Genomic DNA, 72,089 nt, shown 5'->3' with positions numbered 1-72,089 from the left:
AAAGATACAAACTTACATGAAAAAAAAGCATATTTAAACCAACAACCAATTATACTTGTAATATAGAGAGTGCATATAAGGTAGAGTACTACAGGATAGATATAGAGATAAGAATTATATATAAAAATGTTTTGACTATGTAAAATTATATATAAAAAAGGATTTGTTTAGCTGTTCTTTACTATGTGAAATGTGGGTTTTGACTTTGTTATTTGGTGAGTTGACACAGTTTTAATTGTTTTATTAATATTTCTTAAAATTTCAAGATAACTCATATTTTTTTTCTCAAATAATTTTTTAAAGTTTATCTTTCTTCCCTTTAATTTCTATTTTCTTATTTTTCTTCTCATATATACACTTCAAAAATGTGAAAATAATATCAAAGTAGTTCCTTAAAAGATTTGAGCCCATTACTAATCAGAATAACATGTTATAATCAAAGTACTTAATTGTCAAAGTATATATTCATATATTACTAGATTTACTTAAGTATCAAAGTAATTAGTTAAAAGATAATAGTTAGATGTATAAACAAGTCCAATGAATTGTAAACTACAAATTTAAGATAACGTGTGATATTACATTGTAAAAATTAATCATTTGAAGTTATTAAGAAAATCAATTTTAACAACACATATATGATATTACATATTAATAAGAAATAAATACAAATTTTAAAAAACAATATATCTTTACATATTAAAATATATTGACAGTGTAGACACATTTTACTACATGGTCTAATTACAAATTGCTAGCATGGTAAGATTTTTTACTTTAAATTTGTAATAATTATTTTAAAAGGTGATTTTTGGTTGGCTGAGAGTGTAAATTTTTAGCCAAACAATGCATAAAATTAAACTAAAATATAAAGCGGTAGAAATGATGACTACAATTAGAAGTTTATTTATTTTTTTACTGCTGTTAGAAGTTTAAATTTGAACTTGCCTTAACTGATCACCCATGGAAATTTACTGTACTGAATTTCTAAATATTAAAATTTGAAAAACTTCAGACATTAGAGTAAATATATGCTGGAGTCTAGAATTGAAACTGAATAATCATGGATTTGAGTAAAGGAAGTAAAAACGTTTATGAATAAATTCGTGCAAAGAGGATAATCAGATGAAAGCCACTTTAAAGAAGAATTAATGATATTTTTAATTATTAATTTTCACATCACAAGTTAATATAAAAAAAGAAACAATCCATGCAACTTTTTCTATATCCTCCAATTTTTCTTTTTCACCTTTCTCATTTCTTTCCTTTGACCCTGCTTTTCATCTTGTACGTTGTTTTATCTAACGCGTTTTTTTTTAATTTCTTCCTTTTTTAATTCAATACTACGCAATATATAGAAACCTTTCCATATTTAAATCGTCACATATATTGTTCTTCACGGCATCATCGTCCCTATCCTCATTCCAACAATATCAAGCATTCATATTCATAGATAAATTAAACGAATTGAGCATCGCTAACGTTAGGTTAACGAGGCTAAATAAAACTATCAAATCGAAAAGCATTTTTTGCTTTTGTTATATATCAAACATGCTGATATGCTGCTGATGCAAATCTTTATTAAAGAACGAAGAGTGCATGCAAAACCCGAAAAGAAAAAGGGGGTGTGACGACGATGACGTACAATAAAATAAAGTTAAGAAAAGAACGAAAGAAAATCTTATCCCCATCAACACTTTACATGCCATGCAAGCGAATCAATGAAGGAACATGTTGTCGTGAAATTCAATTATCGGAGGCTAGTAAAAGTTTTGTGAGAGTCTTCTTATATTCACTACTAGAAAAATTGGATTTTAAGTCGGTTCTTATGTCCATGTCACGACGGTTTTCAACCGTCGTTAATGCCAACGTCATAAAATGTATAAGCTATTTTACGACGGTTATGGGGATCATCGTTGTAAGGTTTTAATACTACGACGGTTATATATAACCGTCTTAGTATCCGCCAAATATTACAACGTTTCTTCTATAACCGTCATAAAGTGCACAGATAATTTTGGGTTATAAAGACGGTTGTGATAACCGTCTTAGTAGGTGTGCATCGTCTACATTTTTAAGACGGTTTTGATGACCGTCTTTGTATGTTATGCCCATTTACGACGGTCTTTTGTGACCGTCTTAGATGGTATGTCAAGACTGCATACAAAGACGTTTTAGGGGAAACGTCTTTGTATGTTATGCCAATTTACGACGGTTTTTGAAACCGACTTTGTAGTTCTACATTATGTTGTAATTTTACGATGTTTTCGGGAACCGTCTTTGTATGTCTAATTTTTTTTTTATTTCGTTTTATTGATGTATTTTTTTTACATTGATCTCTGGTACCTATAAATTATATCAGACCATGCAAATTAAATAATAGCATCAAATGAAATCTGAACAATAGCATCAAATGACATAATTGTAGCCAACAATTGTAGTCATGCAAATTGAATACCCTTTTTTGAATTAATGATCCTCTAATGTATCCAACATAAAAATGTACTTGTACATAATACAAATCAAATTTAGCAACTGCTTTTCCTAAAAGATAAAAAGTAAGTTGCCCATTTCTGTCGAACTGATGTGATGGCCTCCACGTTTAACGATGAGCCATCAGAGAACCACTACAAAATTAACATTAGATAAAATTATTAGTAACTTAACAAATATTAACCAAAGTTACAATTGTAACTCCATGCATTATGTTTACCTTGTGCCAGTCATTCTTCAAACCGGCAGTCACGATGCACCACATCCAGTGCATGACATAATATCCGCACTCAAACCCTCCGCTTTGCACATTAGTCTACATATAACATTTTTAATGGTTACTTAACATTCAACACTTAAAGATGTACAAACGGTTCATTACAAACAAGTATTGATTACCTTGGGTTCAACCCACTGAGGTGCACCTTGATTAGACATGCCTTCAAAAGAACTGGTTATTGTCTTCATTGCACTAGTTAAAAAAAAATAGCATATATATGACAACCATTTTTGCTGTATATGTAACAACAATTACCAACTAAATGATGCCATGATTTGTATATTTGAATAGAACCTGTTAATTGTGCCTTTGATGTTAATATCAGGCTTCTTCCTCAGAGAACAAAACCAAACGACCGTGTTTTCCCTTGGGTGGAGAACAAATAGTTGCCAATGTGCCCTGAATTGGACAATTATAATAACAAAATTGTACAACAACAAAAAAAAACTTAAATTCAAAGAACAATTGAACTTACTGATTCAAGTAAGCTCCTAAATACAACTGCCTTTGTGATTCCTTGACCCATGTTTCAATGTATTGTTGGCATTGTTGCCGTCTTTCCTTAGCATTTTGTATAGATTGAGGCTCCAACAAACCATATAGTGACTGATCAGCTTTGCTTCTACCGCACTCATTCATAAATCTATTTCGAAGACAAGTCATGATTATTTTAAATGTTTGAATGTAAAAATATTGGTTATCAAGTAATCAAACATAAAGGTTGTAGGAAAATGACTTACATGGTCCACAATTGTAGTATCGCTATGTTTAAACACTTGTCACCTGATATTATTTCCGCTAGATCTGCATGTGTGATGTAAAATTTTGCCCCAATCTCAGGAAGTCCAAATTGGTTCGCCTCCCATGGCACTTCCACTGGATTCTGGTACACATAAAACAATATCTTCATCAACTCTCCCAATGGATCGGATTCACCTGCAAGCTTTGCATCACTACTATGTTCAACTGGCTTCCACACATTAAGGTCAGAATCCTAAGTGGTACAAAAAAATAAGTATTAAATTTAATCAACAACTTAACAAATATTACAAGTGTGTATTCAAATGACAATTTGGCAGGGGGATTATTATATTACTTACATAAGATAAAGGTTTCACTAGATGTCTGGGCCATCCAATGAATGAGTTCACGACATCCCTGACATACTGAATCTCTGAAGTGGGTAACGGGACAATGGCTTCACCATCGTATACAGTGTCAACACACACCCTTACTACATCATCTCCATAAGCAACAGTGTGTATCATGCCACCTACTCCAAAGACCTTTCCCCCTGCCACCAGCTGTGTACTGTCACCACAAACAATGTAGAAGCCCATACTACATGTATTAAATGTAGACCGCTCGTTACCAACAACATTATTAGCAGCTTCAGCACAACTCTCTTTCGTGCTAACACATGCAACAAATACGTCAAGGTTAGACGGTCTTGGGGGAGCTGACTGTTGCGTATGAATTTGGGATAATTCACTTTTGATCGCATCCAACTCCATTTTCATCTTGTCCATACGATCTTTGTTCTCGTCTTCTACCTCTTTCTTCACCTCTTGCTTTATAGTTTGTATGATTTCAACCAATCTTTCGGCGGTGATCGCAGGCGAAGAACTGTGGGACCCACAGGAAGCATGTCCAAAGTAGCTGGTTATGGTCACACCATGTCCACCGACACAAACATGTCCAGGATGCTCTGGACGACCAATGGCAGTGTTTAGGATGTCTTGACGACCATGTGGGACAAAAGCTCCCTGTTTAGCTTGTTCTTGTAATTCATCCTATGACATTGACAACAAATTCACTTGTGGTTATGGTTACAAATTACAATTTATAATTGTGGCATATATTAGACTTACAATTTTGTCTGCGATTTCTTGAGCTGCTGCAGATGTCATTTGTCCAAATTTGTTTGTCCTAGCCTTTTTCCACTTCTCATGTCTCGCAATAGGGGATGGAGGGTCGACGACCATATCTGCATTTTGACTATTGTCACCTTCATTCAGTCTTGACTTGGTTTTCTCGGCCATTAATTTTTTTTCAAGCACATTGTAGCCTCCACGAGAGAGTACATGGGGAGATTCATTGAATTTTTGAATTTCCTGTGCTTTTTTGCGTATTCCCTGTCAGCATTTTCAAATACAACTCAAACATGTTTGACATTAACAACTAAATTACGTAACTAAAATGTTATGTAAAAAGATTGAAATTTAAACCTTCCAAGTAGGGGTCTGTCGAGTCTTTGCAAATTCTTCCCATGTATTTCGATCAATACCATACTTAGCAGATGGATCCTTGTTTTGTTCATCGTCATTCTCAGCATATACATATCTGGTCGTCAGGGAGGACTTAAATTGCCTCCATCTGGTCCCAGCGGTGGACATAACCTTCTTCTTCGCAGTTAAACCTTCAGGTATGTCAAATTTGGCCTAAAATAATAAATAGACAAAGTTAAATTTGTTACTGCATAGACCACATTTCCACCGCAATTAAATGTCACAGAACCAGTCACTAGAAGGTTGCAAGCTGCTTATAAAAAGTTGACAAAACAGTCTGTTGTACCTTACTGTTGTACATTACTAAAAATTACATATATGGAAGCATTTTTCCCTAATACAATGCACAGTCATAGTATGAGATGGCCTTAATACAATGCACAATCATATGCGAGATTAAGATATTTTTTCAAACCACGCATAGACTTATAAGAAATAAACTTATAAGCAATAAACTGAGAAAAGATATACACAATAATTTAAATCCTATGCATAATTTACATTTACATTTATAAACAACAGGAAATTAAAAGAAAACTAATTATATTTAATCCCTATACACACAGCCAGCAAATTTACACTTTAACATGCATAAAACCAAATGTGTTTACAATATACTTACGTCAAGGCTTTTATAGTGTGTGTGGGTGGTGGTTTAAGTCAAGCTTCCCCGTTTTTTGATTTCATAATTATGGCTTAAATTATCATCCTAAAGGGTAATTCATTTTATTTTTGTATGTGGGATCTATTACACTTCATTTTATGCTTCCAGCAATACTGTTTTACTGCGCCCTTGCCCGCTTTCCATTTCAAAGTATATTCACGTTCTTTCTTTTAATCATGTGTGCATTTGTTTGCACGTCTGGATTTGCTATCTCCAAATTTAGCTTTGGTTGCTCAATAATTTGTACTGCTACTGCCTGTTTTCTTGCTCTCATATAAAAGTAGTAGGTAGTGGTTCTCTTGCTCTCATATAAAAGCAGTCCTCTCACTAGATATCCCCCCTGCATATGTTATGTCATATTTTTCAGTTTCATTTATCAATACCTGAAAGTTCAATATCTTTGAACTCTTCTCAGGGTACAACAACTATAGGTCATTCAAGGGAGACCACAAGTCAATCAGGATCTTTAGGTTCAGTTGGAGATTGTCCTATGTATCCTCCTAATGTGTATGCTCCCCAAGCCCAGGCTTTCTACTATAGAGGTTAATCTTTATTTCTTCATTTCTGCAAGTCTTTTTTTATTCGTTGAAAGAATTCTAACTCTTTTATTAAGTTGATCGACCACCTTGGAACTTCAACTATACATGGCTTTTTTAGGGTGTTTACAATGAAAATCCATCTCTTATTTTCCATTCTAGGTATGGCTTCAACCCACAAGTGCCTTATGGACCATATTCCCCAGTTACCACACCTTTGCCGTCTGTAGGTGTAGACACATAGTTATACTCCCCTCAGCAATTTCCATACACTGGGCCACCTTATTATCATCAGGTGGTTCCTCCTAGCTTACCATATCTTAATTCACCTTATTATCATCAGGTGGTTCCTCCTAGCTTACCATATCTTAATCAAGATCTGGTGGAATCTGGTCAGACTGCTCAAAACCATTAGAAAGACAGAGATCTTTGATGCCTCTATCGCCATCTGTTTCTCCACAGCCAATGGGCTCACTTGGGTCATTTGGGCCTAGTGTTGGAATGGTTTGTTCTATAACTTGAGCATAAACACACAATATGTTTCATTTTCTAATAAGTAATTTTATAGCTCTTAAACAAAAGAGATAAACACAAAAATGAAGAATCCTTATGTGTCTTGTTAAAACACTCTCAATTTCAATAGTAAAGAGAGCTTGTTTTACTGCTGTAAAAAAAAAACACATTAAGCTAAAGATGCAGAAAATAATATGACTAACTGAATCATCCTTATATGTCTAACACTACCTCTCTAGTTGGAGTGTATGTATGTATATATATATATATATATATATATATATATATATATATATATATATATCATATGATCCAAGCTTATTGTAAAAATAATGTTCTCCAAATGATTTATGAGGATGTCTACAAGCTGGTCATTTGAGTTGACAAAAGTTGTGACAATGTCATCTAAATGGATTTTGTCGCTTATAAAATGTCAATAGATTTCAATATGTTTGCTTTTTTCATGCATGATTGGTTTCAAGGTAATATGACGCACAGGGGGTCATTTGTCCAGCATGTCCAAAATGGAATCTTTTGAGCAACTATTTTAACCAAACTAGCTAACTAGAGTACTTATACTTAGTACTTACCTCACTAAAACAGAACACCCGCATGAACAATTAACATGTGCATAATTTGAAGAATAAAAAGTTAATCATTTTGTGGCTATATACTTCAAGTGGAACTCTTTGGCATCCAACATAGCAATGTCAGAAAACACCAATAACCAGAGAACTATCAATTACAATCATATATGGGTCCAAGAGAATAGCACCAATGTTATGAATGCCACAGAATAGCACCAAGTTGAAAATTGAGACTCACATAATTTATGTTTTAACAAATAACCATAACTCTCTGTGTAATCATGCATCAACAAAGTTGTACAAACACAATCTACAATCTAGAAATTGGAATCCCTATTATGCCATCTAATTCAATAAACACAACCTCCCATGCATTTATCTGCATGTCAATCCAATCCATGCCTAGTCATCCAATTGATCAAGATTATTATTCAAAGAATAGCCTTTAAAATGTTTTCAGTTGGTAGTGCCAAAAGTCTTAAATTGCAGTTGCAGTCATAGTTGTAGTCAAGTGGTTACTGATATGTGGTAAATGTGGCTAATGCAATCGCAAAGACCGCCAAAACAGTGATACAGCAGTTGCACACACCAGAATTTAAAGCCTTAGTAGTGTTTATCAATGGCACACCCAGATTCATTGAGGCATATAAGCTGACAAACAGTGCATGTGGCACCAAATCAAGCCAATCTATTATAGGAGTACTAGCATATGCATGAGATCATACAATTTCAACAGTGCCGTGTATTATGAATTTCCCCCCCCCCCATACCCAGATAAAAACTAGAAGGCAAAATACCATTGTCATCAGCAATTTTGAATTATTTTGGTCTCTTCTAACCCAATCACCATGACAAAAGAACCAAATTAAACCACAAATAACATAACAAAATGTCTTGTTTAAAGAATGAGACACATACCACACCAAAAACCAGAGCAACTACTAATAACAACCATTTATAGGTCAAAGAGGCAATTTATATGGTCACCATAAGAACCTAAATGAAAAAAAAAATAATAAGTATGTCCAATGTTACAAGTGAGATTGAGACAGAATAAACCTAAGTTAAGAGCCAAGATTCCCATAATTTATGTCTAACAGATAAAACAAAAACGACTCTCCATGTAATTATGCCATAAAAAAACAGTACAAACATGTTCTAAAATCTAGACAACCAGAACTCCTATTCTGACATCTAAATCAATAAGTACAACCTCTCATACTTCTATCTGCATATCAATCCAATTCATGTTTACTCATCCCATTGAGCAGAACAATCTAATTCATAAAACATCTTCACAAATATTTTCAGTTGCTAGTATCCAAGGATTTAAATTACAGTTGCAATCACAGTCATGGTTACTGAAATTTCAGGCAAATATGGCTAATACAGCCACAAAACCTTCCAGAACTACAAACCACAGTTATGGATCCCAAATTCAAAGCCATTGTAGTTTCATAAACAGCATGCAGATTCTGGGACACATATAGTTACCAGTTTAGCGTACTTACCAAAATGTCATCCCATACAAGAACTTTTAGAGTTTCTGGGACATCCTTCCAAGTTGTATGAACGATAGGGATTTTCTCCCGTGCCACTACCCCCAGGTAACTATGAAATTTTTCTTTATAAGGACCAGATCCTCTACCAGTAGAAGGGTTGACGTGGACAGTTGGTCGTGGTTGATCTAAGCTTTTGGCAGTCAACCTTCGCATCCTGGTAGTTTGTCTAGTCTTCTTTTTTGTGGTTTCCGTAGGAGAATCTGCTGGTGGAGGGGACCTCGGGGGTGTTGCCATGCCTGCATAGAAATACGGAAATAAATTAAGCCAACTAAATTACCACAACATAAATGCATCAAATAGTAATGAAATACAAATAATAAGAAATTTAAAATGACAATGGATAAGGTAAACAAAATGGTGTTATATACCGCATTCAAGTAGATGTATTTTCCCATAAACCTTCGTCATGATCGATATGATTCGCATATACATCATCCTCCTCATTTTCATCATTTACGGGAGGCATTTCTGTGGAGAAGGTCGGCATGTCGTTAACATCAAGGGTTGAAGCATCAATATCGGGAGATATACCAATTGTTTTCCCCTGAAGAACAACTGACCATCTTGAGTCGTTGGGATCTTCAACATAGAACACCTGTCTTGCTTGTGCTGCCAGGATGAATGGCTCGTCCTTATAACCAATCCTTTGAAGGTCAACCAAAGTAAACCCCATTTTGTCTTGTCGGACACCTGCATTTCCATTAACCCATTGGCACTTGAAAACAGGCACTCTAAATTCACCATAATCAAGCTCCCAAATTTCCTTGATTTGTCCATAATAAGGCATGGACGCTCGAATAGGATGGTTATCCACTGCAGTACTAAAGTGGTCCGAATGAGCATCAATGGTGACTCCACTGTTTTGTACAACACTGTGATCATCCTGCGATTTTGTGTAAAATGAATAATTGTTGATATCATACCCCTTCCAAGTAAGGACATTCAGATTAGGCCCAATAGCTAACATTGTTAATGTCTTAGAAGCAGTGTTAATTCCAAAAATTGTTTTTCTAAACCAATTATTGAAACTCCTATTGTGCTCCTGCAACACGCGCATCATATTCATGTTTGGGTGACAAGCTGCAACATATTCCTTGTGAGCATCTAAGTATGGTATAACTTCAGCAGTGTTGTTTAGTACATATAAATGCGCTTGAGAGACCTGTTCCCGATCCATGGTTACAACATTGAATCCTCGTGTACCCCTGCCTTGTCGGGTGGACTCGTGACGGCTTTCAGGAAGACCGACAGGTGAACCATTTTCAATGTACTCAGAACAAAACTCAATGGCTTCTTCAGCCACATACCTTTCAACAATGCTTGCTTCGGGGCGATATTGATTTTTCGTATAACCTTTCAATACCTTCATGTACCGCTCAACCGGATACATCCAACGCAGATAAACGGGCCCGCACAATCGTATTTCTCGAACTAGATGAACAAACAAGTGAACCATTATGTCAAAAAATGCAGGTGGAAAATACATCTCCAATTGACAAATGATAATGGAAGCCTCATTTTCCAAATCATCCAACTGTTTTGGGTCGATTACTTTGCTGCAGATGGCATTGAAGAAAAAACACAATCTAGTTATTGCAACCCTTACTTTGTCAGGCAATATACCCCGGATGGCTATAGGCAATAATTGTTGCATTAAAATGTGACAATCATGAGACTTCAAGCCAACCAATTTCATATCACTCACAGATACAAGGCTCTTTATATTTGAAGAGTATCCTTGTGGGACTTTGACATTTTTCAGACAATGACAAAAGCTTTTTTTCTCAGTCTTTGACATTGTATGAGATGCGGGCGGCAAATAAGTTCGAACACCTTTTGAAACTGGGTGCAACTGTTGTCGTATGCCCATCTCTACTAAATCTTGACGGCATTTCAAACCATCTTTTGTCTTGCCTTTAATGTTTAGCAGTGTCCCAACTAGACTATCACATACATTTTTCTCAACATGCATAACATCTAAGCAATGTCTCACATCTAAATGACACCAGTAAGGCAGATAAAAAAATATAGACTTTTTCTTCCAAAGCTGGTTGTGGGATCCATCCTTTTTTTGTGTCTTCCCATATATAGTGACGATGTTCTTTACCCGATCAAAAACTTCATGACCTGACAAAGGAATCGGTGCACTGTCAAACTCAGATGTGCCATTAAATGCCTTCTTCATTCGCCTGTATGGGTGAAAAGCTTTTAAAAATCTTCGATGTCTTGTATACACTGTCTTCTTCCCATGCTTTAATTGGAGGTAACTTGTGTCTTTCTCACATATAGGACATGCGTGGTGGCCTTTGACGCTATATCCACTCAAATTCCCATATGCCAGAAAGTCGTTAATGGTGCAAAAAATCATTACACGCAACCTGAATGTCTCCTGAGCATTCCTGTCATACACATCAACCCCTTCTACCCACAATTTCTTGAGGTCTTCAATCAACGGAGCAAGATACACATCAATGTCATTTCCTGGCTGTCTTGGACCGGCTATCATCATACACATCATTATGTACTTCCGTTTGATGCACAACCAAGGAGGAAGGTTGTAAATCATCAGCAAAACAGGCCACGAACTGTGGTTGCAGCTCAAGTTCCCAAAAGGATTCATTCCATCGGAGGCGAGACCAACCCTTAGGTTTCTGGGATCTTGTCCAAATTCCGGATACAACTCATCAATTGACTTCCATTGAGGAGAATCAGCAGGATGACGGAGCAATCCATCTTTAATCCTCCCATCAGCATGCCATGTTAGGTTTTTCGCGTCTTGTACATTAGCAAACAATCGCTTAAACCTTGGTATTACTGGAAGATACCAACACACTTTTGATGGACAATCTTTGTATGTGCTTCCATCAACACTGCTTTCATCAGACTTCACTTTGTAACGTGACGCTCCACATGTAGGGCAGCTGCGCATTTCAACAAATTGATGTCTATACAAAATACAATCATTAGGGCATGCATGTATTTTGTGGTATTCCATACCCACAGGGCATAATATCTTCTTTGCCTCGTAATGGTTCTTGGGTAATGTGTTATCTACAGGAAGCATATTCTTCAATAACAAAAGTAATTCGTTGAAGCTTTTGTCACTCCACCCAAATCTTGCTTTCAAATTCACCAAACCTAAGACCGCTGATAACCGTGTGTACTTTGTGCATCCCATATACAATGGAGTCGTAGAATCAGTATCTAAGCTTTCATAGTAAGGTGAATGTGCTTGCCTAAAACCCTCTTGTCCAAGATCACGTAGCATGTCTTCTATACGATCACCAACTTCTTCGTCAACTGGAGCAGTCGAAGGGCTTGATGACATTTGTGGTAATTCACCATGCCAAATCCATTTCGTATAATTTGGACTAATACCATCACATATAAGATGTGTTCTAATGTCATCCAAAGATTGTCGTCGTCCATTCAAACAATTAACACATGGACATAAGTATAGTCCACCAATGGGTGCTGCATTATGTTTGGCAAATTGCAAGAAATCTTCAACTCCATTGTCATACTCGTCACTTATGCGTGGTCTTGTCATCCAACTTCGATCCATTTTGGTGTACTGCCATAGCCCGCACATTAACCGATATGCATGTCAACCTCTCTTTTTCATAAAAAGGTATGACCCTACCCCAATTGGAAAGACAATTTTTTACTTCATCCAAACAAACAAGTTAAGACGGTTATGTTAATTTTGACAAAATTTCGGCAGCATTTCGCTTTGGTCTCCAAGTACACAACATGAAAGGGGTGACATCAATTCACGCCTATCATGTATGCACCCAGAGAACAAAGCAAGATGCATTGCTCGAAATTTAGTCAAAAATAACACAACATACTTAACTTATAAGTCAAAATGAAGTAAAAACAATTTGTCTTCCCAAACTGTCCAAACGGACAATTCAAGTTTGAATACAACAATTAATCCAAACTATCCGTATTAATCGTTGTATTCAATCTCAAACGGGGAACTATGGCTCACTCAATGAATTACAATGTACTACTAAAGAATAGTAACATGTCAACCATTGCCTATAATACTTAAGCACATAAGTGTGAGAATCACATACATACCTCGAACGATGATAGTAAGGAAATCTTTGTTGTCGGGGATGCAACTTTCAATGAGATGACAGTATGCTAAATGGAAGTGTATCAACTATATTGCTATCCTTAACAGTCGCCACACGCCTTAACGGTAACACCTGCATCATAGCAAAGCTTGTAAGACCACAGTAAGAGTAGTGTTATAGCAGTGGAGAACAACCAACCCCCTCTTATCTTTTCCATGTTCACGCCCTAATTCTCTCTCTCACACACACATATATATATGTATATGCTCCCTCTTATCTTTTCCAAACCAAACATAGCAGCCTCCTGTCCTAATTATAGAAAGCCACTAATCAATTTCTTATTTCATCATATTATATAATTAGTTAATAGGGAGGGGGAATGAATCCATGCAGAGTCAAACGAACCAATTCAAGACAAATAATATCATTAGCAATTTATAACTGTTGGGGAAAGATGAAACATTGTGCAGACAATTCCAAAAAAAAAATAAAATGGAATGCTATAAAAAAAATATTACTAATAAATTGTTTAATTGACAGATATTTTCTTAATAGGTCTTTCTAAATGTAATTCGAGTAATAATGAAGACAAAAGGTATACCATTTTAACCATCAAACTAATTTCTTTCAATTGTGATGCAAGCCAGACAAGGCCTAAAAAATGATGGCAACAATACGCAATAAGAGACCTAATTACCTAGGAAATGTATGAGCAATTACTTATCGCGACACTGTTATTTTGAACTCCTCTGGTCTTCCAAGATAACAAGCAACCTGCAAAGAGTGTAAAATATGTTCAGAAGTCAAAGCAAAAGCAAAACCATTTGTGAGTTTTCATCCAGAAGCTTAAGATTTTGGAGAGTCAGTTCATGATAATCTACAATTAGCATCAATAGTTCTACTTTAAGGAAAAAAATTAAAACCACCTTACATTTACCTTTTATGTGTTTTGGATTCTGCAAAAGGATTTTGCACAGAAAATGCAAGAAAACATGTTGCATGCATGATTCCTAGTGTTCCTACAAATTAAGTTAGCTTCTTTTTGTTTTATAATCAAACTCGTGGCTATCTTGTTTTACAGGTCAACGGGAATGAAACTGCTTGCATATCACTGTTGAACTGTGAAAATGAGTTCTGGTAACTTCATCATTCCTCCCTTTTCTGGCTATATATGTTTTATTGAGCAATTAGTCATCAATTTTTAACCCCACAGTATAAAGCACTATTAGTATTGTTCATATTCAAAGTATTGAGTAAAATGTTTCAACATAGCAAAGCTCTAAGAATTGATGACTAATTGCTCAATAAAAGAGAGCCTGGGACAACCCACAGGTGGCTGCTGAATGTGATCAGCCTCTCTACAAAATTATTTCTATTGTCTCATGATGAAGTTCTTGCAGATGCAGTAGATGCTACAGCAAGTCTATCTCCAAAGCAAAATGAAAGAAAGGTCTAGTTTGTTCAGGCTTGTAGTGCTTTTTCTCCCATTATTTTTTTTCAGGACTTGTAATTGAACTTATCTTGCTATAGGGAGCATCTTCTATCTTTGTTAATATAGCTAAGAACTTTAAAGCGGGGAATGCGGATCAGAATGCAAATCAATCAGTTCATACTAATAGACTGGAAAATTTAAAACAATTATTCTCCAGTCCTCCTTTCTTAAAGTCTTCCTCGAGCACAGTAGATAAGTAAGATCCTTTTGCGATTGACATAGGTTTGTCCCTAACATTTTCTACTGCCAACTAGGATTCTTTATTTTCTTAAAATGTTACCTTATCTTTTGCAGATGACATTCAAATTGATGAACCTGTAGTCTTCTCATCTCCTCAGAAAATCGATATTGACAAGAGAGGTACATCTATATTGTTTTATTTTCACCAAAAAGTATTTTATGATTTTACCTTTTGAATATTGAATGGTTGCCTTGCAGATAAAGGGAAAGGAACAGACAGACAGAAATTTCTTGAAGAAGCAAGCACAGACTTGAAACCAAAAGCTAGAACAGCTGAGGAAATTAAGGCTAAATACAGAAAGACGGGCACAGGGGTAAACCTAGATCTGAAAACTTCTGCAATTTACTCATTTTAGATCATGTCTTGACTTTTCACTGGTGTCAGGATGCCTCGGCAGCAGCTGCACTTGCAAGGGATAAACTTGTAGAGCGGCAAGAAAAGCTCCAGGTAGAGGATTATTTGATTCCTTAATCCATTACCCGTATCTTATTTTTGACAATTTCAAACTTCTCCTTTTCAAAGAACATCAAAACCTGAATAATTTTGGATGAATTTATACTGTTTGTTGTCAATTAATTCAGTGGTATTGTCCATTGAATTAGTCATCTATTCTGTTTAATCATGATTCTATACCATTTTATGGGCTTTGTATTATCTATTTCTCAGTCCTGTTCTGAACAGTCTAGAGACATAATGGGAAATAATTTAATAAAAAGGTTGTTCCCCATAATCTGGTTGAGCTATATCTTTTGGACAAGAAAGCTGAAAATTTTTCAAAGTTCTTTTCTCCCCCATAACACAATTGGAAGGCAATAATCACATCTGAGATGCCTTGTGATTATGCAGTCCAGCAAATTTTCTAAACCTCAAATTTTGAAGTATAACAATGAGTTGAATAAATGGAAACAAGTGGCATGATTAGATACCCACGATCTTTTTACTTGTATAGAATGCCAACTGCCCCTTACTTTTAGTTAGCTCTTGTGAGGCAGTAGTGGCATTAAGTCAGCTATTATCGATTAAAATATTTTTTTTATTGAAGCAGTAACTATGCATCATATCTATAGGTTGAAATATGAATATTCTAATGTGACAAATAAATTAAAAGAGAAAAATATTTCAAAGTGACAATAAAATGAGGGAGAAGAAACTATTGAACTATTGATACAGGAAGAGAGGAGAAGAAATGAACGTTATTGTTTGTGGTTGAGTTGAGGATAAATAACTTGAAAGCTACGTATAACCAAAACAGAGTTTGAGAAGAAGCATTTACATTACTTTTCTGTTTTTGGTCATTGGTCCAGTTTTCATAATGAAGGCCTGTGAAGAAACAAGCATATATAATAGAGCTTTTAAGATCCCCTATTCTCTCAAGGCTTTATATTGAAAATCTTTCTGTTCCTAAAATTTGTTTTATCTAAACTATTTCCTTTTTCTATTCCTCCACACAGACCCTCATTTATACATACTGATCCAGTGGTTAAGACTAATTAGGACTAATTAGACTTAATAGTTAATTACAGTTTTCATCCCTTGTTATCATTACTTCTCAAAGTAAATCATTATCCTAGGTCACAATTTTCATTATTAACTGAAATTTACCAATAAGCACAAAAGTGAGCCCACTTGATGTTTAATGAATTTCACTCATTATTTTATAATTTCTAATAAATTTTAATTTGTACCTAAAAGAATAAATTTTAACCAATTATAAATAGTGTGGTAGATGGGATAAGGTTATTGTTATTGTTATTGTTCTTGTTTGCTAGGAAGTCATAAAGTCTGACACATGAAAAATAATTTTGCCTCCATTATAAGTTATTCCCTTTCAAATTTTCTCATATAATTTTAAAGGAAACAAAAAAAAGGAAGCTGAAATTTCAATTAACTGCTCAGATTTCTCAGAAGAAAAAAAATTCATATGGCTCTAGATATTTTTGAACTTTCAAGACATGCAATGGAATGAACTGTCCGTGTCATATCTATCAGAAGATAAATGCATTATGCATCAAAATTGGGTTCTGCTTAACTTTGAAGCATATGCTCTTTTGTCAATATGCAATGGAATTAGTGGTCTGTGGACAATTGAAGATAATTTTATATAGGGCAACAAATTTTTATGACATCAAAGTATGCAATATACTAAGTAAAAAAATACACACCTTAGGAATAAGAAACAGCATATAAAATCTCCTGCATATTTCCTATGCTATCTGGAATAGGACCCTTGAAGCTACAACCAACAAGAATTCTGTTGACAAACGAGAAAACATCTGGTTTGTTAGGATTTTTTTATCAAAACTAATTCAGATTTGAGTTAGTAGCAATCTATTCTGCATTACAAGGTTGCCAGCTTCTTCAATTCCTTAATGGATTCTGGAAGTGGTCCAGTCAAGTCCTTGTTGTAAGATAGATCCCTATAAGAGAAAAATTGGTAGTTACTTAAAGTAGAAAAAGAAAAATCAAGAATTAAAAAAGAGATCAAATCATAAAAACTGCTTTCTCTCTGAGCTTAGTTTAGACAGATAATTAATGGAATTAATATTATTGGTTCAAGTACATTGTCCACACGAAGTGTTTGCCATCAGATGTTTGTGCTATGTCACAGGAGTTTCTGCCAAACATCCCTTTCTGCATTGTCAGATTTCTAAGCAGTGGTGAGTGGAAGTAGGTTCTTTGGGTTCGTAGCAAGTATTAGACATTTTTCTGTGCCTTATGTTTGGGTACTGGTAGAAAGAAGGTTAGATGTTATGGAGTAATGCTCCTTTTGCATGCAAAAGATGCATTTGGATAGAATGAAATGCAACATATGCTGATTTTGTTACATGGATTCTGAGGATTCCTGATCCTTGTTTTCTGTATCCCTATTTTTTAAAAATAAATTCTTGATAAATAATAAAATACGTAAAAACCATGGAAATAATATACAAGTCTTAAGCCATTTCCCAAGTGTTAGCTTAACACTAATACTTTCTGGATGCATCATGCAAATCCCGGTGGCAAATTGTCCTCGCTTGAGGTATATGACACACACTCATGGCTTGATCATTGCCTTCTGGTCACAGTTAATAGGGTGGAAACTGAGCAGTGTTTGACATCCTCCAGGTGTGACTTAAATTTGATATGGTACAAGCACATACTCAAAATAAAATACTTACAAAGTCTCTAATTCAGATAGTGATCCAATATCTCCAGAAAGCTGACCAGCCAAACCGGTGCTTGATAATGTTCTGAAATACTAGCAATCAAGTTAATATCTCAAAAACAAATTCTGGAGAATGAAACAACAACCGAGCGTATCAGGTAAGAGACGCTACATTGATGTAATGTGTGAATTCTTGCACTTGATTCCAACCCAATCATCACAAGGATCTGAACCCACCCAATTAGGAGGGGTGTTCTCCCAGGTATTTATAAGAGACAAAAATGTGGTCACTGCCAAAGAATACAATTCAGTCACTGAGATCTTATGCAGAGTTGTATAACTTTTGATTGCTCTGAAGATGAGCAGAAGAAATAATTAATACTGACAAAATTTTTCTAAAACATGCAAGACACAAATTTGGTTTATCTTAACTTACTAAAGCAGGTCCAGTGCTTCTGGTTTTGAACTTACTAAAGCTTAGTTCTACGAACTATAAACATTTAATAAATGAGCATTATAACAAACATGGCATTCACATTTAAAGAAAAGGATCAAACACATAGGATATAGCTAGAAAACTGAACTCACAATCTCCATCAGTTGTTTCTCCTTCTGCAACCATGGACAACTGAAGATAGTTTCAAATAGGGCAACAAACTTTGTAGCATCAAAATATGCTATACACTAAGTAGAAAAATACAACTTAGGAATAAGGAACAGCATATAAAAGCTCTGGAACTGGTTGATTTATGAAAGTGATTTGATAACATCTATACCCGTACTCCTTCCCAAGTAAATAATAAAAGTATTATTGCTAGTACTTATGAAAAGTTTAACAAAGGAACTGGGTAGCTGTCATTATAGAGGATCCAAATTTCTCTCTCAACATCAAAAAATTAATGAGAATGGCAATGACACACTAGAATAACCAAGAGAGGAGCGTCAAATATTGATAGTCCTTTACAATAATTTATCAAGCATGAAATTAAACAGAAAATCCAACAGGAGAATTCCTTGTGCTTAAAAATTATCTAAACACGAAAATTTCTAAAGTACTGGTCCTATTGAGGGTCCACAAATGACTTGAAATTTCCAAACTAACAAACTAGGGAGGGCATTGTGACTAATTGGACACCCATCTATATTCTATGGCCATAAGGGAAAAATTCAGAGCATTCATGCATATCACTGAGAAGTAATCACTTAACTTAACTGTTTGTTTCAATTTTCCACCAGTAAACCCGTGTTATCACTTATCAGTATAAAAGCCGAGGACGTGTGAATTTATTAAGAACAAATTACGGTTCTAAAGAGGGGGAATATGCGGAGGTTAAAGCCAAACATGCATTGCTAGAACTGAGGCCAATGCTTGTCATTTCAAAACCCAGAAAGAAACCAGATCCAAATGATGCTCCTACGTTAATCAAAATAAAAAAATGCAGAGCAGAGAAATTGTATGAGCCAGGAAGAGATAAAGCAAGCACTATTCAGAAATGCAGGTTATGGTGAGGCTTCTGTGCAAAATGTTCCCTAATTTCTGAGAAAGAAGAACATTTAGGGGCAAGTGGTAAGGAGAAAGAACAACTCACCAGTGACGACGACGTTGGGGTGATACTCCGGCGAAAGGCGGCGACGGAGCTGAGGCTACGGTTCCACGGCGGCGGCGGGGGAGGTTCTTTGAACCTTTAAAAGGTTCACATTGCAGCTGAAAGAAAGTGTTCAGCGGCGGCGGGGGAGGTTCTTCGAAAGGGCGCCTCACTTTGCTGACAGCTTAGAAGATTAGGGTAAGCAACAAGACAACTTAGAGTTTCGAAAGGTAAGCAACAGGACAACAAGAGAGGGTTAGAGAGACTTCAGCGCGAAAGGGGAAAGAGGAGGAAGCGCGCAATGTGTTAATAAATTTAATTGTAAAAGCACATTCTAAGGCGGTTTTAATAACCGTCTTAGATTTAATATCGTAAAATCCTATTATTATTCAGATAATTACAAAAAAGCCACCGCACATCTTTTTAAGGCGGTTCCCCAATAACCGTCATAGTCTCTGTGTCATAAAATGCCATTTTTCTAGTAGTGATTATAAATTCCTTGATAAGCTCAAAGAGGTTATCATGCATATTTATTCAATTATTACTTTAACAATATGTTAAAAATAAATGCCACCGAACGCTGCAAAATAAAATTATTATGTAGTCCTTTGTCATAAATCATAATATTCCACTTACGTACCAACGTTTATAGATGACCTTTTTTTTCTTCCTATGTGGGCCACATGAATATGTAGTAAGAGCTAGTTGGATTAAAACAGTTAACTAGAGATCTAGCTTCGACCTCTATCTACTTAATTGCGAGCCACGAATATATAAAAGAAAAATAAGAACATCGATTAGGTGCTGAAGTATGATTGCGGCTGTAATTTAACATTGTTGGTGGTGTGTAGAGTGTAGACACACATCAGAGAATGAATGGCTACTAGGTCATGGTCTCGATCACACTAGCTAGCAGGCAAGCTAGATCTTAGGTTACTCCTGCCTCAATCACTATCCACGCATTTTTTTTAATTTAACCACGTCAATTTTGGCGTTTTGAATACATTAACCAGTGACTTTTGGGGTCAAATTGCAAGGTAAGATTTGATGTCAGTGACATCTAAAAGGTAAAAGTAAAAGCTAGAAAAATATGTGAACTAAAAAGTTCGAATTTATTTTGTCTCAATTTTTTTTGTAATATTTTCGCATCCATGCTGATTTAAATTATTAAATATATTATTTTGTAGTATACTTATACCATGTTTATCAATTATCACCCAAAACCCACGTCTAATTTTCAAGTCAACATAAAATCCACTTTATAGAATTTTAGGTTTTTACATTGTTGGTCTACATTATTTTTTGTTCTAAAACTAATTAATACTACAAGCAATGGCTAAAATAATATCCTCTATGTTGCGTCGATCTTGACACCAACGCTAAGGGGCCAACACAAAATGCCATGTCGCCACTAATTTGAATTTAGTGTCAACCTTGTCAACGCTACATTGATGCTCGTGTGTTAATGTACCAAACATTTGAATTAGCTTTCACGTTACACGTAAGAGGTATCTTTGCATAGCATCATCCTGGTTATCACTAAATATTGTAATTAATGTACTTGACTATTGTGATATACATTCCAATTTTATGCCATTTAGATCAACCGTAAGTAAATATGCCTCTCTGTCATTTGTAGCCAATGGTACACATTACTACAAAAGTGTGATTCAACATCATTGAATTTAAGTCAGTTATAAAAAAATTGATGTAATAAAACTTGCGGTGACATTTTTGAAATAAATAACAACTTTTTATAAAACTTAATGACGGGTTTTCAAAACCGCCTTTGATACAAATTTTTCTAAAGCGATTTTATAAAAACCGCACTTATTTGTATGCCTATTACTACGGTTTTTAGAAAAAAAAACCACCTTTGTCTCATTTGCAATTACTTTATTATTCTTTTGTGTTTTGGAATGCGCCTTTCCATCTCTCTCTCGCCCTTCATGTCGTGAGCACATCTCACTCTCGCCCTTCACTCCTATCGTGACCTCCGCACATCTCACTCTCGTCCTTCACCCTGCCGTGACCTCCGCAAGCTTGTCGTGGACATTCCCCAACCTGTGCTTCGTCCCGTCGGCGGCGTTGCTCTCGCACACCATGCACAGCACCTTCACCAGTGGCAAGAAAATTCCCCCGCCCTCTTCGACACCGAGGGAATCGTCAGCGCAAGAAGCGCCTCGCTGAAGACCAAGCTGTAACCTAACCCTAACGAGGAGCTGCAGAAGAGTTTAACGAATTGGTACGTGACACAGTTTTCGAGGCCGGTTTTGATAAAACCTTTGGCGAAGAAGAAAGCGAGGGCGATGAGCCAGGGGATGGGATCGCTGAAGCCGGAGAATGAGGCGGCGAAGGGTAGGGTTTTGGTAAAATAATTTTCTTTTTTTGTTTGCTATGTTGATTAAGGTAATGTGATTAGTTACTTTTGAATTACTTGAAATACAGAGGAACTCTAAACTGTGTGAAACTTGTGTTGAAATTTAGGAGTATAAAAGAACAACTGAATAATAATTCAAATTCATAAAGTTGAAATTGCGTTCCTATGGTAATGTGGGGTTTAGTCAGATATTTGAAGTTTAAGGAGTCAAGAAAATTGGACTTTGCAAGTTTTCATGGTGAGAAGGCGATGGAGTATATATGGAGTGGTGAATTGGTAGTGCTAGAGCTAGATGTGACATTAGCAAGCACGATCTCTATTATCATGTGGCTGTTGCAGTGTGCGAGTTTTGAATAAATATGATTATATGAATTCAAAGTCAGGATTTTGTGTAATTGGCTTGTGTCAAATGTACCAGGTTACCCAAGGATAAATTATTTTAAAAGTCAATTAGCAGTACACCAATATTTATATTATTTTTCATCCTCTTGATAGAAGCTATGCTAACTTAAGTTTGTTCTTGTACAGTATATACTTGGAAATACATAGCTGAGGTAGCAGAATATAAGTATATAACTCTGATCTTGTGGTATTACAGGATTTGTTCTGGAGGCAAGGTGAATCCACTGCATAATCTATTTTGCTCAGGGGATGATTGTAAAATGTACCTGCAATCATTTGTCAATACAAATAAGCTATAATTCCTGATCCAAAAAATTCAGGTATAGGCTTTAATATTTTTGTTAGGCAATCAATTTGATGCTTGTTTATCATTGGTTATTACATCCTGCAATTTTGTATGGGAAAAAAAAACTCAATGCAAATTTTGTTTCCGTGTCCTATGTTTTTCTTTCTTTAATCTCTATATTGAGATCACGCTTGTTGCTTTTATTTTGCTACTTACAATGATGTTTTTGTTATTATATTTAATCTAATGTTATTGTTAAAAAAAGTGATGTTAATTTTATATTTAACTTAATGTATGTCACACATTTGCCTTACGCAGACTTTGACAACTATAATGTCTCCACCACCTATAGTAACATCTCTTGCCTACTATCCCAAAGATAATATATTTGGTATTTGCTTTGATGACTCTACTATATATACTAGTTTTGAAAGAAAAGAAAATTAAAGAAAAAAGGTTGAAAATATTTTCTTAATAATTAATTGCTAACAATATATAATTTAAAAAAAATGTTATATGGAAGGACTACATGTGCTTAAAAGTTAATAGATTATTTACTTAGTTAACTTTTGTTTTCTTATTTTATCTCCAATAATTAATTGATTAATATAAAAAAACACTACGTACAAATAAGTCTATGAATTTAATTTAAATATTATTAAAGGTTCTATAGTGGACATTAAAAATGGGAATAAGTTGGCTATTAGGAGATTATAGCACGGCTTATATATAATGAGGTCTAACGTACATGACTTATTTTAATTTATTTTTGTAAGCTGGAGGTTCCCTTTTGACTATGGATATGGTGACTCTGATCAGAAATGATTGGAGAGTCTGTGCCCCTTGACCATGTGTTTCAACGAAAAAAATATTAGGTAATATACAACTATATAAGAAAAATTTCTAACCAATGGATTTCTATAAAATAGTTCAAATATGAAGATTTATATATTGTCTTCTTGCAGGAGAGAATTCAACTTGAAACTATTGGGTTGTATAAACTTGATTGATATAATTCAAACTTCCATGCTCAAGGTAAATATTGATTATCTAAGATGGAAAGCTATACAGTTCTGATTTTGCTATTTTCTTGTTTTATTGTTATAAAAATGACAAAAGGTTATTGGGGTTGAATGCTTGGAATTTGGAAAGCAAAATAACAAATATGAAATCTTGTCAAAGTAAAACTTGAATGACATACTTATGAATTTTTTTTTCCTGTTTGTCCATGAAATCTTCCTAATTTCAATTTGATAATTTTAAATAATTTTGAATATTTTCTTTTAGTGTATATAATTTTAGTGAGCAGCACTTTTAGACAGTTTTTTTGCTAAACGTCGTGTTCAAATTTGATTAATTTTATTCGTTTGTTCTCTTTTCATATGAACAATTTAGTTTAGTAATTACTAGTTAGTTTGTAGAAATATTTTTTAATGAAATGACCATACCACCAATTTCTATGTCATCATAATTCTTGTTTCCAAAAAGCAAAAAATTAAAAATAATTAATAATTCTACATCAGTATAGGCCACAACAGATGTAGAATGTCTAGCATTCTACATCGATTATTAGAATGACCGATGTAGAATTTTGGCATTCTACATCAGTTTTCAGGACAACCGATGTAAAAATCTGACATTTTAAGACGAGTTTGGAGCTCAACCCATCTTAAAATGGACAGATTTCTACATCGGTTGTCCTAATAAGCGATGTAGAATGTCAGAATTCAACATCGGTCGCTCAACCATCGTTGTGTTTCAACAACACCGAGCTATAATGATGCGTGATAACCGATGTAAAAAGGCGCCGATAACCAATATAGAAAACCTATTTTTTAGTAGTGACAATAGAAGCTAATTCGAATGTCAGATACATTAATGTGTTCTAGTGTTCAAATAGCATTAACCTAACCAATGCTACATCTAGATACTACATAAACATGTCATAATTGTCTCACGACCACTCCAACACTACATTGCTATCGTGTCGTAGCCACTATATAAACATGTCATAATTGTCGCACGACCACTCCAATATCGCACCATCGCATTGCCACCACAACAAGTATAATCAATCCTTTTGATTTATGTAATTTTGATTTTGTTTGTTGTTGCTCAGAATATTAGTGCTGAAATTTTGTAAATTTGTTTTGTGTTCTTAATTGATTTTGATATTATTCTTAATTAGTTAAATTTTGTGCTAGATTTTGGTATAGCACTATAAGAAAAATAATTATTGGCGAAAATTTACCAATGGATCCAAATCCATCGGAAATGTAAAAATTTCTAACAAATATTTCGGACATTTTTGACGAAAATTTCTAGCAGATTTTGAGCCATTGGAAATACTAACATTTATGATGGATTTTTGGCCATGGGAAATAATGACATTTTCGACAGAAATTTCTAATGAATTTTTTATCATCGGAAAGTTTAGCATTTCTGACAGATTTTAGTAATGGATAATCCATTGGTAAAAAAAATAAAATCCATCGATAATGATAGGAATGAAGAAAAAAAGAAAGAACCATCCCATTTGGTTGATGCTAGCTAATAAAAGAAACCATTAAATCCTTAAAAATAGAAATTTAAATATATTAATATAATATATAAAAATTCAGACAAATTGATAAATATGTATAAGAATTAATTTTTTTAATTTTTATTGTTAACTATAATTTTAAATAAATTACTATAAAATATTTCATCTTTATATATATATATATATATATATATATATATATATATATATATATATATGAATTTAAACCCTTCCTTGATGCACATATTTGTTTTTTTAATGTATTAAATATTTTTACTTGAATAATAAAAAAAATTTCTTCTCCCATAAAAAAAATATAAGTGCGAAAAGTTGTAAATTAGAAAGAAGAGAAAATAAATTGATAAATATATGTATATATACACTAATTTTTTACCTTCTTTATCCTATTAATTTTTAATGTTTTCAAAGTTAATACCATTTAATAAAAATTATATTAATTTTTGTCTGAGAAATTAGACTATTTTCCTCCGACTGGAAAAAAAACATTGTGAATCTACTTATCATTGAATTTATTGTAAAATATATCACTCTTAACCCTAGGGATGGAAATAAGTGGGACATCTTACTTGAAAATGCAACACTGTGGTACATTTGACTACTTTTGGACGTTATATTACTCTAAAGGAAAAGACAAATTAAAGGAAAAGCAGTTGTGTATGAACCAGTACTATTTCTACTATTTTTTCTTTGTTGTTTCCTTTGTTACTTCATATCTTGCCTTCTTACAGTAGGAAAGTTTCCTTTTTCTCTCTTGTCCGTCTCACAAGCACACAAACACATGCATCATAATATCTGGGGCTTTTAAATACCTTTATACATTTTCCTAGGTAAAACTAAGTAAACACTTGATTCTTGAATGTTATGTAGAAAGAGTGTTATGTGTTGCCTTATTAATGACATTGATGTAACACGTTTTTGAATGGACATAAGTTAGGGAATCCTTTTTAGCTATTCGCTGTTTACCTAATTTTGAAGCTATGCTCTTTAGCTTGCATAAGGAGGAAATTCTCTTTTCTCTCGAAACCTAAGAGTAATACCCTCTCATGGAACAAATTATATGAAAGACTAGTTGATTTGCCATTGTTAGTCATGCTTTATATGTGCATAGAGATGTTAAAATGAGGAAATGTTCTTTTTGTGATTGGAATATAATAAATTGCACCCAATCAATTGATGTGAGAACCAATTCTATGGATCTATTCTGAAATTGTGGCTACTGTTTGGAGTTGCTATTTTATTATAGTTGTATTAAGAAGCAGTTTGCTTTTTATTTTACATTTTTTTCCTTTGATTTTGCCAAAAGTATTTATGGTCACTCTCTTCTGTTTGTGATATGAGTGTTGTTATTATTTGTTTTTTGGGGGTGAAGTATAATTTATGGGTGAACTTGGAGAATTTTTAGTCAGATTTATAAGGTTGACCTCTTGCACACGTATGTGGTTGAAATTCAAGTTTTGGTTTGTGTTTTTGTTTAGGGGAGGTGTGGTTCGTGTTGGAAGGTGGTCACTTTTGGGTTACTGTGGAGAGGATGACGAGAAATTCCTTGTGGTAAGTTTCTCTAACTTTTCATTCCTTATCTGTTTATTATGTCAAAGTTGGATTCATGGTTGCTTAGCTTATATATTCTGTTAACTTATGCTTACAGGTGAGAGTGCAGCTACTCAAGCTTCCATAGGCATTGTTCAATAACAAGGCACAACTTTGATTAACATTTCCTCTCTGTAAGTTTTCAACTCCCTTTGATTTTCATATCAAAATTTAAATTCCGTTGAAATGGATTAAGGCACCCTATCATTTGTTTTTGAGTGAATATTTATTTTGTTTAGTTATTATTGTTAATATATTATAAATTATTACTAACATAACTTTTTTGTTGATCAATGAAGCTATTATAGTTCTCGATTCTCCTTTGGAATATGTTCAAGAATCAAGCTTCCCTTTTAGTCAGGTGTGGTTTCTCTTTTAATTAAGCTTTTGTTTAATTTACTTTACTGTCATTGGGCAGTATTATTACACTTCTGCATAGTTCAAAATATTGGATGGATTAATATTTCATAATAAATTTGTAATAATGTTCTTGTTGCCTCGAATGAATGTATAAATTTCTACCTATAAATTTGTGAGCATGTCTAGTGTGACTAAATGCCTCCTTTTTCTTAAGTAAAACATCAACTTATTCCTTAAATTTATTAGGAACTTCCCTTCATTTGGTAATTGACATTATTACTTTAGTAGCTAATTTTGCCCTTGGTATTTTGAACAAGTTTGCTAACTGTCAATATGTACTCCCTAAGTCCCTAACTTATTAGGAATTACATTAAGTCTCTAATTTTCCAAATTCCAAGACAAATTTAAAAAACTTACAACACTCTACATATTACTTTTATATGATGAAATTGTTTAACCTTAACTTTAAGAATGTGTCCATATTTAACTTGTTTGTTTTTAACATTTTTAACATATCAAATTAGTTTGAATATATAGAACATGGATTCATTTTGTTTGAATCATGGTTGGATGTACAATAAATATTATAGTGGTATAAGAGGTTTAAAACCATCTTTTGTAAGGGGGTTGATGATTTCATAGACAAAGTTGGACAACACATATTATATAGAAGATGGGGGGATCATATGTCTATGCTTTAAATGTGATTGCACAAAGATTTTGAAGGATGAATTTGTGAAGGTTGACCTTTACAAAGATGGATTCAAACTTGATTACTGCATTTAGATTGTTCACGGTGAAGAGATGTCACGTGTTGATTTACATGTTGAAGATAATTGTATGAGAACTTTAAGCAATGATGCAGATGTGGCTTGAGTAGAACAATTTATGTCAATGTAAGAGATGGTGTCTAATGCTCTCAGGCAACATGAGTCGCTAGAAGCACCAGAGTTAAACAACACGGAAGAGCCTACAAATGAAAAAACCCAGATCCTATAATTTGTTGGCAGAGGCAAATAAGTCATTGTTTAAAGGGTTAAAGACTTTAAACTATCAATATGTGTGAGGCTTTTAGCTTGCAAGTTGAATTAGAATGTTTCTGATAAAAGCTTAGAGTTTATTATAGAAATGTTTTTAGATGTAACACTCGTAAAGGGGAGTTTGCCAAAAAAAGTTATTATGATGTCAAGATTATTGAAGATGGGGTTGGAAGCTAAAAGGATTGATTATTGTGTGGACAATTGTATTTTTTTATGACAATGAATATGGGAAAAATGATGAAGTATTAGTTGAATGCAAATTTTGTCATAGACCAAGGTATCATGACTGCAACATTGGATCAAGTAACAAAAAATAAGTTCCAGTTCAGGCAATGTTCTGTTTGCCTATAATTCCTCGGCCATAGAGAATGTTTGCATAAATGCAAACTGTAGGACATATGACATGACACCATCAAAATAGAAGTTATGAAGTGTTATGTCATTCATTTGATGGTGAAGCTCGGAAACACTTTGATTGAGTACATCTAGATTTGTCGTCGATCCACACAACGTACGACTTGGTTTATGCTCTGATGGATTTGATCTGTATACCCAATCATCATCTTCACCTTATTTTTGTTGGCCCATAATTATTACACCATACAATCTTCCTCCTAAAATGTGCATGTTTAAAGCTTATATATTTTTTAGTTGCCTTATATTGGGCCCATCTAATTCGAGGGTTGACATTAATGTTTATCTAGAGCTTTTGATTGACAATCTGAAGAAGTTATGGAGTGGCGTTTTGGCATATGATGTGTCAAGGAAGCAAAATCTTATGATGAAGGCAACTTTGATGTGGATTATTAATAACTTTCTTGCTTATGGCATATTGTCTGGTTGAGGGACTCATGGTAGATTTGTCTGTTCACATTGCATGAAACATAAGAAGTCATTTACATTACATTATGTGAGGAAAATTTGTTGGTTTGACTCATGTCATGGGCTCTTACCAAACAATCATCCACTTAGGGACAGCAAAAAAAACCTTCATAAAGGGGGAAATAGAGCGTGATGGTTGGCCACCTAGATTGACACCTAATTAAGTGTGGCATAGAGTCAGGGATGTAGAAGCAAGCTTCATGAAGGATGGGATAATTTTTATTTATATAGACTTTGGTTATAATATGTTTTTTTGTCATATATCTTGTAGTCCTACTAGAATAAGTTTAATTTTATTTTTTTAAAATTAAAAATTATTTTTATTTAAAATCTACTGATAAATTTGAAAATTCGAAATGTATAGGATTTAAAAAATCATTTTTAATGAGTACAGTAGTTGAAAAATTCAGGGGGCGAGTTTATAATATAATAGTCAGGTGTTCTATTCCAGGTCTGGTATCATTCCAGCTACAGAAGTCGAGGCATATAAGCTCTTTTGGATGCGATACTGTGGATCATTGATAAGGGTTTCAACAACATTCACTTTGAATTAGACTACAAACAAGCATGTGACGTGCTTCTTTCTGGCACTTTCATGCATTCAGAATTGGGTTTTATCATGTTAGCTTGTAAAAATAATCTCAGATTGAGTAGCTGATTTTCTTGTAAGGATGTCTAGATTGAGTAGCTGATTTTCTTGTGAGTTTCGCTCGTAGACAAATAAATTGAGTAGCTGATTTTCTTGTAAGGAAGTCTAGATTTTATATGTTAGCCCATAAATTTTTTATTGTCCTCTTGATTTGTATTGATGTTTTGATATCCAATGAAATGATACAAGTGTTTTGCAGTAAACAAAAAAAAGTCATTTAACATTCATTTATTACCTGTCCATGTAGCTTTTTTTTTTTACTATCTAGATAAGCTAGTTCGTGCACCGGAATGTAATTTTAGAAAATAATTAATTTTATATCAGTCTTTTTTAATGATTAAGAAATATTATTGAAGTATATAACAAAAAAATATATAATATACTTTACATTATACATGTATAAAAAATTTGAAAATAGAATTAATAGAGTATAGGAAAAAATAATAAGATAATTTAACTATATAAAAATTTTGAAATTATTTTTAGTGAATTGCATAAAAATAAAACATATATCGATGACCAAAATTAATGAGTAAAAACTAAAACTTTAACATTAAAAAAATCCATTTAGGTCTTGTTAAAAAATTATTCTTAGTTAGATATACAAAGTACAATTAAAAAAATGAAAATGGGTAAAAAATTATACATTATTATGTATGAATTTATTAAATGACAAATATTTTAACCTAGAGATTACACCATAATTTTCCTTCCTGAATTTTCAGTATCATTATAGTTCCTTCTATTTATAAGCACATGTTTACATTTCAATACACAGTTTTTCAAATCTGCTGCAAACTATTAGAACAGTTAAGGGGAATGTAGTGGCAAACACAATATTCGTCTTGTTCCCCTATTTGCGGTCATGATCTTCGTTTTATGGTTACCCGAGTATAGTTTACGTGGACGCAAAAATAAAACAGCTTATCTTTTTTAAGTTGTTCTGAACCAATTATATGGATGCAAAAAGCCAAATTTCTCTTCTATTTATTTTTTCGATATGTTAATGTCTAACAACTTAAAAGTTGGCTTAGATGGTGAATTAGCTAGTTGAACAGATTAAAAATAAATGAAAGGATTAAAAAAATACACTATTATAAAAAAAAGCTTTTTACATTAGTAATTTATATAGGTTACATATCATTAATATAATGTGAGGTGGTGGCTTTTTTGTAATAGATAAAAAATCAGCATTAACATTCATATCTTATTTTGGAGTGGATGAAGAGATTTTAAAGATTGACTAAACTAAATTTAGAGTATATATTTTCAAATATAATTGGGTCAATAATAATAATGTATAAATAAATGACTCAAAATTTATATTAGGAGATCTAATAGAAAAGTTAGATGAAGACCCTCTTATCATAATAGTCCAAGCATCACAAACTAATATGTCTAATAAAAGTCCAAGCATAACAAACTAATATGTCTAATAAAAGGTATTCCACGATTCTTTAAAGAATAAGCATAAATGAAAGTGATGAGTTTTATTGGATAGGAAAATGCTTGTGATAAATAAAAAATAAAAAGGAACAAAATTTCTTTGACAAATGCTTGTGTTGAATGTCACAAGTATAATGGGAAATGCACCCTCCTAGATTGGATCATAACCTAATTCAAGAACCTTAGTCTTTACAAATCATATGGGATACAATTGACGAGAATAACGTTGTTCCTAGTCATTATTGCCTGGATCATTAATTTGGGGATAAATATTTGGCCCGAACATTGCTAGAGAGATAGACACATCATCTAGCTATCACAAGTATTATCACACCTCAAAATCCATGGGATATGGGAAAAACACTTTGATACGCCTTAATGTCCCAATCCACAATCATGAGGGAAAATAGAGAAAAAATAAGGTTAAATACCTCGCTCGTTGACCTATAACAGTAGGTTAACAATACACTTCAGTTGAGTGCTTTGGATTAGGTTGCCTCTATTACAAGGAATCCTTTTCCAAAACACTTTGGTGCCCACCGTGGGGCTCGGTAAATCAATTTTCCAACGCCCTTTGTTGTTTTGTGTTGATCTAGATGATGGTGAGAACTATGATGAATAATGGAGGAGGATATGTTTTACAATGCACGATGTTCGTAAGGACCTTGATCAGTATAGCCCTTGATTGGTTTAGTGGAATAAGAGAGAGGTCGATCACAAATTTTGAAGAATTTTCCTGACAATTCTTGGCTCAATTTGTAGCAAGCAAGCAAAGGCCACCTTCAACTATAGATATATTTGATGTAAGGCAGCAATTAGGATAATCGGTAAGAGACTTCTTGATGAGATTTAACAAAGTTTCAGTTCGAGTTTATGATCTAGATGAAAGGATGATCGTGACGACCTTTTGTAAAGGTTTGTGGGTCAGATAGTTTGGAGAGTCTCTGGTCAGGTGAAGCGCTACGACCATGGCAGAAATCCAATCCATAGATACTAACAGATGTTTTGCTTTGATCAGATAGATAAAGCAACTCATCATAAATGGGCCGACGACAAAGTTAGCTCGGAAGCAAGACAAACAAGGAATGGTGAAGCCTAAAAGTGGAAATGAGAAGAAAAAACCTCGTTCGGAGCCACACCGGGAGGTTACTTTTGGCCATTTCAATACCATCGCAAGGGGTTTTGCTGAAGGGTTCACCACATCCTCGACAACGAAGAGATATGCAAGGTTAGTGATGACTATTATTGAAATAAGACCACCAAGAACACCTTCGATTAAATTTTCGAATGAAGATTGTGAAGAGTCATGATAACAATTTGGTCATCATCTTAACAGTGTTCATAAGGTTCAATGTGTGTCCTTGTGGATCAGGGAAGTTTTGTTGATGTCTTATATTGGCATACTTTTTTAGGTTCGAATATTCCCAAAAAATTATTATAGCCTCACCTAGGTGTTTTGGTAGGTTTTGTAGGGGAGCAGATTGAGGTATAGGGATATACAAAGTTGGAGACAACTTTTGGTGAGAAGGGCCAACTAAAGACAATAACTGTCAAATACTTGGTGGTGAATGCTCGATCGGCTTACAACTTGCTACTAGGAGGACCTACATTGAACCGTATAGGGGTGGTCATCTCCACATCCCATTTGAAGGTAAAATATCCCTTGGATGATGGGGTGTTGATCGGAACCATTACTGCTAACCAGGAATTGGCACACAAGTGTCATAAAGAAAGTTTGAAGAATCAAAGAAAATGGTATGGGGATCAAACTGGTCATCAAGTTAATGTCTTGAATCTAAATCCAAGGAAGGACTTTGAGGAATGAAGACAAACATCGACAAAAGATGTGAAAGAGAAGGCCATGGCAGAAGGAAAGGTGGTCAAATTAGGGACAACTTTGCCTTTAGAAATCGAAACTGAGTTAATCCTGACTTTGAAAGAGAAACATCGAGGTCTTCACATGGAGTTTAGTAGATATGTCTGAAATCAATCCCGATTTCATATGTCATCGGCTGGCTTTAGACCCAAGGGCCAAACCAATAATACAAAAAAGAAAGAAGTTTAGAGAGGAAAAGAGGAAACAATAGTAGAAGGCATAAAGAAGTTGGTGAAAGTCAACCACATCCAAGAAATAAATACCCGATCTAGTTGGCTAACATTGTCATGGTCAAGAAGACGAACGAAAGATGTTGCATGTGCATTAACTTTACCGATCTCAACAAGGCATGTCTCAAGGATTCATACCCATTATTGAACATCGATTGCTTGGTAGATGAAGCCTCCAGGTATCAACCTATTCGGGTTACAACTAGATCTAAATGCACCCAATGGATAAGGACAAGACCTCATTCACTGTCGACCAAGCTAATATTTGTGATAGAATCATGTAGTTTGGTCTAAAGAATGTTGGAGCCACTTACCAAAGGCTTATGGATTTGGGTAGGTTTAATTGGTAGGAATGTGGAGGTTTACGTTGATGACATGGTCGTAAAGACAATAGTGGTGACTGCTCACTGTGTGATTTATAGGAGGTGTGTTGATATGATTAACAAATACTAGTTGAAACTAAATCCCAAAAAATGCTTATTCGACGTTCTAATGGGTAAATTTTGTTGGATCAAGTGGTCTCGGAATAATTAAGAAGGGGGGGGGGTTGAATTAATTATTAATGTGCCTTGACTAATTAAAAATTAATCCTTCTTAATGTTACTAGATTCAACTAGGCTTTTACTACTAAGTTAAGAAAGTAAAGAACAAAAACAATAAGTTAACCAAAAGTAAAAGCGGCAATTAAAAGTACACAGCGGAAATTAAAGAGTGTAGGGAAGAAGAAGACAAACACAAGATTTATACTGGTTTGGCAACAACCCGTGCCTACATCTAGTCCCCAAGCAACCAACGGTTCTTGAGATTTCTTTCAACCTTGTAAAATCCTTTACAAACCAAAGATCCACAAGAGATGTACCTTCCCTTGTTCTCTTTGAACAACCAAGTGGATGTATCCTCCACTTGAACTGATCCACAAGAGATGTACCATCTCTTGTTCTCAGTATAACAACCCAAGTAGATGTACCCTCTACTTGTGTCACAAAGGATGTACCCTCCAATGTGTTAGGACAAAGAATTCTTAGGCGGTTAGTCACTTGAATTCTCTGCGAGGGGGATACAAAAGATATCTCAGGCGGTTAGTCCTTTGAAATATTTTGTCAAGAGGGAGAAGGGAAGAAACAAAAGAATTCTCAAGCGATTAGTCCTTTGAATCTTTTGGCAAGAGAAAGAAGTGAATGAAGAAGAAGAGTAACACAAGTTTTTGAATAGTGAACTTTTCTTGGAAGAGAAAGTATTGAACAAAAACTCTATGAAAGAAATTTGTATTTACTCTTTTGAAATTTGTGCCATAGTCATATATTTATAATCATTTGATGACTCAAGTTAAAGTTTGTGACTCTTAGCAATTTCTTTAAAACTAGTCACTTTTAAAAGTTGTGACTCTTTTGAAAACTAGTCACTTTAAAAGTTATGACTCTTTTGAAAACTAGTCACTTAAAGGTTGTGACTTTTGAAAAACTCTTCAAAAACAAGTCACTTTAAGAATTGTGACTTTTGGTAATTTATTTTTTGAAATCAGTCACTGGTAATCGATTACCATCAAGGTGTAATCGATTACACATCAACAGATGTGACTCTTCATGTTTAAATTTGAAAATCAAAATGTTTAGAAACACTGGTAATCGATTACAAGTATTGTGTAATCGATTACACAAGTTTAAAATGATTTGAAAATGTTTTATCACTAATTGTGACTTTTGAAATTTCAAATCTAACATTTTAAAACATTGGTAATCGATTACATGCTCATGGTAATCGATTACAGCTTTGTAAATCAATTTTGAAAACACTGCTGGCTACTGGTAATCGATTACTACTTTCTGGTAATCGATTTACCAGAGAGTAAAACTCTTTGGTAAAAAATTTTGTGAAAAATTTTTGTTCTACTCAATGTTTTGAAAAACTTTTTTTTAGTACTTATCTTGATTGAGTCTTCTCTTGATTCTTGAATCTTGATCTTGATTGTTCTTGAATCTTGAAACTTGATTGTTCTTGAATCTTGATTCTTGAAGCTTTTTGACTCCTGATTCTTTAGAGCTTGCTTAACTCTTGATTCTTTGGCATCATCAAAATAATTCTTGAAGTCATTGCTTCCATAATCGGTTTCATGCTTTCACTAAGGGGGATCGAAGCAAACCCATACAAGTGTTTTTCTATTCTCAACATGCGAAGTCTGAAAAATCTAAAAGTGGTACAAAAATTAACAGGTTAGATTGCTTCTTTGTCTCGTTTCCTGTCAAAAATCTAGTGACAAGTCTTTTCCTTTCTTTAAATGCTTAAGAAAGAATGAAAGATGTGTTTGGTCGGGGGAGTGTGAATCGGCCTTTGGTCAATTGAACAATCGTTTAACCACACCTTCGATCCAGTCTAAACCTACTCCAGGGTCGCCTATCATCATATATTTGGATGTAATTGATCAAGCAATCAGCTCAATTCTGGTCCAGGAAAAAGAAGTATAAATGCCAATCTATTTTGTAAGTAGAGTCCTTCAGAGTGCGAAGATAAGTATCAAATACTGGAAAAGCTAGCATTGATGGTCCTAGCAAAAACTTGGAAATTGAGACATTATTTCCAAAGTCACCCAATTATTATCAAGACCAACCAACCTATCCGACAAATTCTTCAAAAGTCGAATTTCGTTGGTCAGATGGTCAAGTGGTCGTTGGACCTTGCAAAATATGGATTAATGCACGAGGCCAGAGGGTCAGTAAAAGCTCAAATACTTGTTGATTGTATGGTAAAATTAACGCCCTTAGAAGGATCGAAGATAGAAAAGTCAGGATGGATCCTATCAGCATGGGTCCTAATGGTGGATGAAGCATCAAACAAGACAGGATGTGGGGGAAAATTATTTTAGAGAGCTCTGATGGTGTGCTAATTGAAAAATCTTTGAAGTTCAATTTCAATGCCAGCAACAATCAAGCTAAATACAAGGCATTGCTGACAGGAATGATGTAGGCCAATGAGATATGGATCACCTCTGTGGTGGCTCAAAGCGATTTTGAGTTGGTGACTAACCATATACTAATTTCATAATTAGCCACCTACCAAGGGAATAGAATTCTAGGGCTCATCTTTTAGCAAAACTAGCAAGCACAAAGAAAAGAGGGGGAAACTGTTCTATACTACAAGACCACTATCTCACCCACATGTGTCACTTGTAGAGGCAAAAGAACTATTTGTTCAAGAAGATTACAAATCATGGATGGGTCTAATCCTTCAATACCTGGAAAGGGGCGATCTACCTTTAGATCAAAAGGCTATGACAAAGCAAGTCAAAGAGGTTGCACAATTCACATTGTTGGACAACAAGTTATATAAGTGGGGTTTAGCACCCATTTATTAAGATCTCTCACAATAAAACAAGCAACCTACATGGTTAGAGAAATTCATGAGGGGGTTTGTGTGAGCCACTTAAGGGGACAATCGTTGGAAAACAAGGTAATCCAAGTAGGGTACTTTTGGCCGACATTACGTAGCGATTATATGGAATTCATAAAAAGATGTGATGGGTTCTAGAGAGATGTCATTTTAAACAAAGTTCCACCTGAACAATTACATTCTATATCATCAACATGGCCTTTTAACAAGTATAGAATCAACATTTTTGGACCATTTTTGACCGTGGTACGACAATTGAAGTACTTGATTGTGGCTATGGACTATTTCACCAAATGGGCGAAGGTGGAACTGGTGGCCAAAATCACTTCCGATCATGTCAAAAGATTCATTTGGAGGTCAACCATATGCCAATTTGGAATCCCTCGAACCATGATTGTTGCGAATGGAACTCAGTTTGCAAGCAATGCAATTAAGACTTTTTGCACAGAGAATGGAATTTGTCTTGTTTTCACTTTCGTGGAACACCCATAGACAAATGGACAGGTAGAGGCAGTGAATAAGACAATTTTGAACGGGTTAAAGGTGAGGATTCAAAAGTCAAGATTTAGTTGGACAAAGTAGTTCTTGTATGTTTTGTGTTCATATCACATGACGCCTCAATCTTCAACTCGTGAAACCCCATTTAGCATGGTCTAAAGGGTGGATGACATTATTTCGTTAGAGATATATGAACAAACATTATGAACGATGATATTTGATGAGAACCCAGCTGAGGCCAATCATCTTTCTTAATTGGACTTGATTCCCAAAAAGTAGGAACATGCTTGCATTAAAGAAGTAAAAGCAAAATTGAGAGCAGTCAGGAAATACAATACCCGAATGTGTCCAAGAGATTTTTAGAAAGGACATTTAGTCCTTAAGAAGGCACAACCAAGTCAGATTGCCAAAAAACTATACCAAAAAGGGTCGGGCCTTATAAGATCAACGAAGTGATCGGTAAAGGGGCATACAAATTATGCGCTTTGGATGGAGGTATGATCTCTTGTACTTGGAATACAACCTATCTTTATGCTTACTACCATTAAGAGTTTTTGTTTTACTGTGATGAATATCTACTTTGTATGTTTATTTAAATTTCAAATAAGTTGGGAACTACAACAAATGATCTGTGGTGGTAAGGGTGCCAACCTAGTTGGGATGCCTATTTCCACAATGATGTTTTTCATATTCACCAACAAAGACAATGTACTCTTTTTCCATTACTAAGGCTTTTTCCCATGAGGTTTTTCCTGGTAAAGGTTTTAACAAGGAATGTCCTAGATAACTTGTTTTTGATTGGCAATAATAAAAGGAGATTCAATATTTCATTTTAGCATTACTTACTACATCTCTCGATGTAACACCTTTAAGTGTATATGATTGTCCTCCACTACATGGCGAGGTAACATTATCAAGTGTATATGATTTACCATGGCAACATAAGTATCTATTCAGCGATGCAACACAATTAAGTGTATACAATTGACTTCGACTACATGGTGATGTAACACTATTAAGTGTATATGATCGACTATGGCGACCCGAGTACCTGTTCGACGATGTAACACCATTAAGTGTACCCAATCAACCTCAACTACATGGTGATATAACACTATCAAGTGTATATGATCAACCACGGTGACATGAGTACCTGTTCGGTGATGTAACACAATTAAGTGCATACAATCGACCTCGACTATATGGTAACGTAACACTATCAAGGGTATATGATCGACCATGGTGACACGAGTACCTTAAAAATTGATCAGATAACTTAGATTTATTTTAAGATTTATTCATTCCTTTTGCTTGGTAAAAACCATGTAACTTAGGTTTATCTTGAGTTTTGTTCATTCCTTTTGTTTGGTAAGAACCTATCAAGTAACTTAGAGTTATTTCGAGAGTTGTCAATTTTTTTTTCTAGATAAAAATTTATCATATCACTTACAATTATTGTTGAGAGTTGAATCAAAGTAATAGAAATTACTTTTTAACACATCATTGGAAAAATACAAAATATGGTTAAGATAAATTAGAAATTAAAGTTGCATACATATGATACCAAAATGACTAAACTAAAAATAGAAACAAAAAATTAATGAAAGCGATCAGGATATTTAGTTGCCTTCAATAGTAGCCATGTGATCAATGATCTGATCACCTTGAATGACTTTTAAATCAATTCCTTTCAGGAAAAATTTCACTTGGTCCTTAGCAGCATCAAAACCTTTGGTGAAACTTTCAACAACTTCGTCTTTGGCATCTTCAAGAGACAGACAATTCATTTACTTTGTCTTTGGCCTTTTCTAGTTCCATTTTCATTTCACTAGCATTCTACTTAGCAAGCTCTTTCTCTTCCTTCACCTTTGTTACGGCTTGAGAAACGACTTCATCTTGTTCATTCCTCATCTTTTCAATCTCAACAAGCAAAGTTTTTCACGATCAACCTATTTGTTCTTTTCTTCTTTAATTTTTGCTTTAGATTGGATCAAATTTTTGTTTTCGGATTCAAGCTGCCTCTTGTCCGCTCCCAACTTTTTCACTTTATTTTTTTCCAACTCAAAAGGTTTTTCAAACTTCACTTTATCAGCACTAATAGATCAAACTTTTTCATCCGCCGATACACTCATTGCAGCAAGACGACTCTTTAGGGAAGCGATTCCCTTCATGGTTGTTTGAATGGAGAACTTCTTTGTGGCCTCACCATCCTCTTCAAATAGAAGGTGATATTGAATTAGTTTTTGATGTGGAAACTTGGCATCCCAAAGAAAGTTCAGACCATCAACGCAATCTTTGATCGACTCCCAATTATCGTCCATGCAAGTAGTTAAAGTCCGATCTTGAGATTGGACTTCATCGGCATTAGCAACCGGCCTTAGAGTAGTAGCATTGGGTTTCATGATCGGATCCAGGATTAGACGTTCACAACAGAAATGTTGCCAATTCTATATTTTTTTCGACCATCCAAATCTCCAGAATTGGCACCTGTTGATGTAGTGTGATATGGGGTCAAAGATCTGGCGATACTTTGATTTCTAGCATCATTCTTGTTCTTTTTATTCTTCATTTGAAATCTTTTAGCCATTTCTAAGGGCTCCATGGTACCTACTACAACCATAAGAAAACAAGAGTTATTTAGGAAGATCTAAATAGGAAAGTACATGTAAACATATTTAAGAAAGCTTTTTACCAAAATATCTTCGAAGAAGTGTGGGTTGGTTTTCGTTTAGTAGAACCACTTTTGAATTAAACACAAAATCCAACTTTTCGATCTTCTCCACATCATTATTCCCCTCATCGATTAAATCTTCCTTTTTTAATTTACCAAATATTAAGGGGTATCTAGTCCAAAAAACAAGATATCCCCTAAACAGTGAACGATTGCTTAAATCCACTCAGATTTTGAAAAAATCTTCCTTAAAGTTGTGAAAGGACTATTAGTAAATGGTTAGCAGAGCCTAACTAGACATGTTATTCAAGGACCACCACCATTCCTCTTGTTCACCCTTGATTCAAAAAAGTAAAAGGATTTTTTCCAAAGTAAGGTTTATGTTGAAGTTATGTCAGAGTAATTCAAAACACCTAACAAAATCCCATCCATTTTGGTGGAGTTGGGTAGGGGAAACATTAAGCATAGATAAAACCTGTTTTTCAAAAGAAAAAGGAAATTTTAGTTTGATTTTTTCAAAAAGGGTTTTATAAAAAAAAACATAGACCTCGTTCCTGATATGACCAACATTTTATGAGTTAGTCATCACCATTTCTAGTAAATACGAACGAGTGTTTTTATCCTATCTACAGATTCTTGGGTGATCAGCCTCTAATGTTGTTAATAACATTTGACTTCATCCAAGAATACCTAGCATTATAATTGATCTCTTCTCCTGTTGTCGCTACTACAAGTGTGCTCCCTCTTCCCTGATTTCCTGACCCCCTTCCATTCCTTCTATCAAAAAATCGAGGAAATAAAAACTAAACGAAATTGTTGGAGACAAGGGAAGGAGGGTTACCTTCTTGTTCCATATAGTAACAGGCACCAATGGTGTTTCTGATGAAGTGCATTTTCTACTTTGGCAAAGATTTTGTATGACTTCACTACAAGATTTTTCTAGGTTTAAGGAGGGAAGAGGAACAAAATTGGCAACGGTTATAGGTGGCTGTAGAAGGTTCGCTCCCTTTTTATAGAGGTGGAGGTGAGTGGAGTTGAGACATAACTTTTAAAAATCTGTGTTAGGGTTTTATTTCACGTTAAATTCAACTTATAGGCCAAGTGTAACCCAATCATAATGTAGTAACTGAACTATGGTTCAGGTCGTCTCCCAAAGAAATAAAAGAGGAATTTCATGTACTTATTTAACTAAGAACTAGGTTTCTATATTTTTTTTGTGATTTTCATGAAATAAATAACATAAAATAAATTGAAATAAAAATTAAATGATAATAAAATAATTAAGTAAAGATAGAAATACTAGACTTGGATGGTGACGTCGATCTTGATGAATGAATGTCTAGGTTTGGACTTGGAATTCACTTGATCAACTGTAACTTCACAAATCTCTACTCATCTCTCTTGCTCATCCCTAATTCACTGATGTATTCTACTTAAGCTCCTGCATGGTCGCAGATTCTAAACTACTTGTCTGATACCCAATCTCTTGGACATACCGACACAAGCAATCAACATTAATGGTTGAGAATTAATGATGCTTAACCAAGATTATTCTATCCCTAAAGATAATCTCAATTAAGTATTGATTCATGCTCTGATTTCGACAAGGCTCGTCAAAACGCAAGTCAATTCTTGAATTGATATATAAGATGGTCAATCAAATAAAAACATTAAGTACATAAACAAATAACGAACTCAAGATAAAGTATTGAATTGATAAAATTAAAGAGAAATAAGGTTCATCCTTTCCTCTCCTAGGTGGAGGAAATTGCACTCATAAAAATAATACAATGAAACCTAAAATGTCTAATAAAAAATATAGGCGTCTAGTAGGTGGAAGTCTAAAATATAATTCTAAGAATTGTTCAGGACTTCTACACTGTTACAATGAATGTTTAGCCTTCTATTTATAGAATTGTAGTTTGGTTTAATTGAGAAGATAATCACATGAAATTACAAACAAATAATATCTCTAATTAATTCAAGTAATTATCTTCTTCTTCAGCTGATTTATCCTTGAAAAATATCTTGTTCTTGATTTTCCTAGTTTTTATCTTCAATTTTTGCAATTTCTCCTTTCATAACTTTTTATTGATTTTGGACCTCTGAAGCTCTTACCAGAATGACTTGTTTTTGCTGAAAAACTATTAAAAATTCATTAAAAATAACCAAAAGATAAAATTCCACCTAAGACAAAGTAAAAACTAAATTTAAAACTAATTTAATTCAAAATAAGGTCTATAGTTAACTAAAATATCAAATAAACGTTACAAAATGCATACGAAAATCCAGTAAATTTGACGTTTATCAATCCGCCAAATGCAACACCCGCAATGGTCATTGTCTCTTGGGTTATGTGCCCGGTGTTCGAATTCTGAAGCGACAGAAATCCTCATGAGTAGGGGAAAGACACATGGAATGTTCTTAGGGCACACATTAAATGTCACAAGAAGTGAAACAGTGTGCACAGAAGGGGCATGGGAAACAAGATATATGAAATGATAAACGATGCATTAAAGGGATACACGTAGCCAATATGATCATCTTCTTAACCCTTAAGCACTAGCCTCTACGCACTCTATGCTAAGTGTTGGAAGGTTGTGTGCCCTCCTAGATTGGATCATAACCCGATCTAAGGCCCTTAGCCTCTACACACCCTGTGCTTGAGGCTGGGGGGCTGTGTGTCCTCCTAGATCGAATCATAATCTGACCCGTGGCCCTTAGCCTCTATGCACTTTGTACTCGAGGTTGGGGGGTTGTGTGCCCTCTTGCATTGGATCATAACCCAATTTGAGGCCCTTAGCCTCTACACCTTTTGTGCTCAAGGTTAGGGGGTTGTGTGCCATCCTAGATTGGATCATAATTTGACTTGTGGCCCTTAGCCTGTACGCACTTTGTGCTTGAAGCTGGGGGGATATGTGCCCTCCTAGATCTAATCATAACCCGATCTGAGGCCCTTAACCTCTACGCACTCTATTCTTGAGGCTGGGGGCTATGTGTCCTCTTGAATTTGATCATAACCCGATCCGAGGTCCTTAGTCTCTAAGCACCCCGTGCTCAAGTCTAGGGCGCTATGTGCCTTCCTAGATCGAATCATAACCCAATATGAGGACCTCAACCTTTACAAATCATATGGGATACAATCGATGAAAATAACGTCATTCCTAGTCGCTATTACCTGGATCATTAATTTGGGGATAAATATCTAGCCCGCACATTGCGAGAGAGATAGATGCATCATCTAATTGTCATGGGTATTGTCACACCCCAAAATCCACGAGATTTGGGAAAAACACTTTTGATTCACCTTAATGTCCCGATCCGTGGCCATGGGAAAAATGGAGAAAAAATAAGGATAAATATCTCGTTCGTTGACCTACAACGACAAATTAGCAATACATTTCACTTGAGTGTTTTGGATTAGATCGCCTCCAATACAGGGAATTCTTTTCTAAAATAGGAAAAAAGCAAATGAAATCTATATTATAAAGATTTCAGTCTTAAATGTCCAAACATTAAGGAAGAAATAACTTTTCTTATTATCATCATTTTGTTAACGTTTTTGGATAAAGGAACACATATCGAACAATAAAAAAAAATGAAAAGCCAAACCACACATTACGAGCTTCCATCCCTATTCGTTCAAGGAAACTCATTAACATGGTTTTGGTTGTTGATGATGACTAGTGTTAAACATATTACTTTGAACGTGTGGATCAAAAACAAACAATTAAACATGCTGACATATACGTGGGGAGGTTAGTTTCCGTTCCTAGTTTAAAATCAAATTATGTCGCCCAAGCAGCCTTGGCACCACACGTGAATTGCTACAATATCTATTGTTTTTTGTCTTCTCCAAGGTAAGGTCAAGAGGATGGAATCATCAAACGGACACGTAGACGAACTTTATTTTGCATGGATACAACACAAGAAAATGTTTTGGTCGACACGTGTAGTGTTTTTATGCCGCCCTTCCAATTATATGTTAACACCACAGTACAGAGTTTTCATAATATTTCTCATTCAATTAAAGCTTTTTTCTCCTTTCATGACATTCTTTAATTTCTTTTCTATACCAAACGAACAAATATTTGTTATATGTTTTTTGTTAAAAAGGAAAGTGAAGTTTAATTGATTCAAAAAGGAAAAAAAAAGTGGATTTTCATGTTATTTAAAAGAAAAATACTTTTAAGAAATATAGTGTGTGAAAGAAATAGCACATCTTTTTTCCACTCTATCGATATCCAATTGATTCGTAATATCTCTATTATTCCTTTATATATATATATATATATATATATATATATATATATATATATATATATATATATATATATATATATATATATATATACGAATTAAAGCCAAAGAAAAGGAATCTCTACACTCTCCAGCTCAAATTTAATGAACTCAATTCAATCATACTTTCATAATATCATTTAATTTAGAACAATTACTTAATTAATGTGTTATAGAACTTTTTAAATACACAAAATAACAAATTCATCTAACATTGTTAAAACCAGAGAGAAACCATGCAAGATTAGAAATCAGAATTTTAATCTATTTGATTGAATATGTTCTGCATAGAAGACGTGTTATAATATTGTTAAATTCATATTTAATAAATTTATATGCATAAATACTAAAGAAAAGAGTAAAATCTTGGAAGAATAGATAAGGATTATATAGATTTTATTTTGAACCCTTTATTATTTTAAATATTATTTTCATATGGATTTCCTTTGTTTCTCTTTATTTTCAGAGTAATTTACAATTTTTTTTCTTGAGAGATACAAACATTATACTGTCTTTTTCTCTTATGTTCAAATATACAATTTAGTTTATTTAATTTAATGCCGTTAAAGTAAATTACACTTTCCTCCCTTGATCACAAGTATTACACAACCTTTCCTTCTTATGTTAAATTGCAGAATACATTACATTTTCCTTCCATTAGAGATGCAATTTTATATTTTCCTCCTCTCTTACGTTAAAATATACGATTAAGCTAATTTAACTTATTACCACCAAAGAATATTTATTATGAAATTTCAAAATATATTTTTAATTAAAATATATGTCAAAATATTTTTTATTTACTAAGTTATCATTCACCCACAAATAAATATTTTTAAAAATATTTAATTAAATTTCAAATAATTTAGAATATTTTTATCAAAATAAAAATAAAAATAAAAATAATGTATTTATAGAAAATAGTAAAATTGTCATAATTAGTTTGAGCATTGAAGACGCCAGAAGCAGTGTTCAATACTGAAGTGAAAAAAGTCCAAGACTGGTCTCTTGAAGCACAACGTCTCATTCTGGAATGATGAATGTTGAAACCAATGTTGGAAACCCGTGGCAACACTTTGGGGATCAAGACTGGTGTCTCCCTAATGGGTTTTGGCACGTGCCACTTTCTTTGCCTTGAAGGGTGGACTTCATTGTTATACGATGTTTGTCTCATAAAAAATTATACTTTTATATAAAATACATAATCTCATAATAAACAATATTATAACTTCCTATATTCTTTAAAAAAAATGCTTTATGAGGGGCAACACATAATTTTTCTGTTCATGGGACAAAAAACAATTATTATAATATGCTTTAAGTAAGAAATTAAACTTTTTGAGAACAATTGTCTTCATTCTCACTCATGTACATCCCCCACTGTCCATGGCGACTTTGATGCGCGATGTTGAAGGGAGGATAATTCCGAAAATTACATGTATAGCTTGTTCCAATACCTAACATATGGGAAAACATATGGGAAAATCGTGTACACGTCACTTCAAGAACTACCAGCATTTTGGAACCTCATCCAATTGCAACAGGAAAAACAGAAAAACTCATTTTAGATTCATCAGATATTTAACTAACGCCAACGGTTTGACTTCTTTTATATATTTTTTTTTCTCAGAATTCATTTTTACTGATTTTTTCTCACAGCATTGATCCGTTAAGTAAAGAAATATTTGGATAAATTTCTTTATAAATATTTATAAAAAAATATAAAAAGTAAAATAAATTATATATTTTTCATAAATTAAAATTAATTTATATATTTAAATTTTAATATCACTTAACATTTTCACAAATTGAAGTGATAAACTGGTTTTGCTTTATAAGAAAAAGTTAATTTATTTTACTTTTTGCATGATACAAATAATTAAGAAAAAAACGATCCAATGAATAAAAAAAAAATTAAACACAAATCATGGGTAGGTGAGATGGAAACTTCACGTCACCCTTTTCCCTCATTCATCTCACAAGTGTGTGTATTTTTATACTTTTTTTTGGGTTAGGTCACAAGTGTGTGTGTGTGGCGCTTATATATATGGAAGCATGAGCTAGCATTTAGATTCCCCCTCACCACCTTCTTAGTCCTTTCATCACAAAGAGAGTGATCATAACAATTCTCCACTCACACATTCTTTCACTTTTAATTTCTAGCATTGCCAATCTACCCACTTTGTTCTATCTACTCAAGTTCGCAAATTCACCCAAAGAAAAAAGAGATCGTGTAGTTGAGCAATAATTAAACCTTTCAACTGAAACAAACGCCAAATCCAACTATGTCTCCGTATCATGGACATTCTTCTCAACGATTCTTCATTTTCCTACTCATCCTCGCTTTCAGAGGTACACATACAAAAACACAAACTCAAACACCATTTCTTGCCATTCTCAAATTAAGTAAATGCTAGGTTCAGTTTTTCTTTTTCTTTTTCCTTTTTACAATCTTTTGCAAAATTAAGTAAATTCTTATTATTAATTAAGTCGAAAATTATATTTTATTAAAGTTTTTGGAAAATAAATTATTATTTCTGGAAATTAATTCCCCAAAATACATTCTTACACAAAGACAAGTAACCCTCTAATAGAACTATTAAGGTCGGTTTAACAGTGAGGAGTCTGAATAAAAAGTACGAGATTAAGAGTCCCTTTGATGTACACTCAATTACAAATATAACAAAAAAAAAAAAAGCGACACAGAATAAATAATACTTGAGATACAGAATCATTTTTTATCTTATGCATTATTTGATGAATAATAGACAGAACAAACCCTCTGACTAAGGTTGCTATGTTTTGCAACGTTTGTGGCATGCAGGGGTGAGAGTTACAGCCACAACATTCACATTCGTGAACAAGTGCGACCACACAGTGTGGCCAGGCGTTCTAGGAAAACCGGACATCGGAACAACCGGTTTCGAGCTCAAGAGAGGAAGCACGCGTAGCTTCGACGCGCCGCCGGGTTGGTCGGGGAGGTTCTGGGGCCGAACCGGCTGCGAATTCGACGACTCCGGCCACGCCACGTGCGCCACCGGCGACTGCGGATCCGGCCAGGTTAACTGCAACGGCGCCGGAGCCACGCCGCCGGCCACCCTCGCCGAGTTCACGCTCGGCGAGGGTGCCCCGGACTACTACGACGTGAGTCTCGTCGACGGCTACAACCTCCCGATGATGGTGGACGCCAGCGGCGGCTCCGGCTCCTGCGCCGCCACTGGGTGCGGCGCCGACCTGAACCGGCGGTGCCCGGAGGAGCTGAGGGTGGACGGCGGCGACGCGTGCCAGAGCGCGTGCCGCGCGTTCGGGAAGCCGGAGTTTTGCTGCAGCGACGCGTTTAATTCACCGGCGGCGTGCGCGCCGTCGATGTACTCGCAGATTTTCAAGGCTGCGTGCCCAAAATCTTATAGCTATGCGTATGATGATGCTACGAGCACTTTTACGTGCACCGCTGCTGATTACACTGTCACATTTTGTCCCTCTTCTTCTCCAAGGTAAAAACTATAAAGAATTTCAGCCCTTCAATGTTTTGAGAGTGCTTTTGCACTTGCTTACCCTCACGGCAATCTTCGTGATCCTAATTTTATACAAATATGCTGGCAAGTAACAACAGACTTTGGACGCCCTCTTTTAAATTCAACATTTCTTTTTTTTTTTTTTATTAAAATTTATTTAAATTTTTTTAAAAAAGTATGAATCTCATACCTTATTAAATAAGTCTCTCGATCTCCTAATTTTATAATTTTTAATAATCATTAATAAAATATGTTTAAAAAGATGCATTAAGAGGTGTATTGCGTTCTTCCTCTCATTATTTTTAGTGTCTCATTTTTTAAATCCATTTTTTTATTAATTCTTTTATTTCTGTCTTTTTTTTCCCAATATATTTGTTTCTATATCCCTTCCTTCTGAGGGTGAATAAATACGTCAAAAGCAGCAAAGAACTTCCTGATAAAGTCTATTTTTTAAAAAAGTCAAGAATGATTGATGCATAAGTAAACGTGGGGATAAGTACTCATACCTCATAAAATCAGTTGTTTCGTGAAAAAAATCAAAAAACAAAAAAATATTCTTACATGTAAATTTGTATACTCCCCCGTTACAAAATGACCGGGAAAAGGTGTGTGAGAATGTGTTTTGAGAAATAAATTTTTCATTATCTAATTTTATATATAGTTATACAAATATTCTTTTATCTGTTACAATGCACAAATTAAAATACTAACATACTTCATAGTTATTTGTAAAAATAGAAAATAAAAACAGGATCTAGTTTTTAAACCAGGGATGTCATTTTATCTCTTCTTCAGTTTTCAAAAAATAATGTAAAAAAAAGATGTAGAAATTTAAATGTAAGAATGTTGAGATGTTTAGAAATATTGTTTTTTTTAGGGATGTAGAAATATGGTTTTAAGTGATTTTTTTTTTTTACATATTCCGAGTTCTATAAAGAATTTTCATGTGGAAATATTGTTTATTTCCCCCATTTATTTATGAAATTTGTGGGATTTCTGCAGTTTGAAGTCATTAATGGAATCGGGGCCAGGATCATCGGTGGAGCAAGCAGCAGTAGCTACTACTTCATGGATAGCCAATTTGGCCACAGGGGACTCCACAAGAAGCAGAAGCCAACCATTTTCAGCTTCCAACTCTGCATTTTTTGTGGCTGTCACTTTCATTATTTCCTATTTAGTCTCATAGACTTTGTGCTGTGTGTCCCTTTCACAATGACATCTTCCTCCTTTAAGAGACACACAATGCAACTCAAGTAGGATCAACAACATCGATTAATTGGTGTAAAAATACCATCATGATTGTTGAAATCTATGTAAATTACTACAAGCATTTTAGGAATCATTTTGTTGGCAGTTTTTTTTTATGCCTTTGTTTTTTGTCATTTTTTTAAAAATTTATTTTGTGGTTTGTGTTGGTCATTTTATAATCATGAGAAGTGTGGGGTGAGGGAATGAAGGTTATTCCACACATGTAAAGAACAAACTGATTCTAGTGGGTGTTGAGGCCCTACCATTCTGCTGACTCAGCCGTACTAACGAATTACCAGAAAGACAACAACCCCATAATGTAAACACACGCAAAAAAAAAAAAAAAAAAGGCTGGCAAAGAATATCAAGAGAAGAACTGAAAGGCCATTTTGAAAATCAAAAGGCAAAGGCCCCACATAACAAATGGAAAATACCTGTTTTATCTTTTTTTTTTTTTTGGTAAAGACATGCTTTAATCTCTAGTTTTCTTTTCTTTCACTTTGAGAGAGAGAGAAAACATTACAATATTAAAAAAAATATTATGTTTTCTAATTGTAACTTTTTATTTAGATATGAATATAAGGTAAAGTAAGGAGAAGGAATTTTGTTATTTATAATAATCTTATTTGATTTAAACGAAATTGTTTTTCATATAAGATACATGTAATATATATATATATATCCTAAATTGGAATGAACAACAAGAAATTGAATAAATTTTTAATAGAAAATAAAAATACAAAACATACATGTTTTCAATTTTTTAATTTCTATATTTAAAATTAAAGTGAATGAAACTCTAAACATACTAAGGGTGTATTTGAAAGAGCATATTTACTATTTATTAATTTAGACTTATGACTTGTATAATGTTGTGTTTGGTATTGTAGATTTTAGAAGGAAAGATTGAGAGAAGTGAAAAGAAGACAAAAATATTATCTTTGTTTAGAGGCAGGAAAAGGGATGAAAAATATGGGTGGATCCATCCTGACTAAAATCTGTTCTGATATGGATGAAGAGAATGAAATATTTTTCGAGTAGAAAGAAAAAATTTCCACAAAATGACATCTTTAATTCACTCATTCATCAAGCTTTCATATTTTGAAAATATTGAAATATTTTATAATTTTGATTTGTTCTCAAATTTATTAATCTATTAAAATAATAGAATTTACTAGTCATGTTGCCTACAAGCTTTCATTTAGTTAAAAAAAACAATTTTATTTGAGAATGAAGTCTCAAATTTAATAAATAGTGATAGGTAGCAATAAAAATAATAAGTAGAAAATTTTTTCAGTTTATTTTTTTTATATTTTCTATATTATAAGAGAAAAACATAAATGTATATCATTTCCTATAAAAAATCTTCAAAATATATTTTTTACCCAAAGATTAATTGTCACACCTTATTCCTTAGTCAAGGGTGTTTATATCATTTTACATAGTTGTTTATTCTTTTTCACTTTCTACACAACTAAATAAGAAAAGACCAAAAGTTTTAACTTTTTTTCCTTTCATTTTCTCTCTTTCTAAACAACTTAAAAAATCTTTTTACTTTATATTAATTTTTCTTTCCTTTCACTTTTCTCCCCAAAGCAAACAAATTACTACATAAGATTTTGAAAGAGCTTGTGAAAATAACTTATGATAATAAGTTGTTTTCAGCTTATTTATCAATACGTTATATTTATATTAGTTTATGAAAATAGTTTTACCCTGTATTTCTTTTCTCAATTATATACTCAATGCAATTTATCCTTTTTTTCTTCAATTAAATGGTTATGAAGAAGTTTATTCAAACAAAACATAAGTTGGGTTTAGTTTATAGAATAAAGATATATTGATTTTTTTTTGGCTTTTCTATATATGTTTATAGAAAATTTACCCAACGTTAACGTACTCTTTTGTATAAAAAAATGGTTATAATTTGTGAATACTTATTCTGAGTGAAGCATGTTAAAGCACTCAATAATTGATCAATAGAAAATGGTGACTAGCCCTATCTAAAATTTAAAAATTAATTGCGAGTCCCAATGGTTAAACCGATATTTGTAGATATTTGCCAGAAATCTAATTTGGCTAGAATCGGGCTTTTAATCTTTGAGTTGGATGATGGGTTGATTAATCCATCGTCAGGAAAAAGCTAACACGGTGTAACACGCTGGAAGGATATGATAATTACAGACAAATTGCTAGAATAATATGTTTTCAAACCCTTTTGTGAAATGTCATAACGAAGGAAACCAACCTACATTCTTTTCAGTGCTAGCAAAAAGATATGTACGTAGGTGACGAAAAAGGAAAAGGTAAGAAATATTTGAGGTGAAAGCTTAAAGTGACAATTTGAGGGGAGCTACTATTACATTTTATGAATATTATATGTTCGGCGGTGCATGGGTAAATATCTAATAATTATCGGTCTCATCACTCATGATAATTTTTTATTTTATTAAAAATACGATTAATTATTAGTAAATAAATAATTGACAACTTATAAGTCTAAAACGAATAAAGTATAAAGTAAAAAAAAAAGATGCATTTGTCGTTCATTTAAAGTAAAATAAAATTATGAAATATATATTTTTAAAATTCATTATAATATACACCTATTTTTTCACATTATATATTTATTCACTTCAAAACTATAATATTTAAATTCCGTTCGTAAATATTTATAATTCTCAGATTTAAGCTTAAAGTTATAAAGAACTAAGAGCTGCGCCACAATGACATCATGAGTTATTTATACTGTATCGTGATCGAATTACACTTTGTTGCTGCTAATGCTATCATAGCACCAAAATCATAGTAGAAAAAAACGTAGTTAAAGAATAAAGATCAACGATAAATCAAATCAGAAGGTAAGGACTGACATATATGGTAAGCATATTCTTTCATATCCTTGTGAGTTAAATAAATTATTGAAAAATATCCAAGTCTCACATCGGTTGCCTCAATTCTTGGAATGCAGCTTATCTGTTGGATAACTTAACTTAATACCAATTGGTTTTAAGATGAAATCTAACATGGTATCAGAACAGGCTCTGACCTGGGATCTCATCCTCGCTTCCGCTGTGACAAACACCCACCATTTGTTGTTCACGCACCAAGCCCAATCAGTGTTGGACGTGAAGGGGGTGTATTGGGAAATACCCAAGTCTCACATCGACTGTTTCAATCCTTGGAGTGCAGCTTATATATCTGTTAGACAACTTCACTTAATATCAATTGGTTTTAAGATGAAATCTAACATAAATAATTTATTATATGGTATCTAAAAAATAATAATTTATTATGTTCTCAACACATTATGTTACAAAATAAACTCACAATTTTTTTTCTCTCACTTTGAGATGTTAGGTTTTTCTCTCACTTTGAGAGTATAGGGTTTCTTGTGATTTATGTTTTCTTGTGATACAATGACTTTTGGGTGGTGTTTGTCCTCAGGTTTAAGGAGTGAGGGGTTTGTGAGTTGGTTGCTAGCTATGGAAAATTTATTCGTAGAGGAGGAGGAGGGTTGTTTGGTTTTCCGTGTTGAAGATAAGAGTGGGGAGAAGTCAAACCCAAGTCTATGCTTTGTTGGGTGATTTCTAACGAATAAACAGATCAAGGTGCAGTTTATGAAGGAGGGAATGACGATGGTTTGGCAGCCAAGGAAAGGGGTTAGCATCAAGGAAGTGAAATCTGGACTATTTCTATTCCATTTTTTCCATAAAATTGATTTTAACAACATTCTGGAGGGAAGGCCATGGTTCTTTGATAACCATACGCTTATTTTGGGAAGGATTAAGGTGAGGGAGACTTCAAGAGAAGTCCCTTTGTTCCATGTGCCATTTTGGGTGTAGGTTCATAGCTTGCCCATGGGCTTTATGATAGAAGAAGTTGGAAGGAATCTTGGCAAACAAGTAGGATATTTCTTGGAGTAAGACTTGAAGAATAGTACAACCTTTTGGAAGAACTATATGCGTATTAGGGTTCTTGTTGATGTCAAGAAAACACTACTGAAGGAGAAGATGATTAAGTGAGGGAGGGGGGCATGGTGGATTATCCAATTAAAATATGAAAAGTTGGGTCAATTATGTTATCTATGTGGTCATCTTGGGTAGGTAGAAAGATTTTGTGAAAAGCGGTTCTCAATGAAGGAGGACAATGGAGTTCATAAGTGAGGGCTTAAGCTTCGTGTTGAAATAAGGAAAGGGGGCAATGTTGGTTGTAAATGATGGCTAAGGAAGGATGGGCCTTTGGAGGTAGGTAGTGGATTTGGTGGGGTGGGAAAATTTGAGAGAGGGTGGAACAAATCCTTAGAAATCAGGGAAGGACATCTCAATGACATATGTCAAAGATAATGTAAATATTGAAGCCGAATAAAATGCCTTTATTGATTTACCCATTAATTCAAAATCAAAATCAAAAGTGCCAACTAAATAACCAGTATCTTCGATTGGGAGTAAGAAAAGTGAGGAGAAGGATAGCGGGGAAACAAATGAGTCAACTCCAGGCGAGAAGAAAAGAAGGCAGGAAAGAAAGAACCAAAGAACATGGAATGTGACATTACAATGGTGAAGGGCAAGGGAAGTATGGAGGCTAGTAATCAAGACAGGAGGGAGAATATTCATTTTTTAATACGCGACTGTCGCAACCAGACCTACTAGAAGATATGAGTATTCTGAGTTGGAATTGTCACAAGTTAGGTCATCGGACAGAAATTCTAGCCTTAAAGGACCTGGTACGGGTGCACAAACTGATTATTCTCTTTTTGTGTGAAACATGGTATGATGTAAGAAAGGCCAATGAAGTTTGTAGCATGATAGGCTATGATGGTGGTTTTGTTGTAAAGAATGAGGGAAGATGTGGTGGGATTGCCTTTTTTGGGAGAGAATTGTTTGATTGCTAGGTTTTGTTCTATACCACAAACTTTATTAACATGGTTGTTACTAAGGAGGGGGAGGATAGTTGGAGGCTAACAAGGTACTATGGTTTTCCGAAGAGGACCATAAGAAAGAAGGCCCGGTCGATGATTCGTAGTTTGGTGGATGACACATCTATGCCATAGTGTATTATCAGGGATTTCAATGATATCACGAGTATTAAGGATAAATGTAAGGGAGCAGTTTATCCTAGTTGGCTTATTCGGGGTTTTAGGGAAACTATTCTGGAGTGTGAGTTGGAGAATTTTCCTATTTATGGCTATCCTTTCACTTGGGTGAAGGGTGATAAGGGAGATGGGTATGTGGAAAAGCACCTTGATAGGGTGTTAGTTTCCCATTATTAGAGGGCGATATTCCCTTTGTGTTCTTAAACAAATCTTATCGTAGCTACATTGAACCATTCACCTATTTTTTTGAAGTTCCCGGAGAATGATAGATGGAGGGGACATACGAACTTTAAATTTGAAAATGCATGATTTAGCAAACCGGGGCTAAACAAGGTGGCAAGAGAAAGTTAGTAGAGAAGGAGTAGCATGAACCTATCAAATAGAATAAGGTTGTGTATTAGGGGCTGGAGGGTTGGAATTGACAAAAGACGATAAGATTTAAGGACGATATATAGGCTTGTATAAGGGATATGGAGCTTAGTCGTGGCTAACAAAATCTTAATGCTTGGCATAGATATGTTGAAAGCCATAAGAAGATGGAAGCTCTCTTGATCTAGGAGGATTGCTACTGGCTGCAACGTGTAAAAACCCATTGGTATCGTGAACGTGATAAGAACTCGCATTATTTTCATGTAGTTGCTCCCTAGAGGAGGAAGGAGGAATAAGGTTGGTTGCTTAATAGATGACGAGGGGTAAGAGATTAAGGATCAAAATGGGTTGTGTGGAATGGAAAAGCAATATTTTGAAAAGCTTTTCCAAGAGAAAGATGTGACAATTGAACTTGTAATGGATAATATAAGTCATCATATCACTTATAAGGATCATATTGGATTATTAGCTCCTTTCAAGCTGGAGGAGTTCAAGTTTGCAATGTTTCAAATGCATTCAGATAAATCCCCAAGTCCAAACGGACTAAACTCAGGGTTTTATAAGAGATATTGGGATGTTTGTGATACAGGTATATTTGAAGAGTGTAAGTGGATGGAGAAGGAGTGATTCCTCACGATGTTAATGATGCAAATATTGTGCTTATTCCAAAGTGTGACAAACCTACCACGATGATGGACTTAAGACCCATATCACTGTGTAATGTGGCCTTTGTGGAAGAGCAGGCAATCCTAGATAATCTATTGGTAGCTCAAGAAAATTTTCACTATTTGCAGTGTAAGACAAAAGGGAAGGTGGGTGAAACAACAGTGAAGATTGATTTTAGTAAGGTGTGCAATAGGGTTAGCTGTAAATCCATTTGCATTGTCTTGTTGACGTTGGGTTTCTTAGAAAGATGGGTAGATTGGATCGTTATGTGCTTGAATTACGTGGATTACTTTGTGTTGATGAATAATGAAAGAGTTAGACCTATTACTTTTGTGTGTGGGCTACGTCAGGGGGACCCACTGTCCCCTATCTGTTTGTCTTATGTATGGAGGGATTGAAAACCCTTATACAAAGGCGAAACACAGTGGAAGTGTCCATGGAATTAGGCTATGTAAGAATGCACTAAGAGTAAGTCATTTTCTATTTGCAAATGATTGTTATATTTTATTTCGGGCTACGAAGAAGAAGGGGAATGAAGTTTTCCAGATTCTGGAGACATATGGGGATGCTTCAAGGCAACTTACAAATTACTAGAAATTTGATATCTTATTTAGTAGGAACATGCCAGATATTGTTTGTCATGTTTTATTAGAGGTGTTGGGAGTTCGTTAGGGTTTTGGGACAGGTAAGTATCTTGGGTTGCCTTCTCTTATAGGGAGCAATAAAAAGGTGGTGTTCGCTTATGTGAAGGACAAAGTCTAGAGGAAGATCAACAAGCGGATAAGGAAGTTTTTATCAAAGGCAAGGAAGAAGGTGATAATTAAGGCAATGCTTCAGGCTATACCTATGTATTGCATGGGAGCTTTGTTGTTGCCTTCTACTTTGATTGATGAACTTCAACGCATATTAAATGCTTTTTGGTGGGGGGACGAGGAATAAATCAGGGAAAGAGATAAGGTGGTTAAGTTGGAGTAAGTTAATGATGAAGGATGAGGGGCTATGAGCTTAGGGTTAAGGATCTTATTAACGTGGGGGGGGGGGGGGAAGGGATGGAAAATAAATCAGTTGGTGTTTTTCTTCCCCAGGAAGAGGTTTAGGCTATGTTTAGGGTCCCTCTAGTGGCCCTTAACAGGAAGATCATCATGTTAGGAGGTGGAGTGAGGATGGTCGGTACTTTTTCCGGAGTGCATACCATGGGGCTAGAGGTTTGATGGACATTAGTAGCTTGAAGGAGGAGGGAGATTGGAAGTTAATTTGGAACCTTAAACTACCCCTAAAGATTAAGCACTTCCTTTGGAGGATAAATAGAGATGTCTTGCCCACTAGATTGAAATTGCAGCAAAAAAGGTATTTTGTGTCTTTGCATATGCCAATAGTGTGAAGGAGGCCTGGAAAGCAACTCTCATGTTCTCATGGACTGTGTGAGAGCTAAGCAAGGCTGGGTTTTGGTGGGACTTCATTTGTGGGTTTATTAAATAGTTAGTTGTGTGGAAGGTATGAAGGAGTTCATGTTTCAGATGTTACCTTCAAGTGATCGGAGAAGAAGTTAAAGGGTTGCATGATTTTATGGAGCCTTTGGAGAAAGAGAGAGAAATGAGTTAATTTGAGAGTCTACTAAAGTAGAAGGAGCTCACATTCTATTTAGAGCTCGTGACTGCTTATCTCAATGGAGGTTAGCTCAGGAGCTGGATGCTTATGTAAGGGACCAACATCTTACTTCTCATAGAGTGACATGCTAGGAGAAGCCAAGACGTGGATTTGTGAAGTGCAATGTGTGAATGTATGAATACATGATTTTGATGATGCCAAAGAATAATCAAACAAGGTTGCGTTTAAGATTACTTCAACAAACATTCAAAGGTTAAGCATTGCTTCAAGATTAATTCAAGATCAAGCTTTGCCTCAAAACAAAGTATTTCCAAGATATCCAAGGTTATGGTAATCGATTACCTAGCAGTGTAATCAATTACCAGAAGACAATTTTGAAAAAACAGCTTTTAGAAGGGTTTTGAAATTTGAATTTAAAAGTTGTAATCGATTATCATTGATGTGTAATCGATTACCAGCAACGAAACTCTTGAAATTCAATTTGAAAAGTTATGACCCTTCAAAACATAACTGTGTAATTGATTACCAGAAACCTGTAATTGATTACCAGTGAAGAATTTCAGAAAAAGTTTTTTGAAAAGACACATCTCTTCAAACCATTTTGAAAAGGCATGAAGGGCCTATATATATGTGTGTCTGACTTCAAAAAGCAAGAGAGAGATATTCTAAGAAAACTTCATTGCCAAATGCTCTATCAACAACTCTTGGGCAAACACTTGTAAATCTATTGAGAGTTCATCCAAGGATTTCAAATTGTATTATCATCTCTAAAAGAGAGAAATTCCTCTAGGAACTTCAAGTTGTATCATCCACTCTAAAGGAGAGAAATCTTTCTCTTCATCTCAAAAAGTTAGTTGTGATCAAGAGACTGGTTGTCTCTTGAATTGTGAGTTTCCTGAACACAAGGAAAAAGGATTCCTCGGGTGTTCAGAAGTTGTAAAAAGGATTTTTACAAAGTTATTGAAAATCTCAAGTGGGTTACTTGAGGACTGGACGTAGGAACGAGAAGTGGCCGAACCAGTATAAATCGAGTTTGTATTTCTCTCTTCCCTTATCTCATTTATTTTATTGCAATCAATTTTATCTTGCGCATTTAAAAGAACATTGTTAAATTGATTGTTTCGTCTTCTTCTTCTTCTTCTTCTGCATTCTAAGTCTATCCTTTAAAAAGGGAGTTAAAGTTTGTTAGTGGAGAAATTTTGAAACTTAATTCACTCCCCTCTTAAGTTATTGAGGCCACTTGTTCAACACAATGTGGATGCGACATTCTTTGAAGGAAAGAGGAGTGTGGGGATTAGTATCTATAACCAAGATGAGAATGGTGCTTTTGTTAAAGCAAAGTCAGCTACTTAGAAATTTTATCCCTCGATTAAGGAGGGAGAACCTTTCGCTTTACTCACTGCCCTACAATAGATGCAGTATCTGGGGTAAGAGAAGATGATGTTTGAGGCCGATAATAAAGGGGTCACAGATTGGTTCTATGGGAGGAGGATAGGCTCACTACTAAAAAAAGGGGTTTCTACGATGGTCGAAAACAACATACAATGACGGTTGAAAACCGTCCTTGAAGTTAACGTTGTTGAAAGTTAACACCGTCTTAGAAAAACTCAACCTTCTAAGATGGTGCTTACGTAAGCACCGTCGTTGAAAGCTTGCTTTCTAAGAAAATGCTTACGTCAACACCGTCTTAGAATGTAATTTCATTTTACCTCTCCATCTCTCATCAATGTCATTACACTCGAGCTAATTATATTTAAATAACTAACTATTAATCCAACACTAATGCAATAAAATAATGAAGGACTAACAATTAAAGAGACGACTATATATATATATATATATATATATAGCAGTTGTATATTTGTTGGTGATAGTGGAAAAAATTGTTTGTAGAACAATAAAAGTATTAAAATTACAATGCATTCAAATGGACAATGACAAGTGACAAGTGTAGAAATATAAGTCCAACCTCAATAACTGTTTGGAGCTTTATTCAGTAGATAATTATTAAATAATACACATGCTGAACACATTCATTACCTTTGAATTTTTTTTCAAAAAAGATAAAGCACAATGCCATATTACCATGTCTTCTATACTCAACCCATAAAAGGTGTCCCTACCATAAGATAGTCAAAGAAGTTGGCTTTCAAGGGAACAGGAATAACAACAATGTGGAATACTAGCTAGTAGTTATATATTTCCACAGTCCATTGAAATGAAGTGTCTATCTAATATACATATTGTGCACATGCAATATTTGCTATTGTTGTAATCATACAAAAACATTTACAAAAATTGTACCAATACAAGATAACCATGATATTCATAGACTAGAAAAATGAATACACAATGTTATTAACAAGGAATAAACAGTTTATCTTACAATTTCACTCTTGGTCATAACATAAGGAACTACAATGAAGTAGGGGAAACAATGGCAAACTTCAAATGGTTGAAGGTAAGAACATCCTGTACAAGATGGCAATCACAAAACATGAATAAACCAACACGAAGAGCGAAACAAATAGAATGGGGAGCAGAAAGGAATGCTATTGGTTCTCCTTAACAATTTTTGAGTTTTCAAGTATGCACTTTCTTTCCTTGTACTTCTGGGACGCTTCATAAGCTCTTTCATACTTCCAACCCAACACTTCACGGCAATTGCCACAATAAACATCAACAACAGTGTGGAGGCCAATCAAGAGATGCCTATCTTCTTTTGGCCCCGTGACAATATTGATTACATGGGAAAACAGAAAGGGTCGGTCGTTTCTTCCCTAGTTATAAAATTTATGACAATAATATGTGGGAAAGCTTTTGTAGGGGTTAAAATCATAATACCAAAGTATCTTAGATTATCTCTCAGAATTTGTTTTAATATTTCTTTATTTTCTTTTAATTTCTTTTCTTGTTTAATAAGGACTATACTTTAGTATTAATATAAATGAGGGCAAGTGCTTTATGTTTTGTATCTCATTTAACATCATATCTTACTATTAGCACCCACTAGGTTTGGCTTAGTGGTGGGGAGTTTATTTAGTAGCTGCATGAGGTCGTAGGTTCAATCCTCATTGTTGCTATTGTAGAGTAAAAAAAATTCTTAATATTAGTGTACCTATTCTCTCATATATCATGTACCTATTCTGCTTAAACAACTCATGCACACGTACTACTTAACCAAAAACTCAGACTTAGTTCCTTGAAGAAATAAATGGTATTGACGTTATTCCATGTGTCTAAGAAGCCTACTCTAGTGTGTATTGTGTATGATCCCTTGTGGTAAATACTCATGAATCACATGAATGAATGATTGTTGTTAAACTACATTGAGGAAGCATGTATTGAAATTAAAAATATGTGGCCTTCATTTTCCTTTTCAGGTAGCCGTTTAGAAGTTATAGTTTAACATACACTATACAATTATCACAACAGAAAAACATTTTGTTTACCAAAAACCAGGGCTATTTATGTTAAAAAGCGTATTAAGGTCCCACACAAAAGATAATCAACTTCTACTTACTAGATATGACAAACAGGTAGTAGTTCACTTTCAATCTACAGTCGGAGGCAGAAGACACAGTCGGCTACACACACCATAATTCCTCCTTTTGTACACAATACTCCAAGACCATGAAAAACATTGAATTAGTGAGAAACAAGATATATCAAAGATAATACAAGGAATTAGCATCAACATTATTGTCATTAATCAATAATGTATAAAATATAAAACCATCGTGAACATGCTTACATAGAAAACATAAACAAATAACTTCTCTTTACCAATCTACCCAGGTAATTATCTCTTCTGCATGTCCTTGTCCAAAATTGATTAAGGCAGTCGTTAGCACACCAACAGTAAGAAGTGCACCTGAAATTAACACACCATACTTAATCAAACTCAAGTAAACAACATAAGTTGAATGACAAGGACAACACAATCACAAAGAACAACCAGGTCCAATCCAACTACAAAAAAAAAAAAAAACAAAAACATTAAGATTAGCCATCTCCAATTACCACACAATGTAAACTTCATGCATCCCTTAATGCCAATTCATATTCCATCGCACATTACAATTTAAATTTCAAACTATGAAATTCCTTATTTCTTCCTTTGCAAATCCAAATAGAGCCAATTTTATCTGCATATTCGTGTGCAGGGACAAAGGGCGTTCATTACACTTACACCCTATGTCCTTCACATTTCACCAACTTGGAAAGAAAATAAAATAAAAAATAGACTCCTTTTTCACACACTAGAAGTGAAAACTCTAATGCCTAAGGTACCAGCTGATTCATTTCCTAAATCCATTAGCATTCAGAGATCAGCAATAACAAGTTAATAACTTCATTGATGACACTCAAACTTAGTAGATTCAACAATTAGAATAAAATTCAGCAACCCAAGTAAATTTGTTGCACTCACATACCATCCGTCATAAAGCAAGGTCACAGATTTGGTGTATTTTTGGTGTTCTATCATTTTATATGAGTGAAGTATAAGTTCTGGATACTCATGAGTTGATCACCTTCATTCCTATATTGTTTTTCTGCATACTCATGAGTTGTGGATACTCATAAAGTACAAGGTGATCACCTTCATTCCTATATTGTTTATATAAAAATATGGTAAAACCATTACATGCTCTGGGTACCTTAGAAACATCCACAAAAGAACAGCAAAGAAGATCTGTATTATATCTTGAATTTTGGATAAAGATGTAGCAACATCTGCTCCTGATAAAATAAAAAAATTCTTGTCAATACCAAAAGCTGCACCTTGCTCAACAAGCATAAACACCAAATCAAAACATAAATGATAGAAATTGAGCATATGATAAATTTAACATAAAAAAACATGGCATCATTATACCAATTAATACTCTAAGGCAAGTATAACATTTGAGTAAATGAGCAATAGTTACTGAAACAAGCATTTATGACACAAAGCACTTAGTATGTGTGTCCTGGCTCTAAACTACAAAATGCTGAGGAATGAAGATACTATCAACACAATACAAATATAGTTTACTACATCAACAACAGCAAAAAAAAAAAGAAGATATATATAGTTGACAAAATGTAAAGTTGCTTTGATTAGAGGGTCTTGAAAAACTACATTATCTTACATAATTCAATACTACACTAGACAACAGATCATTTCAAACAATTTTTTGCATCATAGAGTGACTTCACCTTACCTAGTTTAGTTCTGTTTTTTTGCTGCAACAGAGGTATAAAAGGCCCAAAACTATAGATAGATAGTACGGGATGTAGGAACCTCCATTACATCTTTAACCTACTTTAGTTTCTTGCATTTAAATATTTAGATGGGTAACTATGCAACATTAAACTTTGAAATATTGTCTGGAATGAAGTTGACTATCCCTTTATGGGCCATTTATTCACAAAAAGAACAGACATTAATGTTATGTTAAAGGAACAATGGAAGAATTAATTAGAATTGATGATAACAAGATAATACATCAATAACACAATCATAAAGACAAAATTTGATCATCAAAGATCAAGCACAGTAGTTGTAGCATCGTGACAAAAACAACGTGATTACAACCTATTATTTTCAAGCCTATAGAGCTTAAGCTTGACTCAATTACAAAAACCCAGTCTAACTTCAAGTTTGAGCTTGTTTATTCAACTAGAAAGAGTTCGATTGATCAATTAATTATAACATTCCAAGGGTAATTGTTTTTTTATAGGGTATCTTATTCCAAAAGGGTATCTTCAAGACCAAATAAGCAAAGAAAAAGAGAAGCTTACCTTCGCGAACACTTGCAGGGCGCGACAACTAAAGGGTATGAGGCCAAGGCACGGTGGTGCGAAAGTCAGAAAAACACGTGACGCAGAGATCAGGGTGGTGCGACAAGCTCGGGTTCCTTTGCGGAGGTCACGGTGGTGTGAGAGTCGCGACTCCAGCTGAATGATGAATTTTGAGAGAGAGGGATTTCGATGTTCACTAGGCGCGCGACAGGAAAATGATGTCCTGCAATTATTATATCACGCAAAGTTAACGACGGTGTAAACGTAAACCTGTCTCTGTATCTCACGATTTCTACGATAGTGTTTACAGATACACTGTCTTAAATAAGTTCCAGTTAATTGCAAAAATGTCCCTACCTAACCTACTAAGACGGTGTTAGAAGTAAACGTCGTTGTAGAAGTACCATATTTACATAAATGCTACCGTGTAGCCTAATACGACAGTTTTGTTGCAACTGAGGTCGAAGGTGCATTGTAAAAATGACTTTTTTTTTAGTAGTGGCTACTTAAAGTTTAGTCATATTATGGAGAAATGTAGGAAAATTATAAGTTTATGCTTAGAATTTTCAGTTTGCTTTATTATGAGACAAGCAAATCTAGTAGCCCACAATATTACTAGGGCATCTAGAGATTATGCTAGTTTTCATATTTCCAATAATCCACCTACTTGTATTGTTGACCAATTGACTTTGGATATAATATGATTATATTTCTCTAAGGAAAAAAACGTTATGTTACTTTCATTCAACAGAGAAAGTGATGAGGGTTATTGCATATACCAATCCCGTCCCATTGTTACATATATTTTTCTAAGACGTGAATTTGTGAAGTGCAATGTTGATGCGGCATTCTTTGAAGGCAAGAGGAGTATGAGGATTAGTATCTGTAATCGATATGAGAATGGTGCTTTTGTTAATGCAAAGTCAGCTACTTAGAATTTTTATCCCGCAGTTAAGGAGGGAGAACCTTTCGCCTTTCTCACTGCACTACAATGGATGCAGGATCTGGGGTAGGAGAAGGTGATGTTTGAGGTCGAAAATAAAGGGGTCGCGGATTGGTTCTACGGGAGGAGGATGGACTACTTGAAGTTTAGTTCTGTTATGGAGAAATGTAGGAAAATGATTAGTTTATGCTCAGACTTTTCACTCTGCTTTATTATGAGACAAGCAAATCTAGTAGCCCATAATATTACTAGGGCATCTAGAGATTATTCTAGTTTTCATATTTTCAATAATCCACCTATTTGTATTGTTGATCAATTGACTTTGGATATAATGAGTATATTTCTCTAAGAAAAAAAAAACATTGTTACTTTCATCCAATAGAGCAAGTTATGAGGGCTATTACATATACCAATCCTGTCCCATTATTATCCCCATCAAGAGAACAATTGTGTGAAAAAGAATACGGGAGAAACAATTTTATTAAATAATTGAGTGGATAATTAAGTGATTCATTCTTTTAATCTTGTTACAAATAAATGTTTACTAGATTCGACCATAAAATATGAAAAAGAAGGTAAATCTTATTTTCAGATGTATGAGGTAGATAGAGATAGAAAGAAAGAAATATATAAAAATGACATAATAAATGATGTAATAATAAAGTTAAAGTTAAAAAATAGAATAGAAAGTGATTGTATATTTAGAGTTAAATAAGTTTTTGGTTCCCTACCCATTTCAATTTTTTATTTTTATTTTAAAAAAATGTCTATTTTTAGTCTGTTAAATTTAAAATAACTAATTTTAATTCTTTTTAAAAAAATATTTTTAGTTTCTTATTTATTTTTTATTGTCAAAAAATAGTTTAAGAGAGGGTCTAAAAATAGACAAAAAATTAATTTTACAGAAATTAATTTTGAAAAATAAAAGTAAATGAGGGATTAAAAATGAACAATTTTTTTAAAGGTACTAAAACTAGTCATATAAAATTCGATAGGAAATAAAAGTGGGTAAATTTTAACAAAGACTAAAAATAAAATATGAAATAGAGAAGAAATTGTTTAACCTGTATATTTAGCATTACTCTGTAAAATATATCTTTCCTTATTCAATAAACAAGGGCCAATAACTTCCAAAAAATAATTCTATAATTGAATCTGGCCAAACTTTAATTTGATGTCATCAAGTTTGGTAGCGAGTATAATTGACAAACTGAATCCCACCCAAAAAAGACATGAAACAGAATTGACAAATTGAATATCATGGTGACAAAGAAAAGCTCCTGTTCGATCGTTTCGTACTTCTTTAATTGTAAGCTACTTTGAAATGTCAGTAATGTCAATAATTTTCCCTTGCTTTCGTCATTAATGATGGTCTGATCAAAATAAGCTTAGCAAAAGTTTCACATACTTTATTTTCTCTTTTTTTATATGTGAATGCAACACAAATAAAGGGACACATTTTGGTAATCTAAGCATATTATGCATCTTATTGTGAGATAGAGTGATCATAATGGGTAAAGTCAATTATACGTCAGATAAATATAAAATTCATTGATCCCACATGTAAACATTCTTCTACTTTTTTGTTGTGGTACAATAAATATGTTCAAATGAAAGATAATAGAAAAATGCTTTAATTTGGTGGGGGTTTTTTTTATATGTACTACGTAGAAACATTTCAGACGTGAAATTTAGTTATCTTAAAAGAAATAAAGATGCATTCAACTTGGAGGAAAACTGATTCTTTCATCAACTTGGGGTTTGTGTGAAAGAAGATGAACAATACAGTACAAAGGAAAGAAATCAACTCACTTTTAGGCCAAGATAAGATGACAATTAAAGTCCACTCCTCACTGTGGTTTACTTTCCAATTTCAACTTTTCCTTAATATTTATACACACGAAAGATAATGTGAACAAATATCATGAGTTTAGTTTTCATGTCAATGTAAAGTGTAAATAATTGTATATTATCAATCAATTAAAAATTATTTTAGATATAATTTCTAAAATAATTATTATAAAAATTAATAATATTTATTTCTCATCTATTTTCACTCATTCTTTCTATTTTGATTCACCCCTCCCAAACAGGGCATAAGTGTTAATGGAGGCTTGTGAACCGTTTTTTTTTTCAGGCAAGACTTGTGTAACTTTAAGAGTGAGATGTGAGAACCTAAGAAAATATGAGGTAGGCAATGCATTGTATATCTAATCTGCCCAAATACCTCCATCTCAATACTCTATTCTAACACCGAAGTTCAATTTGCAACAAAAAATTGTCTACTTTCGGCGGTCATTTTTCTGAATGTATACTTTATACCCCATTTTATAGTAGCCATGAAGACATTAAAAACAATCCTAAAGTTCAAAACTGAAAGGTCGTTAGTAGTTTACAGTTCCTTGATGTGAAACTAAATCATTTTCGTTTTATATGTGAGAATTAATATTTCAGTGCTTGACATGTTTATCAGATAAGTTAATTCTACCATAAATAATTATGAAATCGTTAAAATTTAAGGTCATAGTTTTTTGTATCCACAAAAATTTGAATCCAAAATTTTGTCTAAAATAAAAATAATTTAGCATTAATTACAATATCCCAGAAGGAAGGCTGGGTAGGAAAGTCTTTTTTTTTTTTTCTAAACCACATGTATCCACAGTTGAAGTCAATCCTATTTGATTTGGATAATATTATTATAAATAACAAAAATTTTCTTTCAATAAAACTGAAATAATCTCATGTCAGTTGATTTACATATTTGGTAGTAGGATAGGGAAGCCTTTGATTAAATAATTTGGAAACCTTGTTTTTACATTGATTAAAATAGCACCTGGTATAAACTATTATAACCGACTCAGAACTGTATGAGGCTTGTCTCTGGCTCCCACTCTTTTATCTACAAGATCATCCTTTTTTAGAAAGCAGTATGAAAATTTGACAAGGGTCCAAGGAGACATTCAGTCAAGTCCAATTGACAAAGCAACAAATGGAAATTAATACTAATAGTTGCTTCCGTAATAGCTAAGAATCCCGTGTCATGTACATACATAATCTCACTACAAAAGCACATCCCATTACTGTTACAACCAAGAGAAAAAGCGAGAGCATGAATCCACTTGGATTAAATTCTAGTTTAATCGAACCAATTGCTAGCTTTTCACACAGTGCAGCTTCATTCCACTGGTGGAGTTGCTTTGTTTTCCCAATGGACTGCTCATCTAAAAGCTTTACACTTATAAGTATGATGCTTCAACGAAGATAAGGAAGCTTTTTTTTTTTTTTTTGTCAAAAGTTGAAGTGCAGAAACCAATAGCAAATCCTAGATACCATTACAGATAATAAAACCACAACAAACCCACACATGATTCATCTAACCTGCCATTTTTAATCATATATGGGGCACAGTAGAGCAAACATTTTGATCACTACTAACACATACTATTATCAGACGCAGAACTTTTAATTACTTTTTTTCCTTCTTTTAGCTACTATGATCAAGTGGATTAGCCAAAAAAGAAAAGGTTTTTCTTATCTCGGGTGCTTTTAGTATTAATCTTCACTTTAGAGGTGAATCACTGCATTCATATTCATTTGAGCCTTCGTGGCTGAGAAGAGTGCTGTCTACTGAATATGTGACCCCAACAAAATAATATATGACGCAACGAAAGCATGCAATTGGTAAGTGCCTGTATTAGGACAATTCCTGTCCCGGAATAGGTTTGAACTTTGTCTAGCAAGGGTCAACCAACAATAGAAAGAGGCCCCGGGAGAATGTCTGAAAGAAATTTCAAAGGGTAATTCTGATTAAGAGAGGATAGTTGTGGCCTTTTTCATAACTGGGCCAAGAGTCCCTATCTTCATTCAAGAATCCCTCGTGACGTTTCCAAACTTCTTTGTCATAGTTCTCCATTACGCTGAAATGCAAGCCATTTTCCTTGGCCACCTCCAAGAACAGGTCCAATGAGTAGCCTCAGAAGATCCTGCTTTTGATAATAAATGTTTGACAATACGAGCAAGGTCTCTGTGGAAATCCTTAAAGAAAGTGCTGTCAAAATGACACAATCAGTGTCGTAATATAAAGATAAGACAAGCATAAAGACCAAAACAAAAAGCAAGCCAAGCTGCATGCATGTGAATCTGCTGATGCATCTCGTACAAGATATAACTTCCTTTTGCCAACTTGAAGAATAAATATAAATATCTGAACATATACCCAACTTGAAAATTGAAGCTGATAAAAAGTTAACTAAAGAAAACAAAGAAAATTAACAGCATTTGCCAACTGACGTACATGAATGCAGAAATTTGTTTATTATGTGTGTGTGTAAAAGCTCCAACCAGATAAATGAGAGATTGTATCTCATGACTACTACCTCAAGCTGAATCCTTTGTCTGACACTGATCTTTATCCAAATTATAAAGGGATAGAAAAATGCTATTGGCAGGAAATGACATTTCCAATAAGCAGTTTCTGGCTTACAGCTATATCACTAGAACTGCAAATAGTATTTTTCATCTAAGGATGGAAAAATGCATTCAAACCAGGTATGAAATAGTCCAAATATCAAACATCTTACCAATCAATTGCAATGGTGATATCAAATGTGTCGGCAACATTAGAAGTATCTTCCTGATTCCAGTCAAGAGTCATAGACTTTACAACTGTATCTTCAAATGCTCCAGAGTTAGCTTCAATGTTACGCTGAGTATCTGATGGTCATGGAAGAGCAATCCCATTCAACTAGAAAATATTTAATAACAGTATATTCTCAAAAGGGATATTGTTGCAAGCAATTTTATTTTGAAAGGAAGAGCCTTAGTTATTGTGCTGATTACAATGGAAAAGAAAAAAGGAAAAAGCAAACTTCACGTAAAGGATGCTGAAACACACAAGCAGGGAGTAATACCAACAGACTACTATGGTTCTTTGAAAAAAGTAATATCTATAAGTTGATAGTTGTTGATACTTAAATATGTACTTCCAATAGTGTTGTTTGAATAAACTTCTCAACAAATACTAAATAAATACTTATAGAAAAAGAAAATAAGAAGGGAAAATGAATTAAGTTTTCTCCTCTAAATTAAAATTAACTTAAGCATGAGTTAAAATCAACTTTTAGAAAAATTAATTGACAACTTTTATAAAAGTTGGGCATAAGTTGATTTTTTAACTCATTACAGAAACTTAACTTCTATAAATGTTTTTACCGTTGCACCTATATATTGATATTTAGATGCAATGTGTCAAAATAACATATATCCCAAAAGCTTCTTCCTGCATGCCTCTTTTAATAGAACAAGATATTGAAAAATTCTTAAATGAAACAATACAATCTCACAAGTAGTTTTCAAATTTATCTTAATGCATGATAAAGCAATATAGCACTGCAACAAATACTACCATGAACCAATCTTGCAAACATCCAATTTGAAGTCACTGAAAATGGAAATAAGTTTCATAAGATATATTTTGTGGTAATTTTCCTGCATTATTTAAATTTTCTAAATGCAGTATATAAAAACCAGACTTATATGTAAGATAATGCATCCGGTCTGAATTTAATAAATACCACAACTAAACCACAAGATTACGCATCAGTTCTGGATTTAAGGTTTTTATCAGTGTTACACGGTTCGTGGTATGGTTAGGTATGTGGCAAGGAACTTTTCCTGGTGCACAGTACAAGATGATATGATTATTCAGCTCATTATTTTAGATTGAAATTTGTTTAGGGTTTGATCACTATGCATAAACTTCAAATTATATTATTAAGTAATAAAAATATTATGATGCATGAGTCAGAAAATAACATAAGTAATTGAACAGGCACAAAACTAGCCACTGTTCATTGCTCTTTTTTTTTATTTTTTTTATCATTGCTTCTGTCTTTAGTAATGTTATGCATTTTGCACTTTCCACTGGTCTATTGTGTTCCCAGCCCTTCTCTCCCTCTAGCAGCCTTCATCTATCTACAGCTGCTGCCGTGGGAAAGTTCCCTGACTTCCTTGGCACATCCTTGTTCCTCTACCTTTCCTTCCACTTCCGTTCTTCTATCCCTTGGAATGCATCTCTGAACATTTTGGGCGTAAACAACCATTGGTCACCATAGATTCAAATGAACCATTTAATAATGGTTATTATACTAGCAAGTTATTGCTATTACTGAAAATTCAGAATGTTGTTTATTACATAGCAAAGCAAAACATCTGTTTGTGCCCCCTCCTAGAAAAAGTTCATCTTCCCTAATCAAAAGACAAAGAAAAGCCAGTCACTACTCTTAGTAATAACAGAAATTTTTTCCTTCTTAAAAAACTAAGCTAGCAATTAACTGCACAGGAATAAGAAAACCCACACCAAGTTTTCTATCACTTTCCAACCTGTTTGTCAAGGTTGTGACATACTAGCTTTGCTTTTGCAATATCTAATTTAAGTGATATTTTTTCCTTTACATAAAGAAAGCAAAAATACTGACAATTGAGATTCATAATAACTGTGCATACACTTGGACAATTACTTCCATTTCAAGAGTAGGATATATACATCTATAGAGGAGCACAACAAAATATCACAAAATTGCTACCTAAGTCATCTGATTTGTCAACTTCCACTCTTTGGTACAACATTCAAAGCCTCTTACCAAGTTCATTTCTCACTAACCATTCTATCTGGCATGTTAACAGCAAGTATCACACTCGAGTGAATAAACACTTTTGCAAAATGAGTTTAAACAATGTTTAGGGAAGAAACATATCCACTAAGAGGAGTGCTAGGAACACACTCCTTCAAATATGATCTGAGACCCACCAAATTTTTTCATTTTCAATAAATTTCAACCAATAAAGGAGAGTGTGCTCCTAGCATTTCTCTTCAACCAATGATCGCATCACAGGCATTATCAAATTAACATTAGATTTTACATATAACATCTGACCTTTAAATCGTGAAGAAATTTTAAAAGGAAAAATAAATTTGTTTAAATTTATACCCAGAAGGCACTATGGTACCTTCACATTCATTTTTGGCAAAGATATTGAACTCTTTAGAATACAATTAAATTCATAAGTTCAAAACTATTATCATACATATAACTATACCAAAAGGATACAATCTACTACTTGTGAATTTCCATCTGAGATTACAACCTCCGTTGCCTCCGTAGCAGCTGCAATAACAAATCCAGCCAAGCCGTAGCCAGAACCAAGCTCAATAACTTTTTTAGACCTAAAAGAATTTACATGCACACCAATGATAAAAAAATATATAAAAAAAATTATACCAGCAAAAGGTAACAGAAAAATAACAGTGAAAAGATGCTAGCTATACTCAGAGTAAAATCTTCAAGAAAGAACAAAATACAGTTTTCAAACCTGAATATATCTTCATGTGACAAGCAATAGAGAGCAAGAACATCTTCTGATGGCCAATTACCTGCAGAAGACATAATGGATTTATAAGCATTACACTGAAAAGGAAATGCCCAGAATTAATATTTAGAAATAATGAAAATCCTAAGTCTTTGAAACGATCAACTATAGTGTTTCAACCAAAATCTAGGAGCAGATAACATCATCATTTTCTTTTAAATAAAAAGGGTGACCCAGTGCACAAGGCTGCCGCCTAGTGAGGTTTAGGGAGGGTATGCTGATATATAGCAATTTTCTATATCTTCTGCAAATAACCTAAAGATTACTACTAAAGCTATATAAAAGACTAAAGAGAATAAGATAAAATTTCAGATATTTCATTCATTGATTATAATAGGTAAAGATGAGTATATTTATACAGTCTTAAATGATATCAATGGATAATAATTATCCAAATGCCAAATTCATATTATTCTAAAACAAGTAAAATAAAAACTACAATTATAAAATATAATTTTAACTCTATCCTATATAGTCCTTGGACCATTTTATTTTGGGCCAAGAGCCCCTCCTATCATATGTGTATGCAGTCTAACATCTGCCAATAGGGAGACAGTATGTAGGATTTGAACTTGTGACACTGCAAGGTCACAAGGATTTGAATTTATGTAGAATTTTTGGTGGAAGTGTTTGTAGCATTATTGTTATCATTGTTGTTATTTCTATGATTTCTCCGACTATTATTTGTTATTCTACCACTTCTTAACAATATACAACTTTCATTATGACTTGTTCTTAAGATGGAAATTTTGGCAAACTAATCCCACCGGGTGTGTCAATTTGTTAATCATAGAAATTGTATTTATTCCTCGAAAGGAAAATATTTTCAAGATAGTAAAGGAATTTTCACTGAATGGTTTTATTAACAAATAAGTGTTTAAAAGTGAGACATAGAATCTATTTTTTATTATGAATTCTTTTTGGTCAAATAAGCAAGTTCATCATTTTTAACTTAATAGATAATTATTTAATATTTAATGTAAATTACGATAATAATTTTGATAAATATATTCATTTTAGTTATAATTAGGTTGTAATTCATAAGATAATAGAATAACTTTTGATAAAAGTATTTTCGATTCAATAATTAGTTTTTAAGTAATTTTGATAATAATAAAAAAAATAGGGATTAGAAAAGTAAGATTTTGAAAAGAAATGGAGATTGGAAAAAGTAAGATTTATAAATGTATAATAAAATAAACAAACATGAATTCATAAAAATGATAGAATACATATACAATGACCTGCTGAACCTTAGTCAATTTCAATGTAGGTATGTTGATATTTTGAGGAATAAAATGATTGTGTATTAACCTCCTGAAATTAGCCATTAGTAGTTTTATTTATAGATTTACAATAATAATAGTCAAATTACATGATTTCAACACGTGTATTACAATATTTC

The 72,089-nt window shown here is 33.8% G+C and overlaps 1 protein-coding gene, 2 long non-coding RNA genes and 1 pseudogene across 3 annotated transcripts; 2 read left to right on the top strand and 2 right to left on the bottom strand.

Annotated features, from left to right (window-relative positions):
* Positions 1-14,410: 14,410 nt before the first annotated feature.
* LOC106796492 (uncharacterized) lies at positions 14,411-15,191 on the top strand. Its single transcript, XR_001385440.3, has 5 exons — positions 14,411-14,458; positions 14,539-14,722; positions 14,795-14,860; positions 14,939-15,054; positions 15,126-15,191. It is a non-coding gene; the product is annotated as an uncharacterized lncRNA (long non-coding RNA).
* A 1,914-nt stretch (positions 15,192-17,105) lies between these two features.
* On the bottom strand, positions 17,106-18,512 carry LOC102670008 (uncharacterized). Its single transcript, XR_005889026.1, has 4 exons — positions 18,475-18,512; positions 18,059-18,176; positions 17,900-17,971; positions 17,106-17,158 (listed from the first exon to the last, which is right to left on the bottom strand). It is a non-coding gene; the product is annotated as an uncharacterized lncRNA (long non-coding RNA).
* Positions 18,513-46,102: 27,590 nt separating this feature from the next.
* Positions 46,103-48,902, top strand: LOC100808342 (thaumatin-like protein 1). Its single transcript, XM_006599265.4, has 3 exons — positions 46,103-46,377; positions 46,850-47,519; positions 48,543-48,902. The coding sequence occupies exons 1-3, from the start codon at positions 46,311-46,313 to the stop codon at positions 48,724-48,726; spliced, it is 921 nt and encodes a 306-aa protein (XP_006599328.1). The 5' UTR covers positions 46,103-46,310; the 3' UTR covers positions 48,727-48,902.
* A 17,232-nt stretch (positions 48,903-66,134) lies between these two features.
* On the bottom strand, positions 66,135-68,807 carry LOC112999766 (calmodulin-lysine N-methyltransferase-like; annotated as a pseudogene).
* Between the last annotated feature and the right edge of the window lie 3,282 nt (positions 68,808-72,089).

Source organism: Glycine max, chromosome 16 (genome assembly GCF_000004515.6).
Source record: "Glycine max cultivar Williams 82 chromosome 16, Glycine_max_v4.0, whole genome shotgun sequence".
NCBI classification, from domain to species: Eukaryota; Viridiplantae; Streptophyta; class Magnoliopsida; order Fabales; family Fabaceae; genus Glycine; species Glycine max.
This window is presented reverse-complemented; position numbering and strand designations above follow the sequence as displayed.

What these genes read in the sequence shown, in the direction of transcription:
- LOC100808342 (XM_006599265.4), top strand. Translation starts at nt 46,311, where the DNA reads ATGTCTCCGTATCATGGACATTCTTCTCAACGATTCTTCATTTTCCTA. An exon ending in ACTCATCCTCGCTTTCAGAG is followed by an intron (nt 46,378 to 46,849) that starts GTACACATACAA and finishes TGTGGCATGCAG; the next exon opens with GGGTGAGAGTTACAGCCACA. An exon ending in TGTCCCTCTTCTTCTCCAAG is followed by an intron (nt 47,520 to 48,542) that starts GTAAAAACTATA and finishes GGATTTCTGCAG; the next exon opens with TTTGAAGTCATTAATGGAAT.